This window comes from Struthio camelus, chromosome Z (genome assembly GCF_040807025.1).
Source record: "Struthio camelus isolate bStrCam1 chromosome Z, bStrCam1.hap1, whole genome shotgun sequence".
NCBI classification, from domain to species: Eukaryota; Metazoa; Chordata; class Aves; order Struthioniformes; family Struthionidae; genus Struthio; species Struthio camelus.
Window position 1 is genome coordinate 40215120 of NC_090982.1, and position 72089 is coordinate 40287208.

General features: G+C 39.0%; 1 protein-coding gene across 4 annotated transcripts; it reads left to right on the plus strand.

The window, feature by feature from the left end:
- Positions 1-6891: 6891 nt before the first annotated feature.
- Positions 6892-45831, plus strand: LOC138064411 (centrosomal protein of 120 kDa-like). 4 transcript variants are annotated; one of them, XM_068926890.1, is made up of 21 exons: positions 6892-7134; positions 8605-8761; positions 9755-9869; positions 10876-11017; positions 12353-12501; positions 14166-14363; positions 16159-16386; positions 16612-16819; positions 18225-18338; positions 19626-19803; positions 21789-21938; positions 22820-23002; positions 25381-25477; positions 25587-25736; positions 26637-26726; positions 27368-27460; positions 28913-29074; positions 31528-31650; positions 33173-33271; positions 42929-43074; positions 43592-45831. In XM_068926890.1, exons 1-21 carry the CDS (start codon positions 7083-7085, stop codon positions 43827-43829), a joined length of 3072 nt encoding a protein of 1023 aa, XP_068782991.1. In that variant the 5' UTR covers positions 6892-7082; the 3' UTR covers positions 43830-45831. The 4 variants fall into 4 exon arrangements, with proteins under 4 accessions (XP_068782991.1, XP_068782992.1, XP_068782993.1 ...); XM_068926891.1 differs by having other exon boundaries at positions 21813-21938; XM_068926892.1 differs by lacking the exon at positions 18225-18338.
- Positions 45832-72089: the final 26258 nt, after the last annotated feature.

The window sequence follows — 72089 nt, forward strand, 5'->3', positions numbered from 1 at the left end:
AACCGATCTAGTCTGAACAAATTAATTAGGTGTGTATGTCCCATTACTAACAATGGCTCTATCTGGTAGGAACATAAACTGCAATACCAGGCACAAGAATTTTTTCCTTTAAATATGTCAAAATGTATCTCAGTTTAGCATCTTTGCTGTCACTGACTGCAGACCAAAGAACTCATTTACTGATTTTGTCCTTAATTTCTCCTTTCTTATATTAAATGCCATTTTCAGCTTCACAAATGATCCTCTCTGGAAAAGAAATATGGTATCTTGGTTTGTATTCAGACCAGCAAGGCTTAGTATATAGATACAAGAACTAAGATTGAGGAGACGAAGGTTCTCACTTCTTCACCGCCCTGCCAGGTTATGCAAGCCAAAATGATACCGTTCTCCTTGGCGAAACGACAAAAATCTACCGTGTTTACTGTTCAAATACAATACGAACTACGCAGCTGACCTTTCTGCTTGCAAAGATGTAGCAGTTTGTCATTGGTCACTTGGGACCTGAGCCAAAATCCACTGAAATCATCCCTTTGAAGAAACCTTCTCACTGACTCCCATGGATTCTGAATTAGGCCCTTAGTCTAATTTAGATTTATTAGTGCTCACAAGATGCAAGGAGTTTCCTGGGAATGAATGAGCGAAGAGGAGAAACTGATGATATGAGAAATTCCCTTCATCATTAATCATGAGCGAATGACATTCTCTGAAATTATTTCAATCTAAGTTTCAGCCACACTGTACCCTTTACAATGTTTTACCCCAAGGCAAGTATGTTAAAACTCTGAAAAATGTAAACACCTGTAAGAAGAAAACAGAGCCTATGAAGCTAAGGTAAACAGCACACCCACTGTTTTTTCCAAAAATCTGAGTGAAAGTCTTCCTCCTTCCAAATAATTAGTGGCAATTCTTGATTGTTCAGTATTAAGTAATGCTCTACTAGCTAAGTAGTAAGCAGCCAAGCAGCAGGAGCCCATGTTACCGAAGACAGTCAGAAATGCATCTGGCAATGATTAGATCAGATTTTTATATTTTAAAAGGCATGACTCGTCTTCAGTCTTAGCAGCAACACAGATAACTTTCACACAGAGAATCTGACCTGATACTTTACTGAAAAGGCCTGAAAAGAAATTACGGGAACAATCCCATAATTTCAAAGAACAGTTCTGGAAGTATCACAGCACAAGTGAACTTAATATATACTTCAGGACGCTCATGGACTGACGATAATTCTAGATAGTCTTAGAAGTGAGAGTGAAACATAGCCATAGTTCTTGCATTAAATACAGGAATACCTACTGGATACTTTGAATTCATTTCTTTTACAGAGCTGTCCATCTCATTCAGATCCTATTTGTCTAACAATTTTCTAGATTTTGTTGATGGTACTATGCACCAATACAGCTTCTGTGAATTAGGCATTACAATAAACATTCTGGTGACATCTGCACCATTTTGTGATATATATAGTTCAGCAGAGTTAGTGGAGAAGAAATAGTCTTATCCTTATTATTCTGAAGGAATGTATTTCACCGTGCAGTTCTCCCTTTTCCAGAAAAATAAAAGTTTACTGCTCTGCTAATCCAATCTTTGTAAAAGAGCCTCCACCTGCCCCTCTTCTTAAATCTCAATTTCCTCCACTTAAATTATTGTTTTGCTCTTCCTGCACATTACCAGGTCATACAGTGAAGACTGATAAGCAATTCCAGTTTGAAATTCTGCCTTAAAGGCAGTATTTTTCACTCTACCACATGTTCAACCTCTGTATAAAGTATGCTCGTATTGAAGCTCCATTTTATGGTAAAACAAACAAAACATTTAAGAAGACCCAAAACAAGTGTAACCAAGCAACCACAAGAAAAGCATTCAAGTTATCCTTTTAGAAAACATTGCAATTTCCATTCCTATCATGAAGAGATAAGGCAATTTACCACACTGCCTCTGTGAACAATCTTACTGAGTAAAATGATCTGCAAATGTTAGAGACGCAAGGCAGGTTAAAGAAGAACTAAACGAAAGAACATGAGTTAATTAACAGCTATCCCGAGGTTATTTGTTAATTCTTTCAGAAGCAAGCATGCTCCATCTTGAGCTGAAAGCACCAGAAACAACATGAAGTTAAAAGCATCAGATTTTTTTTTAATTGAGATGTTCTTTGTAAAACCCATTCTAAAACAAATAGCGTATGAAATAACACAATCTTCCAAGCAGAAAGGTCTTCAGGGCTAGCTACAAAGAAACCAAATGTCAGAATGGAGAGCATAATTCATCCCTATTTTAATTGTGTGTGATCTCTTCTCAGCTAAGATCACAATGACCCTATTCTATCCTGTTTAAGTTGTACACTTGATTTCTAATTATGAGTTAAGGGTGGCAAGGGGGAATCTTTGAAGCTAATACACCATGCTGTGAAACATCAGCAGTACAGCTACAGCCAGTGGTCAGTCTACACCTGATAGACTGATCATCTGATTTGTAAAGGGAAATACAATGATCCTAATTTGAGCAAACTAACAAAAAGCAACGTTTGAGGAAAAAGGACCGACGGACTAAAGAGTACGGTGAACCTGCAGATGATACAGAGCAATGACCAAACTCATCACCTTCTACTCTTAGTTGAGGCTCATTTCACTGACATTTTAAATAAACAAATAAATAAATATTATTAACAATAATAATTCCAAAACAAGCATTCTCTATATACATTTTTCTTGTTGAGGAGAGGATGAATAATCCGACTTCCAGGAGATGCTAGTTGTAGTCTTTAATGCATTCCCGTTAGCACCTGGCTACTAGAACGATGAAAGTCAGGAAGAGATACTGTTATAGCTGAATAGCCTCTAACGCAGGAAGGAAAAAAAACAGTGAGTTTGGACCAAAACATTTGATAATCATAATTCACTCATTCATTCAATAATTACCTCAACCACTGGTAACATAAATAGCCTATTTACTACTAGATTTGTTTTTATGAGCTATCTGATCATTTTTATTTACATAATTTTAATGCTATTGTTTCCTTAGAGATATGGGATAAGTGAAGGTAATAATTAAGCACAAGATAGTGGATCCACTCTATTTTCTTCATGCGAATTGGATTACAAATTGACAAATGGATCTTGAAAGTGTTATACGTCTAATTCTATTGCTACATGAGAAGCATACTGATAGTAATTTGTCTAATGTGCATTAAACAGAATTAAATTCAGAAAAAGCAAAAACATGTTGACTTTCATAGTTTTAACTCAATATTATAGAAACCACAGATTGCAGTTGAAACACAGGGCGACTATAAAGAAAATACTTATAGTGTACTTAGTCAACAATTTTTTGAATCTATTTGAAATATATCTTGGTTTTTGAAAATGCACTTTTTTCAGACAGATAAAAATTATCTAGCCAATAACTAAAAATGAGTTTGTTGCATGGTAACATTCAAAATCTTATTACTACAATTGTTCTATTTAGGTGCGTTTCCAACCTCAATACGTTTTTTGAGGTCTGAGAGTCATTAGATTGTCCCAATTTGGTTTAAAAAAAGGCATAACACATTTCAAGAAAGCAGATTTCAGTGAACTCAAAGAAAAAATACGTAAGATTTCTTCGGGAAACATGTTTAATAGAAAAGGAGTTCAGAAGAGTTGGTAGCTCCCTGCAGAAACTCTTTAAGGATATATGTGTAAAAGTACTGCAATGCAAAGAATGGGAAGGACTGTTCCAGCTAAATTATGAGCTCTTCAACGATCTAGGCAAATTACTAGGGAGGAGTATAAGATGTAGCAGAAACATATGAAGACAATATCAGGCAGGCAAATGCACAAGATGAGACAGAACAAGTCAAGATGAAGAAAACGTAATAAGAAAACATTCTTTGGTGATGATAGGAAGACAAAAACTTGGCCTGTTGCAGACCAGGATACAGAAATGAAGCTGAGAAGACCAAAGTGTTTAATGTCTTTTCCTCTTTTTTTTAACTTCCTTTAAGTCTTTACCAATAGAGATTAATGTTGATTAGGCTCTTGGTGCAACTAATATCTGTACGATAAAGATAAGAAGTCAGGCTAGAACAGGGAGTGAACAGATGAGGATAAAGTTTCACAAGGTAGCTGACCTGATTTAATGGCTTGCTGCTGCCAAAAGGGGAGATCCCACGTGCCTTCACATGTGCGCGCACAAACACCCACACACCACTGCTGGTGGTGTGTGCCACACACGCTCTCCTCCTTTTCTTGCGCCTGCTCTGGCATTTGCTAAACCATTGCTTAAATGGTCACAAAAACGAATCCAGGAACAGTAACAACAAGCAGTGATTGTTTTTCCGACATGCAGTTTAGAAGAGAAATTAGGGACTATGCAGGAAAATGCATGCAGTGATTCTGTTCTACAAAATACTGATAAGGGCCTCATCTGATGTAGTCCCTCCAGCTATAGACACTGTTAATGAAGAAGGCTGTGGACTAAGCAGAGTTCAGAGAAGGGCAACAAGAACGAGAAGCACGGAAAACATGACCAACAGAGAAGACTTGGGCGCTTGAGATTTTTTTGTCAAAAAAAAACTGAGCAGAGAAAGGAGAGCAGTCTTTACTCAGGTAAATAGCACATATTAAAGAAAAAGGAATGAAAAAGGAAGAAAACTGATTATAGAGACTGCCCAGAGAGGGTTATCAAAAGATATCAGTCTGGGGCATTGGGTTGAACAGAATGTAAAAAAGATTCATTGTAAGAATGAAAGAGGAAAAAATCTCTCACAGGATGATGGAAGTTAGAACAAGAAAATGTGGGAAAATATGAACTGAGTGAAGAAAGGCCAAAAAGAGCAGCGAACAAAAACTGATGAATGTTGATAGCTGAATGTTAATGAGGGAAAAGGAGAGGCCCACTGAGGGATCAATTTTAATTAGCTTTTCAGTCAGAAAAAAAATCTGACTTTAATTTCTAGAATAAACATCATTAGAAAACTTTTTAAAAATCTGACACCATGTTTATTGCGGCTACAAACTGCAGCACTTTGTTATGGAATAAAGTCCTATACATCACCCATAACAAGACATCACTTCAGGAATTACACTAAGAGAAATCAGTTTTCAAATATAACTAGAATATTAAAGAAGTCGCCAGGTAAATTGTACATGTTTGTCAGCGTCTGTGGGCACGTTCCCTCTGTAGCCAGAACTATTCAGGTCTTCAGGTCTTATTAAAAACATACTATACAAATACCCACGAACTGGTTTTCAGAAGTTTATAATGACAGAAATTCAAGAACCCGGAGAGTAGTAGTAAGGGCGAGCGCCGCAGTGTCGAACGCACTGTTGTACAACAGAAGAAACCACATCAAAAAGCACCAACCGGAACCGAACTCGGAGAAATTCAACTCAGAAATAAGAAAATGCATTCAACAGTGTTTCTGAACCAGGATAAATTACCACACAAAGAAAGAGGCTCTCCATCTCTTTATGTTTGCAAATGGTGACTCACTATTTTTCCAGAAAATTTATGTTACCTAAATGCAAGGTTTTTGTTTCAGCATAAGGTTTTTGTTTTCTGTTTTTAAGGCCTCTAAAATACACAAAACTATAAACATGCGATCTAATGGTCTCTTATGCCTTTCAGTCAAAACATAAACTAATCTGGGATGCTGGGGGACACTCATTCCTGGTCTTATTGGTTAACTTCATATTATTATTTCCTATGAAAGATATAATGTTTTAAAAAATTATCAAAGCATCACCATGCTGCATTTTGCTAGAACTAGATTCAGATTGCCCCTGTCCTTTTAATGACCACAGAGGAAAAAAATCACGAAATTCCATCAATCCTCATCCTATAATATGTAGGTTGCCTGATGGTCCACCCCCTAATGCAAAAACCTTGTGAAAACCACAGTAACACATTTATATTTACTGCTTTGCTTTGAGGTTTTTGACTATTTTTTCTTGAGTTGATACAATTTACATGTTATGATGCTTCAAATGCAGAGTTAATGGGCACGACAAGGAAGTTACTAGTTGAGTCAAAGCAGTGAAAAAATGACATAACCACCTGATGATATCTCAAGCCATTTTCCTCAACGTCAAACTCGCAAAGAACAAGAAAGAGAGATGACAAACGCTTCGATCACCTTACCTCTGACCCAACGAAGCTAGGACTGGCCTCCGGGCTAGCTGCAGACTGAGCTGTATCTGCGTTAAGTGAGGGCACGAGGCCGGCTGCAGCGCTGCAGGGGGATTCGGGGACGTTGCCTCTCTGAGGTGGCACATCTTCTCCTCTGAACTCCGGGCCTGACAGAAGAAACAAACAGGGCGGCCGCATTATTTCAGGGAGAAGGCTTTTCAGCGCCATACGGAGCAACACGTATCCGAGGCAAAATACAGGGTCTCCTCCCCGTGGGGCGTATATCCCCACGTCACCAGGGGTGACACCGCTGACGCGCACCCCTCCTCAGGGGGAGGCGAGCGCAGTCTGGGAGCCAAGCGAGGGGCAAAGTACAGAACACAGCAGCGCCAGGCCGCAGCCGTTACATTAAAGCGTGCTGCCGGCACTGCCTGATGCTCTGCCGTCTGATTCCGGATTACTTCAACCTTCTAGAAGGGTGAAAGACGCAACTGGGCAATTTTAAGGGTTGAACTGGATTTCCCGGGTTTAGCAGAAGAGAACTACTACGCTGGGGTCGTGTAAGCGGTTGCGGTTACCCCGCGGCTGGAGCCTGCAGGCCACAGACACCCTTGACGCCCTTGACCCCTGCGCGCCCGAGCTCCCGCCCGCCCCGGCAAATGGCGGCTGCCCGCGCGCCCCGCCCCGCCCCGCCCCGCCGCGGCGCCCCCTGGCGGGCGGGCGCTGCCGCCGCGCCGGGCGCTGCCCTCCTCGCCGCCGGGGGCGCTACCTACCCCCGCTGCCGCCGGCGGCCTCGGCAGCGGCGGCCCCGCGAGAGCGTCCCGCCGCCGGGGCCGGAAGCGACGCGCTGCTCGGGCGGGCGCCGCCGCCGTTGCTAAGCGGAAGCGCGGCGGGAGGCGGCGGTTGGCGTTTAAAGGCTGCGCGGCGGCAAAGGGCGGCGGGTGGCGCCGCTGCGAGTCGGGCCGAGAGGGGAGATGGTGTCCAGAGCCGCCGACCGGCTGCTGATCGTGGTCTCCATCCTGGAAGGTCGATGGGGCGCGGGAGGGCGCCGCGGCGGGCGAGGCCAAACGGCGTTTCAGCACCGCGGAAGGAGGCGGCGGTGCTGAAGCGGCGGCGGCGGCGGCGGCGGGGCGGGCGCGGCCCGCGGCCCCGGCCGCCTGTGGGGCTCGCTGCGGCGCGGGCCGCTGGGTGGGCAGAGCCGCCGTGTGCCTGGCCGCGTCCCCGGCGGGACTGCCGGTCACCGGGATCTAGTATTCCCCGCTTCTTTCTGGGAGCTGTTTGCTGGAACGACTATTTAAAAGGACGAAAACGTCCTTGCTGCCCTGAAGAGCCGTGTGCTTACGTTACGCTTTCCTCACGTCTGAGCTTCCTTCGTTGCCACTTAAATCCCTCCTCGCTGTCTCTCCCGGAGGATACAGAGAGTAGCTTGTTACCCTTGCCTCTGAGCGAAGCCTTGACGTCGGCAGAGGCCGGCGTGCACCCCGCTAGCCGTTTTTTCTCTAGGCTGAAGAAAGCAACTTGATTAGCCCTCCCTTACGGGCTGTGCGCAGTTATGCGCAGCTTCCCCGCAGTGCTGCCGCAGGCTGATGCCGCCCGGCCCGCAGGAGAGCAGGAGCGCCCTTTCACCTCCCTGTCCCCAGTATGTTTTGTAGCGTTCCGATGTCTTTCCGTCCCTATCAGCGCATCGCCCTAACCCTTTTTTAGCGTTGACCTGATGACCCAGCTGATCACGTCTTACACGTGTGCAGGTTATTCTCGCTGAGGTGTAGCGAGCGCATGCAAATGTGCTTTCGCTGAATCCTTTCTCTTGGTGAAGTGCATCCTATTATTTTCCTGACCAATTCTGTTAAGATGAATTTAAAGTCAGATCCTGTCCTCTAAAATGCACGTAGCTCCTTCCACCGTCATCATGTATGCAGACTTTAAAAGCTTTCTCTTCATTTGGCCATTTAAATTATGGATAAAAATACGGAATCAGATTGAATCCAGGACAAATCCTGTGGAACTTCATATTGGCTTCCAGTCTAGCAGTAAATCACTGCGAGTAACAAGAAGTAGCTGGAAAAATGCATTTCAGTATTTTCATTAGCTCATGCTTCCCCACTTTGATGTGGAGCTGTGGTAAAACCTTCAATAAAGCCAAGATATTTCATATTTGCTGTTTGTCTCCTGTTCGCTTGATCTAGTGCCCTATCCTAGAAAAAAAGAAACTAGGCAACTGATACGATTTAATCTTGAGAAATCCATGTTAAGTGTTACTGAATGTCTCGTTATATCTGGATGCTTCACAACTGATTTGTTTCATATTATGTTCTCCTTTCTCACCTCTGAAGAGTGGGAAAATTGTAAAAAATGTGAAGAATAGTTTTAAGGAAGGTCAGAAAAGATGATACGGAAAATGTATTTTATGTGGCTGTTTATTATATGACATAATGCTGACCTCTCGCTTTTTTTTCCAATGACGGTACCTGGTAATTACACTATGTATTTTTGCAGGGCGCTATTTTCCAAAACGACCAAAGCGTATGCTTATAGTTGAAGCAAAGTTTGATGGTGAACAGCTGGCTACCGATCCTGTAGAGCATACTGATCAGCCTGAATTTGCCACGGAATTGGCTTGGGAACTTGATAGGAAAGCACTTCATCAGCACAGGTAACACTAAAAAATTAAGTCTGAAATAAGGTTAATTTGGTTTGGAAATAACTTTTCTTGTCTCCGTAGCTAGTGAAATAGGATTTTTGTGTTACTTTCATCTAAATTTTTTAGAAACTTTTTAACTATACCCTGGCATACTATATTGGTTCCACAACAAACAAAAGTGGTACGTGGCAAGATAAGTGATGTTTAAACGATCTAAAGCGTATATTTACACTATTTAAAAAGAAATCTTAAAGCAAATTAGTTACCCTATAACTCAAGCTTTCTTATGTATACTGTGGCATGAAGCAGAATAGAATTAGTTTAACTTCAACCCTGAAAAACCTACTTAAAATATTTTTGAGAACGTCCAATAGCTGAGAAACTGAATTTCGTTTCCATAACTGTCGTTTGGTCCTCACCAAAAATATGGATGTGGTATTATGGATCTGTCCAGTATAGGCTCAATATGGCAAAATTACGGCACTGGGGAACCACGTTCTCAGCAACGATAAGTGTATCTATAATCCTGCAGAACTGCAATTGCTCAGACTGCTGGGGAACATCTTTGTTAAGAAGTCCGAAAGGCCGTCTTAACTTTATGAGGAAAGAAAAACATCAAAGTGTACCTTATGCTAAAAGACTTCTAGGTATTTTCACATTAAAAGTCTTTCACATAAGTCGTACTTTTAAAATCCCCTCACAGGTGAAATTCCAATGTTAGGCGAGTTGCTCTACCTATTTCATATCGATTAGAATGGATTCATTTGTCACTACCTCTCCTTTTTTACAAAATTTATTGATGTGTTAATTCTGTCTCAGTTAATGCTAAATTTTTAGAAGTTTGATATAAACTCAGTCATGGACTTACTAGAACTAGTTATGTAACAAATTTCAGTAAACTTTATATTGTTAGTGTGCTTGAAACTTGTGAATTACTTTTGTGAGCTAAGTGCAGTTGCAGAGATTATTTTTACATTTTTGCTTTCAACTGAGTTGTTCCTACAGGCTGCAGCGTACACCTATCAAACTCCAGTGTCTTGCATTGGATCCTGTATCTTCAGCTAAAGAGAACGTAGGTTATATTGTACTTGATTTAAGGGCTGTCCAGGAAAAGAAACAGGTATGCTATTGGCTCTAAAAATATTAGTAACTAATGTTTTGACAACAGTACTGTTATAGGTACAAAAGAACTTGATATAAGGAACAGTCGTAACTTTTGAGTCTTGCTTTAAAGAAATCTGACTTTTATTTCATCACTTACTTCACACTTTTTTTTTTTAAGAGAAAGATCTTAACTCTCTAAATAAGAACATGGACAAATGAAAATGCTTTTGTATTCATCTTATTGAAATGATGAAATATTTTAAGCTGCTTGGTACAGAACGAAAAAACTCCGTATGGGGATTTTCTTAAATTCTTACATTTCTGAATCTGAGAAGTGAAACAGTTGTGAGCAGCACTTTTAATTGTCATAACTTAACCACTGGAAGAATTTATCAAAGTAATTGAGTGTCCTTTGTCAAATCAAGACTTTACACTTAACAGGCCTCTTCGGAAGGTTTCGTAGGTGATTGTACTTTAGGCAAACGCAATTTTGAAACACAAACGAAATGACGGAATGTGATCACGTGTTCTAGCTTCTTAACACAGTCTGGAATCAACATAATATAATTGTTTACTTAACTCTAATTTACCAAAACTCTGTTCCACTTGATCGAAACATAACTGGATTTTCTAGGACCCTGGTTTCTTATTTTGGTATCATTAGCCATAAGGATTTGTGATCCGTGTAGTTTTCTGTGCACTCTTTCACCCGAGAACTTAAAAGATTCTCTCTTAATTAAGGATTTATAGCACGCTTTGCTTGCTGACTTGTTAACTTGCCAGTCAGTGGGAAAGAGTATGTTCAGCTCTTCTGGGAATCGTTCTATAGGATCTGTTAGTATAATAATAGTTTAGTCAAAATAGACCGTATTTTGAAGTGACTATTGAGGTGCTTTCCCGTAAATGATATGATGGAAAGGCAAGAGCAAATTTATTTATTCTGTAACCATACGACATTATGATTTTGTCCTGTTTTTTAATGTATTTGGTTTTTATTTCTGTTTTTGTTTTTAATTATGTAGACACCAAAATGGTATCCTTTACTTAGTAACAAGTACAGTAAGTTTAAATCTGAGATACAAGTAGGTGTTGTGTTGGAAACTGATACAAAAGCAGTGGTGGATGGTTTTAAAGCAAAGGAGGCACCTCCTAGAGAAGGGAAAGGTAAGTAGCATAATAAAAATATCATTGACTTAATTCAGAAAGGCGTTCCTTATGCGTGAAGAGTATAGCACTTATTGCAAATGTTGTATTGTTTTGAGCCTGAAGAGCATTTTATTGTTATAGCACTTCCTATAGAAATAATTTACAGCCAGTTAATGTACCTTGTGGTGATGGATGTAATCTCTGTTATCAGGAGGCTTCACTCTGGCAATTTTGTGACTTTCAGGTGGACAGAGATGCAAACTAGCAGATCTTTAAGGCTGAGGGAGTTGGAGATTGAGTTACTTCTAGCAGCATTTTAGTCACGTTTCAGGGTTTTAGAAAGCTGCAACTGAAGAAATAAGAAAGGAACTTCATAGGATGTAGCTTTAGTAATGCAATTACAAAGTAGTGCAGTTGGAATGTTATAAAGTATTATAATGCTATCGTAAAGTATTGGAACATAATAAACATATTGAACATATTTCAGAAAGGAGAAGCAGGCCAACCAACAAATGATTTTTTTTCCCTCTCCTCTAAGCTAAGCCGTTCAATACTTACATCATGTTACGTTGATGATAATTTTTTGAGGTTAGGTTCCCTTTAGATTTACTGCTAGGATTCATTCTGCTTCAGAATTCTGTTGTACGCTTCTCCCAAAAGTAATTAGTGAAACGTATCAAGTGGAAAGTGTCGAGTGCTTAGGCAGTAGAACCTGGTTTGCACATTGCATGTTCCCTTGGAGAGGCTTTGTATTTGTCCTCTGATACAGAAATATAGATGAGCAAATCTAAACTCTTTGATACAGTGAACTCACCATGAGTCAACTGGTCCATATTATCTATTCAGTGACATATTTTTAGTTCATGCTAGAGTTGAATCTGTTAGAGGGCTGTAGGCACTTCAAATACCTTGGGTTTTTGGAGGCTAACCTCATCAAAACAGGCAGTGACCACAGAGCACATCACACTCACTCATATTTAACTAGTCAAAGAGAAAGCAGCATACTAGAATCCAGCCTAATAAAATTAAGTTCCAGGTTTTAATAATTACTGTAATACCAAATTAAAGTATACACTAGCATTTCGTCTAGCATCGTCTTCAAAACATATTTGTTCTCGTTGAATTGAAATTAATTTAGAAATTTTTTTTGTAGCTACGCTTAGGGACTTAGGTTTTTATGCTGAAATGCTATGGAAGCATACATCCAACTTTATATTGTATTTGTAGGAAAGAAGATTAAAAATAAAGATTTTTTTTTTTTTATATATGATTACAAAAAGCTTTGTGCAGCAATTGAGTACATTGTGATAACTTACTCTGTCTTTTTTTCTTTCTTCCCTTCTCCTCTCTTAGTATCTACCTTTCTTTCTGGACTGGACCCTAAAAGTATTGTAGCGGTCCTGAATGAAGAGGAGGGCTATCATCAAATTGGACCGGCAGAGTATTGTAGAGACTACTTTGTTTTGTCTGTAACTATCGCATTTGCCACACAATTAGAACAGGTTTGTTTCATTGCTACATTTAGTTTTTAAGTACTGCTATGCTACATTTGTATTCTGCCCTATATCTACTTTAGGATTTTTTTGTTATAAGTCTTCTGGAATAAATGGTCTTGTCTGCTTATTGAATTAATATAGATTAATTTGAATTTTAAAATTTTATGTAGTGCTTACATTTCAAATTACAGGTGAAAGATTATTATTCTTTTGGGACATTAAATTGTAGTGTTTCGATAAATTATGCAGTATTGTAAAAGGTGTGTGTACAGACACATAAAATTAATCTTATCAACCAGCCTTCAAAATCTGAAAATAATGACAGTATAATAAGAATGCTGGAGCACTACACTTCACTACCTCAGCTGTTTTTCAAGGAGAAAGGGGAGGACTTCAAAGCTTCAAATTTTACTGACTCTGGAAAAGTTTGCCTAAAATTTGAATTAAAGATGTTCTTGAGCTTAAGATTTGACTGCGCTTTTCTGTGTATGACACACTAGTACAACCATATGCACTTGACCAAAGGCCTGAAATCAGTTTTCCCAATACAAACCCTTGCCACTTGATCTACAGGAAATTCTCTAGAAGAAATAGTGTACTTTTAGGAAATAACTGTCTCAGACATATTGTAAGCTTAGCCATTTTTCAGATAAAGGTTAGAATATAGCAACTAAATATAATTACTCTATTTCTTCAAGTGTAGTTACAGGTAGGTTAAGCTTCAGTCCTACAGTTGTCCAGCCGTTACAGCTTGAGTTGAAAGTACACAGTAGATGAAACTTAGTATTCAATGGAACGTGGTGCACATATGCCAAAAGTCTGAGTAAAATGAAATATCTTTCAGAGCTGTAAGTTCTATGAAATGGTAGACTTCATATCCTACCTAAGGGAAAGACCTATCAGCGAGGATGAAGTGCCATGCTAATGTGATTATTTCAGCTTTGAGACCTCAGCTGCTATGTCTATACTGCGCCGCACTGATAAACTTTTCGGGTTTTTCGGCACTGGCTGATTTCAAAGTATGAGCAGGCATCGTGAAAGCCATGATATCAAGACAGGGTGGTTTTATTTGATCTGAAACTCATAGCAAAGGATGAACTCTCTTCAGAGAAAATACTTAAATCTTTTATGTCAGAATTACACGTCTCTATGAAATAACTGTGATCGTTCTGGGGCAGCTGGTGTCGTTTTTAGCTTTGAGCTTAGAGTTGCAGTAGCTAAGGGATGGAATAGTTCTGTGTCTTTCTGTTCTAATAACCTAAGTGACTAAACGGAAGATTATATTACTTGATGTCTAAGCTGCATTGTTTATTTACATTATAAATATTTTGTAAAGGCACTGTTTATTTCTGAATATTTGTACAGTGCCTGACTCCACTGAATACTTGATATTGCTACAGCCCTTGGTGCCGATACATCTTACAGCTAATTGAAAATGGCCCATTTTGAAAGCCATTGGTTTGCTTGTGAAGTAAGATTTTTATTCAGCTTGAATAATAATGTAAAACTGTTTCCAATATTTTGTATAAAAATAAGAAGATTGAGATCAGCTGCTCTGAAGTTTGACAGCATTTTAAGCTCTTTAATTTCCAAGCTAATGCTTAAGGAATATTGTAACTATGTATTAATGAAAAAGATACATTCTTCTTTTGCGCTTCTTTTTTTTTTAGTTAGTTCCTAGTACTATGAAACTTCCCGAAAGACAACCTGAGTTTTTCTTCTACTACTCATTACTGGGAAACGATGTCACAAATGAGCCTTTCACTGATTTAATTAATCCAAACTTTGAGCCAGAAAGAGCTTCAGTTCGAATACGTAGCACAACTGAGGTCCTCCAAGTTTATCTTTGTGCACAGTCAAAATTGCAGGTAAGCTGTTTCTTCTCAAACATGGTCGTGTAAATGAAATAAATTCCGTCCTCCCATTGAAATTGGAAGGAATTTCCATTTCCAAAGCTAGACTCTATTAATAGTATTTTTGGCCCAAATATAAAGTGATTCTTCCTCTGCAAACCAAATTTGATATAAGGGAAACCCTATTAGCAAGTTTCTCAGCTCAGAGAGAGTGCAGTTTCTTTAATATGGTGGCGACAGCAAGCTCGTGCAGTTCCACATCATGACAAAAGGTATTGCTGAAACATGGTACCCCCAATGGGCTAATTTAGCATCGCAACAGCTCTGAGCTCTGGGACCTCCTCTGGACTCAGACCATCTGCAGGCTGCAGTCCTGCTTTGTGCTGCCTGTGATAACTTTACCCACACCAGCTGCTCGGGTCACTGGAGTCTCTTATGAGATTCCAAATTCACTGCCATAGCACTGTTTGTGAATAAAAGGGGAGTTCTAGACTTTTTTTTTTTTAATTTTTTAAATTAAACTCTAGCCATATATCTCATATGGGATATTGCTTATCTTTAGCCTTATCTTTAAATGTTGGATAGTATTTAAAGTCTATGGTGATCTGCTTCTGGCTCACATTTAACTCATTACAAAACGAGAGACATTTTTACTGAGAACAGTACAGGGTTTTTAATAAGACAGTTGGTAAATAAGGCAAGTGTGAGTTTTAGAATATAAGTCTTGGATCTGGACTCTTTTAAAAGTTATTGTTCTTTCGTGCCTTCTCTGTACTAGATTATAGTTTTTAAACTTAACATGGACCACTTTTGTTATTGTTTGCTAGTTTAGAAAAAATTCCTATTTAACTTTCAGAATTTTATGTCACAACTTTAAACACTTCTCTAATGACAATTCTTTAGAAAAACACAGGCTCTGACGTGTTAGGAATTTAATCAGAGTTAAGTCTATTGCCTTGATACAAAATGTTATGTAAGGTTAAAATGGTATTTGTCATTAGATCAGATCTGCATCTTGGTTTACAGTTTTGTTTCTCTGACCTCTGACTAAGTTCCTTGAAGTTAAGGAGATATACATACAGCTAGCAAGATTGGTAGTTGGAACCTTGTAGCACTAAAGTCTTCATCTTCTACAAGATCTATTAAATCAGAATAAATTGATCTCATCTGCTAAAACAAAACAGAATTGATCTTTTTATCTGAGGAAATATCAAATTGGCATGTAAATTTCAAGGAGAAACTTTCACTGGGGAAAATAAATGACTTTTTTAGATCCATCTTTCACTTACGTATATAAATACTAAGCTGTGGATGGAGGAAACAGTTAAGTCAAGTTTGTGAAAAAGAAATAAAGATTCTTATAAGGAATTAATAACAGTTTATTTCCTGAAACTCTTGCTATTAAAGTGGAGTCTAAATACATGCACACAGGCTTAACTTGCAAATAACTTGATTTTTTTTTTCTACTGTATCTTGCTATGGTGTATTGTATATGCTTAAGGGTAAGAATCTATATTGTCCTTTAAAGACACATAAAAATTTGAATTTGTCATCCAGAAGAAATCTGATAGGTAGCGTGCAGTGATCTGCTACTATGCTAGCACTGGGGAAATGCTCACCTGCTCAGTACTGAAATTTGATAGCTCTTTTTTATACTGCTCCAACTCTTGTTCTCAGCTTAGGGGGACTAGAGTAAGGATGCAGATTTTAATAATTATTTTTATGCTACCTCTAGCAGAGGTCCAGCTTCAGCCATTTCAAGTGGAAACACACACACCAGTTACTTTCTAGTACTTTTGTATATATACAGATCCATCTTTGCTGTGGGGACCAGTCTCTTGGAAGCACGGAAATACCATTGTCTGGACTGCTGAAGAAAGGAAACGTGGAGATCGATCAGCGCCCTGTGGCAATAGAAGGAGCATTCATCCTCGTTCCGCCAAACAGAGCTAAACAAAAACTGCCACAGTTGCCTTTGAATATGGCTCCTACTGTTGGAGTATCTGTGATTTTGCAAAAGGAAAGCTTATGTGCCCAGGTATAGCTCACTCATTTACTTCTGGTTTAGATATTGTTGCACAGTTTCATTAAAAAAAAAAAAACAACTTATTCCTGAAGGAAAAAGTTGTATTATATGAATCATCCTTTCATTGCTTCATTTTTATCTGCATCAGAAAAATAATCTCAAACCATACAAATGTTGTAGACAAAATTTTTTCAGTGCAAGCAATGATCAATAAGAAAACTTTATCATTTCATTCAGCCTTTCGTCCCCTTAAATGTTCCAACTGAACCTGAACACCCACAGAAGAAAGTTCTTTCGCCTACTAGGAGAAAAACAGAGGGCCCGGAGCAGAGATACCAGAATGTCCCATCTCATACTGACCAGTCTTCTCCCACAGAAGATGAAGCAACAGAAAGTGAAATGGAAAGTCTCAAGTCTGACAAAGGCACAAAACTAAATAAAAATGGTATGTGTTATATGTATATTTTTTCCCCTAGTTGTAAAGTTCCATCTTGAATCACATACTACTTACATGCAGTCATGTATTTCAGCCAAGTAAGGGCTATTTACGGGGAAGAAGTAACAGCAGGAGAGCAAGTAATGTAATTTGAACTTGGTAGTTGTTGAAAACAATTGGAAGAGCCAGATTGGGGATACGGTTGCATAGATAACAAGTGATATGGCTGGTCAGCAGCTTGAAATTTAATACCAGAAGTGTTTGGAATTTTCTGAATTTGAGAATGGAGAGGTTCAGTACTAAGCCAGAAGAAACAGATTTGTCTGAAGAAGAGATGAAATGGTCCAACATTCAGATTTATTAAATAGGAAGGGAGAAGAAATGCAGGATTTTTAAGTTCGAGGTTAAAATTTTTAAGGATCTTTCTCTACTATGTGGCATAATCCGTTGTGAATACAAAAACATTTTTACTACACACATTCCTGGATAAAAACAAGTAGGTGGGTTCTTTGTTTGTTTGTTTTAACATTAATCCCATTATAGGACATAGGGACTTGATAACCCACAGAGCTATTCTAAAGCTTTTGCTTGTTTAACTTTGACTTGAGGGCCAGGTTGGGGGAGAAGATGAGGAGCAATAGAGATGAGAGGGAAGAAATACTACAATCAAAGAGTAAAGCTCAGAAGAGAGAATGTATCTGTTAGTTTTATCTTCAGTAATGTTTAGCAAAGAAAGCTGAATGGTTATTTTCTAATTATAGTTCTATTACTTTGGTCTTTTGAGATTGGTCCTATAGAGGCACAGTTTGAATAGCTTCAGCGAAGGAGACTCTGCAACCTCTCTGGGCAATCTGCTCCAGTGCTCAGTCACCCTCACAGTAAAGACATTTTTCCTCACGTTCAGATGGAACTGCCTGTGTTTCAGCTTGTGCCCGTTGCCTCTTGTCCTGTCACTGGGCACCACTGAGAAGAGTCTGGCCCCATCCTCTTGACACCTTCCCTTCAGATACTTGTACACATTGATCAGATCTCCCCTGAGCCTTCTCTCCTCCAGGCTGAGCAGGCCCAGCTCTCTCAACCTTTGCTCATAAGAGAGGTGCTCCAGTCCCCTAGTCTTCATAGCCCTGTAGTTCTCTAGAGGAAAATCTTAGGACTTGCTCCCACAATTTGTCTTTCAGTTCACACAAATTTCTTTTAATCGTAACAGACCTTCTCTAAGCAAGGATTAAGCCTTTTATATGAAACATGTCAAGAAAAAATGTTATGAGCACAGCAATCGATTTGAATCTGTGGCTAAGAAAAGTGCAGGCTTGCTTTTCTGGGTTTGTTGTTGTTGTGTGTTTTTTTTTTTTTTTAATAGCTCTCTCTGCCTTGGCAAGATGAAAAACGCTGTCATTTCACAATTATCTTTCAGGGCTGGTGACTGAGTCTTGCAAAGAAGTTAACAAACCATACACTGAAGAGCTGCCAGTTTGCAAATCGCAAAGCAGAACAAAGTCACCTTTATTGTCAGAGCTGCAAAATTCCAGTAATGCAAAATAATTTTTTCGAAATTAGTATACTGAATGGAATTTGAATAGAGTAGTAGCTTAGATCCATTTTTAACTGTAGACTATGTGCATTTTTATATTCCTATGCCTTAAATTTCTATCCAGCCATTGAATTACACCAAGCAATTTAGTAACATTAATTTTTACTTGAAATGGCTGAATATGATTTAAGTTCATTCCTATGTTATGCTGACCAGCTGATATTGAAGTATTAATGCACTTTTCTTTTTTTATATTTGCACTATTAGTTCATGGAGTGTTTTATTTTCATCATCAGAAAAACTGAAGTGCCAATACTAGCACTGTATTTTTTAAAATGACCACAACAGAAACACTTAAGACCATTATGAAGAAAAAACATCAGAACAGCTATCAGTTATAAAAGACAATTGAGCATTTCTCTGACAGTTTCTTTGCCTCTTTCTCTGCTTTACAATCTTAAACATTTTTGGAGGCTGCCTTTCGGACCTTTTCTGTAAAACTTGCCGTTTGACCTGTTGTGCCTTGAAGGCACAGCTGGAGGTTAAGGCACCGGCATAAGGAATTGACTCCCCTGACTAACTTGATGCAATTGGACAGGCCACTTCACTGTAGCTTCTGTTTCCCACTTTTTATAACGGGTATAGCGATAAGTGGTTTTTGATGAGCAGACATGCTTTACCGACCTAGCTGTAGCATTTCAGTTGTGCTTTCAATAGTTAAGCTTCAGCTTGGGAACAGTAATTGCAGCTTCCTCACCTGAGGCAGTGTAATTGACTTGGTGCTCTGTCTTTTTCAGTCGCAAGTAAACAAGGTTAATTCAAAGCAACCTAAGTTAGAACAAATTATTTTCTGTAAGCCAGCTTCTTCCGTGTACACTCCAGTGGTCTAGGAACAGTTATGCAAACTGTTGAAACGGAAGACTAAAATTCTGCAGCATTCCTTCGCAGAACTGAATATTACGGATGTGTATAGAACTCTTTTTCCAGCAGTATATATTTACATTTTATTTTTAAAGCTATATGATGAGAAAAGCATTATCTTCTGTAAAGTATATGAATGTATGTGTGTGTATATATATATATATTTTTTTAAAGCAGCAATTTACAACTAAATGACTATTTTTCGTAGTTAGTATTAATCGATATTAGAAGGAATAGAAGTCTCTTGGGAAACATCCTGTATTTACTTGCGTTTAAAATGCGAGGCACATCTGTAATACATGTTGTTGTACTGGGCAAAACCGATTATAAAAACGTGCACAAATCCTTTTGTTGTATTTTCAGCTGAGAACGCTCCAGTAACTGTATCTCAGTCCAACCCTGTGGGTGCATCAAGTTCTTCTGAGCCTGCTTCAGCACAGAAAATTGTCATTCCAGCAGCCTCTCACCATTTTTGCTTTTCAATAGATTTACGAAGTATACGTGGTCTGGAAGTTGGGTTTCCAATAAATTGCATTTTAAGGTATGACTTATTTTGGTTGATCTTATTCTTGACAGTAATAGCATTTTTCAATACAAAAAAACACCTAATTTGAACTGTTAGTGGCAACATGTGGCCTGATGCTTTATCTAGCCGCTTTCCAGCAGCCAAACATTTTGAAATGTCCAGGTGGTTCATCACTCAGCTTCTGAGGATTGTAGCATTAAAGGTAGTATATAGCACTTTGCCTGCATTGGAATTTTTATTACATCTCACTTGAGTGTCAGAGCCCAGGCAATACAGGTCATCATTCAGTCATTAGAGGAAAAGGAATATTACTCGTTACCTTACTTCCTGGCTACCTTTCCAGCTGATTAAAGGAGTGATTTCTGTATCTTCCCTGTCTCCACAGAGCTACTTGTTGTGTTTTACTAAGCTACAGATAAACTTGTGTTTTCTGTGCGATACGGAATCTAAAGGAAGCACACTTAAGTCTTAAGTGGAAGAACCAGTGTAGTATCGTTTTGAGAGGTCGTATCAGGGATTTTGTGATGGTCTCTGCATACCAGAGGCAAAGCTTATTATTAGGAAGAAGTAGCATCTGTTATTATATTGGCTTAGGAGGTTACAAGAAAGAAGAAAAGCTTTTAAATACATGAGTTTTGTGTCTGAAGCGAAAGTAGCAAACCTCACCTGCTAGCTTGGAGCAATTGCTTAGAGACTAGTTTGATTACGTTACTTCCTGTTAACGTGGAAAAAAAAGTATGGGAGCATTTGTGAAGCATAAGCAGATGTTAGCAGGGAGGAGGGTGATGTGTTAGTCCCTGCAGGTCGGAGACAGAGATGAAGGAATAAGGACTAAGAGGATGAAATATCAATAAAAACAAGAGCATTGAAACCAGCATCTCTGTATTTAGTTAATAATCTTTTACATTTCCAGTAAAGATAAATTTTATTTTATTGTCTTTTTGTTTGTTTTGTTTTGTTTTAGGCCTTCCTTAGAGTTTAGGACCAAGAGGGCACTGATGCAGGGACAGTCTTTTTTTGTTCGTTTATCTAAAAAAAGAAAAAGTTCCACTGACCCAGAGTATCGGTTATCGATGGTATACATGAATTCAGTGGTTCATAGCAGTTGTTACTGCTATTTCACACACTAGGTTTTCAATCAGTGATGAATAGGGCAAGAAATCGAAGAGAGAAGTAGTGAAACACTTCAAAGCTAAGATGTCTGATCAGCTGCATTTTCACCGCATATCTGGAGCATTGTTTTATTCAGGTCTAAACTAGCTCATTGTATGGTATTTACATAAGCAGTTGAAGCATGGAATTTTATAAGTGGCAGCAATTGATGCAGCATTGTTTATTTATTAGTAACTTAGTTGACAGTATCAATTTGAGAATGTAGTTCTTCTTTTTTTTTCTCTTTCTTCTGGTAGCAATGCCAGTTCAAGAAGTTCTTGGCTGTCCCTTTGTAATTTCATCATTCACTGTGTTTGTCAAGCTACATTGTAAATCGTATCAGGAAAGCTGCCTGATTTCTGATATCCAAGTTTCAGTTCTGATATTGGGTAAAAGTATACTTGCTTATCAGTTACTTCTTGTTAAACCACGGAGATAGTGTTAGTTGTAGGTATACCTATATTTACTTCTGTTAATTAAATGTTTTTATATAGTTATCTACATCTGAGTATAATATTACTGTCCTCCACAATCTTTATCTAGAGTAAGTAGAGAAATAAAACTTTAATTTAACAAGGATTAACTCCTGTGGTCCTGAATATCAGCACAGAGTGTTAAAATTTTTTCATCAAGGTAACAACAAATGTATAAGTGATGCTGGATCAGTGCCAAAGTAAAATAAAAACATTTGAACATTTGAGAGCAAAATTCCACTGTTGGATACGTTTATGCAACTTCCCTTGACTTTAATACAAGTTGTGCCCCAGTAAGACTCCTGAATTTGTTTTCTCGTTGTAGAAGTATAAGGAAAAAGTATATTTGATTTTTTCTGTGGTTATTTTCATTAGGTACTCCTATCCCTTTTTTGGCAGCGCAGCCCCTATTATGACAAACCCACCTGTAGAAATCAGAAAGAACATGGAAGTTTTTCTTCCCCAATCCTACTGTGCATTTGATTTTGCAACAACACCTCCTCAGCTTCAAGACACGTTCTTCAGGTAACAACTTGCTACTTTTTATCTTAATTACACGGAAGGCCTTTTATCTCAGGTTCTATCACAGGTTCAAATTTTTCAGTTAAATCTTCAGTTCAGTTTGAGAATTTAGTTTAAAAAAAAAAAGAAATCCAAGCATTAATGACAAAGAAAACTTAAAACACTGCTCTTCCAATTTGTATAGTGCTGACCTTAAAGACAAGGATTCTAGAATTCTTGCTTTTGTCTGTGAGTATTTATTCACGTAGGGATGACTGCTTCCCAAAACAGGTGATCCTACTGCTGTAAGTTCTTAAATTAAAAGTTGTAAGTTGCTTTAACAAAGCACTTATATTTCTATTGAAATAGATGGTTTTGTTTATTTTTCTTTTTTAATACTTGACTGTCTTCTATCTTTGAAATACAGTAAGTGCAAAGAAAGTTAAGTACACTGATGAAAGTTGTGGCACAATTTACCTAGAAATAATTCCACCAGCTGTTGATAGGTGGTTAAGATGTAGAATAAAGCAGTCATCAGAACAGTAGTATTTTGAAAGAAAAGGCAGAGGAGATAAATTCTGTGAGTGGCAGTGACTAGACATATTTATACATATTTATAAATGGAGGAGATCTAGAAGTATAAAGAATATTCAGTCAATCATGTTCCCTCTAATAACTGAAAGAAGGAATGCTGACCTGACCAAAGTGATGTGGCAGGTACAAAGCTGGGAGACAGCTCTTTCCCCTCTGAATGAGAGGGAGTAAGCCTATGTTATTGTCTGACAGTTGTGACCAGGGCAGATTTGGGAAGATACGTTTAGAAGGAGAAGTTCTTTTCCCAAAGGAAAAGCAATACGTCCTCTTTTGTATTGATGGCTGCCACTAAAATCATTCCTTTGTTTCAGGTTACCCCTGCTTGTTGAATTGTGGCACAAGGATAAAATAGCCAAAGACTTGCTGCTAGGGGTTGCAAGACTTCAGCTTTCAAATGTTTTGGCTTTGGAAAAAACGCGGTTCTTGGGTGCTAATGGCGAACAGTGCTGGCGCCAGACCTATAATGAAACAATCAGTGTCACAGCAGCACAAGGGTAAAACTTTTTTTTCAAAAATTACTTTGTAATTAGTTTTGAAGATTTGTTTGTTTAATATCTTCCTGAAAAAGGGGCAAGCTCTTCCTATTTACTTTCCTTTTTTTCCTCCAAATTAAAAAAATATTGTTTTTAACTTCAAAATTTGAGGCATTCTTGAAAGATGCGTTCCATTCGCACAGATGCACTGATAGTCCTACTGCAGACAAAATGAGGAGGACATTTGTCATATCCATTTTTTCATTTTTTTAGCATTTATTTGCAACGCTCCTAACTTGCTTGATAAAATAGGAGAATAAGTAAGAAACGTTGACTCACTGAATGTCAACAGAATCGGAGCTAGGAGTCCTGTTGGTCTTTTTGTGTAAAAGAGTTGTTTTGCAAAACCGTTGAAAGTGCCAACATAGATATTTTTGTCAATACATAAAAACTCATTTCAAATATTTATGTATAATCTCTTATCGTACTAGAAGTTGTAGAGAATTAGAAACCAAAAATGACATAGCAAAAGTAAAACAGAACAGTGACTGTGCGCTTCTACTGTCCTCTCAAATTGAAAGAAATTTATACTCTCATGAATTAGGTTGCTTTTATTTGAAGGAAGCCCTGTTTATATTTCACTGTAGATTGCTTTTTTTCCTAGTAGTTTATAAGTATTTTGAATATTATGTTTCAACTCGCAAGCTTTTAAGTGAACTCAGACTTGCATTTTGCGGGGGAAGGAAGGGGAACAAAAATCAGGGGTTTGACACAAACTGTTATCTTCCTTCCCTCCGTGTTGATAGAAGATTGACGTTGCTAGAATTTTTATTCTGTGGAAGATAACATGGCCTGATCCTGTGAAAAGTCGTGTTTTATGATTTCACTATATGTTAAACTTGATGCTTCTCTCAAGAGAAAGTTAATGTTAAAATGAGACCTGGTTTTGCACAAAATGTAGTAACCACTAGATGGCATTCTCAAAAATGTAATTAGCTTTATGCATTTTGCTGTGCTGATACATTTTAGCTTTGTTCTTTTTGGGCTAACGCTCTTTATACGCTAATATGTTAAACTGACTTTCAATAACTCCTATTTCTGAATTCTATTAGCTTGAATTTTATTTTTTTTTTATCAGTGCAAAATAGAAAGTTTTAAGAAATTAATGCAGTAATTTATGTTAATTTATGTATGGTACAAATTTAGTCATTTTTCTCTCGGAAATACTAGTGTAGAAGATTGCAGCCCTCTAAAAATACTTCAGTGTCTTCTTTTAGTTGCTATAATAAAAGTGGTCGTGCTTAAAATCCTGTATATTTGCCGGAACAGAAAAATTCTGTGGCAATTAGAGCCATGGTAATTTCTGCAGCCTTTTGTTGCAAATTAGTTGATATCTAATACTATAGCTTCCGGGCTTTAAATGATTGAGTAGCTGTCTTCACATCAGTGTGTGGTTATCGCTGAAGCCATCGTGTTGTTTCTGACCCATTGCAGATGCACTCCTGCAGCGCACTTTCATATTAGAGTAGTGGTAACCCTCAGCTGCGTGGTTTCTGTGGGTATTCTTTCTCTTAACGTCTTTCTAACCAGAAAATTCCCTTTGTTCTACTTCATTTTGTCTATGTTTGCAAAGATAGGACACTTGGGAACAAACTGTTCTCCTAAAACACAAAGTGCAACTGTTTCTAGAACATAGGTTTAAAAGATATTCCACTCTTAACTGGACTCTTTACTGCACTACTAAAACAGATATTTGCCATAAGACTGTATAAGCGGTTTAAAATTGTCAGTCCTCTGTTCTGAAGCTTCCAGAAATGTGTTTTTAGGAATCCATGGATGGCTTAGCACAAATGACGTGCGAAATGATTTATTATATTATGCATAACTACTCTGGATAAGTAATCCATAAGAAAAGTTGTGGATAGCTTTTAAAGATGTTTAACATTCTTTAAAGAAGTAGGACTAACAAACTTCATTGAATATCTCTGAATGACTTCAGCAGCAAAATGCTATCAACAGGTATACTCGTCAGAGATATATAAGACTACATATAACTTCTGAAACGATCTCTTGTTACAGGGATGTATTTACTATTGTAAGCTATTAGTTAAATAGGGTCCCAATTACAAGCTTATCTTTTAGGATCCGAAAGCTTTTAACTACTACTGAAACTGTCATGGACCAGAAGGTTATTGTAGATCTATACATTCACCCTTAAATTAAAAAAATATATGTAGGAGAACAGCTTTAGGCTCTTACATAGGCAACTGTTTTGAAAGAGTCCCTGAGATTACCTGGAATCACCGTTCAACATTTCAACTTTGCTGTCTTACATGTCATCAACCTTATGTATTTTTAAGGTAATCTTCATTAAAATAATGTTCTGATGCAATTTATAGGTCAAGTAACAGAATAGCAGAGCTTTCTTATGCCATCACTTTGGAAGACTACGGACTTGTGAAAATGCATGAAGTTCTGGTGTCGGATTCTTCTCAAGTAAACTTTGCATTAATTTTACATTTTTTCCTTTAACGTTTCCTTGAAAAGTTGAAAAGTTCATTGACAAGTTATTCTAATTAAAGAAATCCACTACTGTTCTGATCAGTGTGTAGGTGCTGGTCCACAGCAGCATGTCCCGCACCCTCAGCCTCATGCTCCAGAAATCCAGCCAGAACCTCGAGAAACTCTTGAATACAAAGCAGCACTGGAGTTAGAAATGTGGAAGGAAATGCAAGAGGACATTTTTGAAAATCAGGTTTGTTATCCTTTTTTCTATATTTCCTACACTGCAGGACTTCCTGGAGAAGCTTTAGGAAAACTGGTGGGAGGAATATTAACTGCAGATTATTTTTTCTTAAACTTTGCCAGTCTTTCAAAAAAGAAATACATTTGGCTTGTACAAAATATATAAACTTAAGAAACAGGCACAAATGTTTTCCATAGTCTTAAGGAAGAATGCCAACTCTTTGCTGTTTAGTAAGCGCCTGAAATAGGCGCTAGGAATTAAAATACAGAATATCCCCTTCAGAATTTCCCCTCATAACTTACAAATGCAATAGAAAGTCAAGAGCCAAATTTTTACTGTTAAATATTTATGTTACGTTTCTTTACTCTCAGTCAAAATCTACTGTTGTCTTTCCACTGTAGAAGTAATCCTGCTTATACTATGAATGTTGCTTTTGAAATGCAGATGGGCATTCTTACGAAGGGTCATACCTTCCTTTATGAAAAACATTGAGACTGCAGTTTCTACTAAGTTAGGGTATTTTTCTCAAATTTAGGCTGACTTTGCGTCTTGATTTTTAATATTGTATATGAAAAGTATGCTATGCTATGCTGTTGAACGTAATTATATGGAGGATGTTTCAGTAGCAGAACCAAACCTTCAGTTACAGTAAGTCAGTGTGTTAAATTTAGTTTTCTTTTTTATTTCACTGCTCAAGGCATAATTCTCTCAATAGTCTCTCCTTTATAGTTGCAAATTTCTCTGTAAAGTCTGCACATCCTAAAACATGCTATATAGATACAGGAAAATGTGGGTTCTGGAAGCTTCTTGTATTTCTGGGAGTTTTTAACTTCTTGATAACTAGCTTTGCACTTTCAGCATTTTAGGGAGGGTTTTGTTTTGAGTGGTTTTTTTTTATGCTTTTGAAAGCTTAAAAAGAAGGAAATGGCCCATATGCAAGCACTTGCAGAAGAATGGAAGAAAAGAGATAGAGAGAGAGAAGCATTAGTGAAGAAAAAGGTAAGAAACATTCTCATACTCACTAAAAATCTCATCATAAATCCCAGATTATTATGAAATCAGATAAGATATTTAGTAACTAAAACATAAAACAAAGGGTTTGCAATAGCAGTCCTCACAGCAATGTGTGTATCGGTATGTATGTTCCCAGCCACCAAGAGTGCAAAAAATTCAAGGCTGACCTTAATGATAGAAACTCCTTGATTTACCTCAAAACCAAGACTGGTGTTGTATGTTGTTTAACGTTCAATTAGAAATTTCTAGGTTGTCTACATTTTGTAATAATACCTAGACAGAATACTTTAGTTTAGCTCTCTTTCTTTGGGGGCTATTTAACTTTAATTACCTTTCGCTTGCATAGTCAAAAAGCATTTTCTCCACAAATGAACTAGTGCATGGTAACCTGTTCATATATTTGAGCCTGTACTTTATTAGAAGCAAAGGATCTCTATCATAACTTCATCATTAAGACGTGAAGATTTGTTTTATAACAGTATGTTTCTGAAACTAATATTGCCCATGTTTTATATCATAACAACATTTAAGAACCAGTTTTAAAATTTAGATTCTTGGCTTCCCTAAAAGAGAATTTTTACTGCAGGAAAAGTTTAAAATAAGCTTTTTTTTTTTTTTTTCCCCAGGTAGCAGAATATACCGTTTTGGAAGAACAACTTCAGAAAACCTTGAGAGATCTAGATAAGCGAGAGCGACAGCTTTTTAGTGCAGAATCAGAGGTAAAAAAAAGTTTGGTCTTTTAAACACTGCAGTTGCATGAGGTATTTCTGTAATGTTTTTGAGTTTTTACATGGAGGCAGCACACAAGCGTTATTAGTGACTTATGCATAAACACTGAAATAGCTACATCCACACTAATAGAAAAATGAGCACTATTTTAGAGCCAAGTATTTGTTACAGCTGTGCATACTTACTAAAATACAAATTCAACAAATTCTTATGTTCTTCAGTAGTGACAGGACGAAAGAGGACGAGGGAGAAATCGGTAGCCACCCCCGTTACTGGATTCCAAAGCACACCCCACATCTAGGGAGCAAGACAAGGAAACAGGATGGGAGTCCTGGGGAAAGCTAGTCACATGGAAAGAGAACAGAACTAAAAAAGAAAAAATTTCCCATTTTCCTAGTCCAGAACAGTCTCACAATTTTATAGGTGGGCTGCTGCAGTGATTTGTAGTGCCAGTGAACTATCCTTTTTCTCCTGTGGCTTGGATAATAGTCTTTTTTATCATGTTAATCCCTTCTGAGCTTGTAAACAAAGTTAAGAACGCTCCCAACACCGGATTGGCTGGTCCTGCCTGTGTCCTGTCCTGCCCTCGGGCTCTGTTTCTACCCTTGAAGATACCGTTTGTACTGTAAATCACAATCACGTCTGACTTTACCTTTAGCTTCTACACAAAAAAATCTGGTGATTACATTTGGCTGAATGCGCTTCTGGCTGCGTAAAAATATTTATTTTGAATCTCGTACATGTTTGTCTCAAAACTTTCTCTAGATTTAGTGAGATTGTCTTGAGGGTTCAGAGATAGTGAGTATCTGTTGATTCCAAAAGTGTCAAGACAGAATGATTTAGAGTTCATTTAGCAATTACACAGTTTGAGAAATAGGCAGTTTGAGGAGGTTTTTGTTCAACTAGCAGTTATCCAGGCCACTGACATCTTTCTAGAAGGTTCAAATATGTAATGGGCTGTTTTGTTTAGCTCGGTGAGAACTTCTCTCAATGCATTCATTTTGAAGAGTGGTATCGTACTGAACTAAAGATGTTGTCTTGGCTGTAGCTGTGACTTCACTGTTGTTTCTGCAGTGAAGGGGAAGATGCAACTGTTTAACCAATTAACTATATATATATGTATATTTTACATCTATAGATATAAAATTATCTCAGTTAGGAATCCCATTTAGAAAGTTAAGTGAGAGATACAGGTAGCTTCATTTTTATAATAGTTAAACAAGTATATTTGTGGCCCAAATATAGTAATTTGCAGGCTATTTTAACCTGGAAGGCAACATAGGAGGATATATAAGATGTGTAAGTATCAAATGGAATTTCTACTGTTTAATTTCTAATAGGGATAACAAGTTTTTCCTATCATAAATACATAAAAAAAGATCTCCTACTTATTATAATAATTCCTTAGGATTAATATAACCTACTTATGTCTTATTTTTAAGCTTCAAAGAGTAAAGAAGGAGTTACAAGTAGAGCACGAGCGAAATATGCAGGAATTACAGGATTCTGTACGGCGAGCCAAAGAAGAATGTGCACATCAGGTTGAGCTGGAAAGGTCAAAAATCAAACAGCTAGAAGAAGACAGGCTTCGCCTACAGCAGCAGGTAAGTGCATTTACATTTTTTTTCTCTTGTATTCTCTCTCTTTTCCTAAATCAGCATTTGTTTACCTTTTTAATAAGCATGTTAACTTGAGCAATGATTTGAGGCTAGCACATCCTGGCAAATACCATCAAGAGTTAGGTATTCCCCGAGCCAAAGCTGCATTTCATGTTAAGTAGCCATCAGTGAAAGTATTCTTCATGAACTTATTTGATCCCTTTTCAAAACAATTTCTATTTTTAGCATTGCAACATCCTGTGGAAGTGAGCTCTACAACTTAATTATGTGTTGTATATTAAAAAAAGCTTCCTTTTGCTCTTTTTAAGCTTGTTGCCTAATAATGTCTTTGTGTTGTCCCTAATATTACACTGCTAGAAATGATGAATAATCCTTTAGTGCCTGTGCCACATAACATTCCTGATTGCAAAGAAGTCCATCACAGTCTCTTCTCTAAACAAAGCCCCACTGTATTTTGCCTTCCTTTGTATGAAGGTCATTCACACCACAAAATCAACCTGGTTGCCTTTCTTTGTGCCTCTTCTGCTATTTTGTATCTCTCTGATGCTGCAATGTGCTGCTGTTTCCACTTTTCTGTGCAAAAAGACAAGCTTCTGCAGGGCAGGGGAAAGCGGGTCTCGGTGCAGGATCATTCCCTGTCGTGTGCAAGAGCACAAAGTTGCTATTGCTGCCAGTTCCAATAGGCTTCTTTACGGGGTTCAAAAGAATTCCCACCTTAAGAAATTATCTTTTGGTACCTTTTTGGTCTTTTTGTTTGTTTTTTGTTTTCTTTAAACAAGCAGTGTGCTGGAGGTAGTTATAAGGCACATACTTTAAGTAATCCCTTACTTATTAAGGACGTGCACCAATACATAGTTTTCACACTTGAAGAACTGTAGAATTCTTGTCAAACTTCTTTGAAGGTAAGCAGTAGCATATACAGGAGAAGACCCTTGAAGCATCCCTTTTGAAGAATATTACTTATATTTCCAGATTAAGAAAGTTCTGTGTTGTTTGTATGGTCTGTGGGTTTCCCTAACAGCTCACAGCCTGTGCTCTCCTGACAGATTCACAGTTTTTGAAAGGGTTTTCAGAAACAAGAAAGAAATCAAAGATTTCTTTTGGAATTTGTGAGGACTGCTGGCATTTTTCACAGCTGAAGAAATTAGTTGCCCTCCTTGTCATCAACATCATGGGCATATGCCTATATTTTAAAAAGAAACTAGTAATAGTGGAAAGATAAGAAAGAGTAGTGTCTTTACACACTCGTTGGCTATCAAGTTTATACGTGAAAAGTAACTCACAACTACATATTTTTGTATGGCTTTTTATAAGGCATCTTTGCTTTCTTACATCAGTTCAATCAAAATAAGAGATGCAACAATTTACATGTTGGAAGAAAAATTGAGATGACCCAATTATAAGATCCACAGGTTTAAAATATTGATGTATTATTATTGAAGTAGTCTAGGCTTTTAAACAGAAAGGAATTTTCTGAAACATTTTCACTGAGCAGTCTAAACTGCTGGCTAAAATTCACGGAAAGATTTGCACTAACTCGTTAGAGATAAAAACAAGTGCAACAATTGAGATCATATTGGTTTTATGGTGGCATCTGTTCCATCAGGTATATTAAGGGTTTTCTAATTGAATAATATTTACCAGAGGAAGAAGATAAAGTACTCACTCTCTTATAACTTTTTTTATCAGATGTTTTCTTAGTATTATTAATATGGTATATTGAAAATGTTAGCTATTTAAACATACATAGTTTCTTTATAGCAAAGTAATATAATGATGTATTGGCAAGATACTATCTTTCAAATTCCTATTTTTAGGATGAAAAGCCAAGCTCTGTCTTTTTTGGTATCTTCAAATGTGGAAGTACACTGTGAGGGGCAGAGGTACATAGCATTAAGTCATTAGTCACTGAAGCCTTTCGGCTTCAGCCCTTGCTTTAAATCATTATTTGGCTGTACAAAGTATTAGTTGTTTCCTCTTCCAGACATTCCTAAACAAGTTATGCTGGTGGAATTGAGTCAGTAATAAAAACTTCATGTAGCAGATAACAACAGTTGGCTTTCTTAAAAGCTGCTATGTATGTAAATCTAAATAGCTTTGTTTTCTGTATTTCTTTTGCAAGTCTCCTTTTAGAAATGCAAACAGCAATGTTTATAAACTTTAATCTCTCATATATGGGAGAAGAGACTTGTTTTTCTTTCCAGTAATAAAGCAAAGGGCCTCTTTAAAATTCTTCCTATTAAAGCATTGCTGTGTGCCATCGTCAAGAAGTCATTAATTATGAATGTGTGGTTTTCAGTGTCTGTTTTATAACAGATAATTGACAATAAGATGTTTGGTCCAGTGACTAAGGATTAACAAATTCTGTAACAGAGTTCTTTGTCTGTGTATGGGATTTTTCTGTTACCTTACTTTATATCTGGATATTTTTAATGCAGCTTTATGAAGCAGAAAATAAGTATAAAATTTTGGAGAAGGAGTTCCAGCAATACAAAGAACAACAAAGTTGCAAACCAGAAATCCGTCTACAATCAGAAATAAATCTTCTCACTTTAGAAAAGGTACTTTGGATTTTTCTAGTCTTGAAAAACTGTCACAATGTCCCATGCATTGGTAAAGAAGATGTAAAAATAATCTTTCATGATTACCCTGGTTAATTTATCCGTTTTGTTTTACTTTTTCCAACAGCTTCTTTAGTCTGTAAGTACTCAGACAAATAAGGCCAAGAGTTGCTTTATATGTATAGAGGAAACTGTAGGAGTTTGAGGTGGACGAGGAAAAAAGCCTAACCTACTTATTTAAATGACTATCTCCATTATTTAATATTGGGGACTGTTCAGCAATCTCTTTATAAAGTTTAGGTAAAAAAGAATTTCTTGTGAGGGTTCATTTAAACCATTGTGTGTTTGGGGTTTTGGTTCTGTTTTATTTTTAAGTATTTCTCAGAAGAGATTGTGTCAATCAATGGAACAGAATCCCCATCTTAAGTTGTGTTTTTGGAAACTATAGATACCTTCAGTAGAGGATACTTTACTTAATTTAGACCACAGATGTGGGCATTTTATGTCCAGAATTATTGGGAGTTTTGAGTTAAACCACTGACAGAATATTTTAAAAGAAATAGGCCAGACACGCTGGCACGAAATGCACTCACTTATACAGCCGGTCTGCATGGTATTGTATGCCTGAGTAATATCTAACAATCGTACAAGCAGATGATTCAAAACGTCTTTGTCGTTCAAAACGTCTTTGTCTCTACAGGCTTTTTAAACCTCTTAGGTTGTTAGACTTATTTTTGTTAGACGTGTTTTTTGTTTTTACTTTTTATTTTTCAATAACCTCTGCTTCAATATCTCCCCAAATGTAATGGTAAATAGAATTAATCTGATTAAAAGAAAGTGCCACCCTCTCAGACTTGATAGGAATGTTTCATTTTTCAGGTTACCATGCTCTGTGTACTTAATATTAAAAGGTATCCAGTTAAAACAGAATTTTTCTTTTGCACAAAACACAATGAATTATTTTTTTCCTAAAGTGAATAACAATTTTTTTTTAAGATTATTATTTAGACAATAAGAACAGAGTTATGCAGTATATACATAGCTCTCAAAGGATGGGTTAAGCAGATAAGTGCCACATTCTTTTCACTGAAATAGAAATCTTCCATTAGTTGCAGGGGGAAAAAAATCTACACACCTTTAAAGGCAAGACTTGTCCATCAGTGTCACCGTTGAATTAGAGTTTAAAGGCTTACTATTTTAAAAAAAAAAATGGGGAGAGGGCAGGAAGTTTCACTAATTTGAGTTTCTTAAATTTAAAAGGTTACATCAGCAGATTTAGTGCTAAAACATAATCTTTTCCTTTTTGTATAGACTGCTATCCAGTAAAAATAAGGCTATATTTTAAACAAGAAAATGTTCATGTGCCATAATATTTATGTTACATTATATAACAGCTTTAGATGATGTTGTATATTACACTACATAAACACTTTTCTTAAACCAGACCCTTTGTATATATACATCCTTCAGTGATTGTTACTGCTGTTATTGCCTCAGCTGATATGATTTTAATTGCTTTTAGGTTGAACTTGAAAGAAAGTTGGAGTCAGCTACCAAGTCAAAGCTCCACTACAAACAGCAATGGGCAAGGGCCTTGAAAGAACTTGCGAGGTTAAAACAGGTATGCTGCTCTTTTTCCTTTTCATGAGAGACAGCCAACTTGATGCAGTGTTGGAAGCTACTTATGATTACTGTTTGCTATTGGGGATTTTCGTCCTAATAGTGGGGTTTTTTTGTTTTGGGTTTTTTTCTCTTCCCCCTCAAATAAGTGATCAGATTTTATTAAATAGTTCACTTCAGAAATGAAATTTTATGCTGTTTATTTATCTTTTCCTGAAATTGTTTTAAAGAGATGAGGGTTTTTTCGTGTGTTTTAGAAGGCAAAATTAAAGGTCTGACCTACGCTGATAACTGCCATATGCCCCCCCATCTTGGTCAGCTGCAATCCTAATTGGTTTGTATTTTACTTGTAAAATGAACAAAGAGTAAAGATTAAAAACAAAAAGCTTTTAAAAACAATTGTTTAAAAATTGCTGAATACTGTAAAAATAAGTAAACTTGCAGAAAAATCAAAATTGCAGATTAAACTCTTTTTTCCTGCTTTTGAAAATCCAAGTCTCTGATAGAGCATGCTATGTTATTAACTGCTGTGTTTTAATAGAGCTCATATGTATGTGAGGCTTAAAAATATGCTCTTCAAACTTGCAGTAGTAGCAGCTTCATCCTCACTGAACGCGTATGCCTTTATGCTTTTTGTCATCATCTACCTTTCACAAATTATAGTAAACATTAGCTAAACATATAGTAAACATTAGCTAAAAAGTATACTTAAGACTGGCAAGCATTTCCATTGGCCATGACAAACAAATTAGTAAATCATTAATCCCTGTTGCTGAACAAAACTTGACACAGGCCTAAAGCTTCAGAATTCAAGTCTAGTAAAAAGTTATTACCTGTCTTCACTACTTTCTGCCTACTTTCTGCCTGATGAAAAACATGTTTTTTTTAAAGGATTAAACGTCCCACTTCATTCTTAGCATTAGAATTTTATCTTTTCAGAAGGTAGGAGACTAAGCCTCCCTTTTCTAATTTACTAATTTTTTCATTACTTTTTAACCAGTTTTTACTTTAAAGAAAGTAAACACACTATACAGTGGCTCTTAGCTATGAAATTAAAACTCAGCTTTATTTGCTGCCTTCAAGCTGGTCTATTTTTCACTAGTAATTAAAGGAGTCATAAATTGTCCTCTCCAATTTCTGAAATACCTAGGTCTAACAAGTTGAGAGAAAGAAAAACATAATCTCTTAATCAGAAAGATAAGATTTACTTAGGCAGCCATAAAAAGTCCAAACTATTTTTTTCCTAATGCCATGTTTTAAAAATCAGGGTAGAATAAAGGAAACGATTGTTGCTTGCCAGATTAACGCTGAGTGTGTATCACCATCAAGTTTTTATTATAAATTTCATCATGATAGATCTGGCAATCTGAACTTAGTAGCATATGCAGATGGTTTCAGCTGACCCTCTTGCTGAAAGTCTTAACCATAAAATGAGTTGGCATGTACAGTGAATTATGCTACCTACATCTTTTCAAGGGATTGTTCTGTAATGTAAAGGTGAGCTCTTATATTTTTATAATCTTATAATTTTAAATCCAGGATTATAAAAATGCTTTATCTTATTCTATTGAGAAAGGATTCGAACAACTTTAAAGAACCAAGTACAAGTTATAGTAGACCTGATCCGAAGACCCTTTCCTGTGTTTTAAATAGAAATTTGGAAACTGTTGCTCCAGGAATTCTAGATTTGCTTTAGTTCAGATGATTTGTGCAATTGCACATAGTTTGACCAATTTCTTGTTTAAATTGGATTAGTACCATGTTAATTTTGCAGTGCCTCTGGTGAATAGCCACAGGCTTGTAATCTGTGCCAGTAATTTGTCACACCAAAGCCCTCTAGAGAACTATACAAAACATTTGTGTAGCGAGGATTAGACGTTGAAAGCCATATCTTAGATTGTTAATAAATGTTAATGACAAAACCCAGCTGGTAAGCCTTGGAAATGAGATCTAATGCTTTGTGCCCATTGCCAAAAAAATGTTTAAACAGAGATTTCCATTACTCAGAGGTGACCTAGTACAGTCAATTTGTGAATTAAAGCAGCATAATCTACAGGCTAAGCATTTAGTAAAATGCTGTTCTGATTTGCAACCATAAAAGTCAATGTTTCCTTAATTAAAACGTTTCCTTTTACTTTGGAATGAGTTGTTAAGCACACATCTGTGGTGCTTTTATATTTTGTGGAATGAGATATGCACTGCATAACTTAGAAAACTATGGGATTGTTAATAGAAAAAGCTCTAAACTTCTCCCCGTCTAGTATTTTGAATGTTAAACACAGCGCCAGCTGTAAGCAGAAAAAGCCCAGAAGCACACGAGGACACGTGCACATCATGCTCACGCCCCTGTTACCAAAATACAAAAGTTAGCACAGTTTGTAAAGCTGATTGAAAATCTATAGGCTTTACCATAACGTAACCCAGCTCGCTTCTTTCTTCTCCCCTTTGTTATTCTCTGCAACCCTGTATTAATCGTTTATTTATCAAATCCTGACTCAGCTGTAGGAAGACAAAAATTTCAACAAGTCATCCACGCATTTACCTGTGCCCGGGTAGTTATTATCATTTCCAGAGGTATCAAGAACTTTGTCTTTTAAAGTTTGCTGACTAGGAGACCTAGATGCTATTCAGATGAGATTTATATAGCTTTATGTACGTGAACATTATTACCGAGAGCAATTAAACTGCCTACACAAAACTGCACACGTGCCTACGGGGAGGTTTGAGATACAACACTTAGTAGCTGATTGATTACAAGAAACAGAGTTTTAAAGCAGACACCACAACTAAGAGAAATGTAATTTTCAGTAGCTAATATCTCTGTTATTATCTAGAAAACCAAAATAATCTCAAAATAGCATGCATACATTATTCAGCATTCCAGAACAAAGTTTGTTTTTCATTTGTTTGTTTAAAAATCTTTTACCGTATTTGTACCCTGTACATATGTTCAAAGCAGCACTGATGCGTTTGTTTAAAACAACATGGACCTTACTGGTTGGCTAACATTCACTCTATCTTGGTCCAGCCTCCTGCTTATCCACTCAGTAATTAATTTGATTAATTTATAAGTAATTTAGCCAAAGATGGGATGTAAATCTTTGTTTGAAAAGAAAAGGGAAGGAAAAAAAAAAACAGTTGGAGGTCCAAGTCTTGGTTAAAAACTGTGCCTTGAAACCATCCAGGCCCTCCTACTGACTTGTCAGCTCTGGGTTATTTTCAGAAAACTTTACTTGAGTTCCTTAGCTTCAATCGTAAGTTTTTCCCACAGACTTGCATGGTATGTGTGAGTGGGAGAGTGAATAGTGGCCGCTATTTAGCCATTGTTTAGTCTAGTGTATGTATGTTTACATCTCCCTTTTGGATTTATAGGCAGCTATGGCAAAATAAAGATTGTGCTTCCTTGATTGAAGAGCCTCTTAACTAGAGCACCTGGTGGCATAGGAGGATTCTTTTATGACCCGATTATAATTGAATTTTTTTTTTATTAGGGATTAATTTCTTTTTAATCCCAGTATTTCTGTAGTTCTCAAACGCTTACATTACCAAGATGCAAACTAATGAGGGAAAATAGTAAAATATCAAAGTAAATGATGTGATAACTAGTATGTCTCCCCCCTCCCCCTTTTTTTTAAGGTATTGCTTGGCTTGGCTTTGGTTCATTTGTTTACAGAGATGTAAGAAAAAGAGGGCAAGAGTATCAATTAATAAGGAAAGAGTAAGGAAAGGTTTTGCAGAGGGAAAAGGAGGGGGAAATGGATAGCATTACAAGCAGTGGTGAGAAAGTAGTGGAGAAGAGGGTGCTTGGGCCAATGAAGGAGATATTGCAAAAGTAATTGTAAGAGTAGTTTGTAGATGACACCGTTGGTTCATCACCTCACTGTGGGATGGTGGCTGCTGGTACTTATGTGGTGATGCCAGGATGAAGTTTCCAAATGTTCAGAGTTTCTAGTGGGTCTTATCTCTTATCAACATAGCTGTTTTCAGTCCAGCAGCTTTTGATTCTGGAGCGGTCCCATTCCTCAAATATTAAAATGTAAAATTCTAGAAATTTAACATTCTTTGAAATTCTCGAAATTCTAGTGGTTCTTACTGAGGCTTAGGAACAGCCTGACCAGCTACAGTAAGCAGTTGGGAATAAATCTGAAATGGATATATATAGGAGCATATTCTCTCTCTGGGAATAATGTGGACTATGTCATACAAAAAGCCTTCCCTCTGAGAATTTTAAACACATGTATGCATGTGTATGTATGAACTCATGTGTGCACTAAGGTATATGTGGAAACACTTTGATGTATGCAATTATATCCATTATTATTTTAATTATTATTTTAAATTAAGCCTATAAAGAATGAAATGAAGACATTGTTAGTGAGGCTGAAAATGCTGGACTCTTTTATTACTACTCTAAGTTTATGCAAGTGTTTTACTGATATTGTTCTCTTTCATTTTGGAAGCTCTCTCAGTAAATGCTGATAATTTAAAGTAATTCTATGCAACAAAGTTTAGTACCTCCTTTTTTTTTTTTTTAAATTGCACTTGTTGCCCAAAGAATTTTTAAACAGTGATGGAAAAAAGGTGGTTTTAATACCCGAATGCATCTCAAAGTGACGCTGGTTCCGTCACCATGATGAGTAAGAACTCCTTCCTTCTTCTACCCTTAAAAAGACAGTCTTTTTATGGTCCCTGAACAACTCATAACAAAATTGTGCACAAATTTAAAATAAGTGCACCTCACCTCTTATCAAACAAATGTTGTAAGTTCTTTGCCATGTTCTTGTATTGACAGATTATTGGGAAATGGGTTTCTGCTGCTCTGCTATGAATGTTATACATACAGCAAGTTTGTTATTATTCACCCTATAAACTGTTATGACAGACTTTTAAAGAAGTCAAAGACTAATGTTGGGAAGTGCATTTTAAAGTCACGTAATACTAAGTACATAAATTACACACCGGAACGATCATAAATGATCCCTTCCCACTTGCTTTCACATCTCTGAATTAGGCTGGTATTAAACTCGATGCTAAGAAAAGCTTACCTCAGAAAACATTATTTATTTAATATTTCATGATTAAATGTCATATTATTCAGGTTCATTCTATGACACCTTTTAAGATGCTACAGAAATTCTCCTTTTTCATTGTTACAGGACTAGAATTAAACCCTGTACCCACCCTTACTTCTCTACAAGTGCAGGGATATTGTCTTGAGCGGTGAGCAACCTCAGCAGCGCTCACTGGAGATTTTTAGACTTTTTTCCAGGAGAGAAACATCAAGATGAACGAGAACTGAACAAAAGCTGCATCAGGAAGGTCTTGCTTTTCCTACATCTCTTCTTGGCTTTAGTATTGTTCCCTCTTTTGTCCTTTCCCTGCTGTCACTAAATATCACTAAATAAATTTCTTCAAGAAATTTGCGGTTCTGAAACTACTTAGTTCAGTGAGGGCATGAAGGACCAGCGCATTGACTGAGATCCTTTCTGATAACTAAAAAAAGATTAGGAGTTTTCTGTCCTCTTCCTGGTTTGACTGAGCTTAAGATGTTCCATTCATGTTCAGTATTCATGTTCAGTATACGTACTTCAAATGTGTACTGTTTCTTCCAGAGTTTGTTTTAAATACCTTTTTGGCTGTCAGTCTGACACTGAGGGCTTGTTGCCAAACAGCAGAAACCTCTGGATCACTGAACTTTCTCACCTCAAATAGTAAGGTAGAAAATTAGCGTGACGCTTCTACGCCCAGGTGCTTCTTTTGGCCAAGGTGCAATTCTGTCTTTTCTCTGAAGTTGCAGATGTTTCAAATGCCGTTTCAAAATTTTAACTTTCTTATCCAGCTGGAGTAACAGATTCCACAAACTGGAGGACTGGATGAGAACTTTTCCATTCAATATAGTTGCAGCTATTTAGTGATTTCGGTGTATTCTGTGCCTCATGATACTCTGTTTTAGTAGCAGGCAGAGATGGCGTTTTCTGCTGCCCTGTTAAAGTCTTGCTGTGCTCCTAGTGAGTGCTACTCCACATCAGTTTTCCAGTAGTTAGTTTTCACATCGTGTTTTCCCCAAGAACCTACCTTCAACAAAAAAGTCTCCCCCAGAATTACTGAGGGAAACAAATTTGATAAACTCCTGTTAATGCCCCAGCTTCCCATGACAGTTTGAAACAGGGCGCAATTAGAGCGTGAATTAACTGGACTACAGAGCTAAGGGATGTTTCTTAAAGAAAGTCATCCTGTTCTAATAATCCACAACAGTTCATTGAACTGAAGCTAATCATATGTACAAATTAACATAGCTCCATGGCTCATAGCCAGGCTAGAAGAGGAAATAAAGGCAATTTGTACTCCTGTCTTCTATAAGATAGCTAGACCTCAACTAAGAAGTTGTCATAATCTCATCCTCCACGACAGTGAGGTGTTTGTCCTAGATATGAGAAATTTTTGCTAGAAAATTAAATTCTTAAGTAACTTACTGAGGGGGCTGACAAGACTCTTACCCTTCCTTGCTAGATAAGGTCAGTAGGAAAACCAGGTGGGATTAGGCAAATTAATTCCAAAAGCAGAGTTCGGATATGCAGCCACAAGTGTTTTGATTTCAGGGAGATTTATAGCAAGTTTCTTCAGACTTACAGTCTGAACTAGATTCCTTGCCTTTATTTACAGAAAATTAGAAATTTTTAGATTTCGTCTATACTTAACAGTGCAACTACTGTTGCTACACCAAGCTATCTGAGACCATATTATACTCATCATTTTATCTTATTACCCTACATTTAGGATTTACATACTGAAATTAAGGAGTGGGGCTTACACGCTACACAAATCATTGTTACACTTCCGAGCAAAAGGACAACAAAGAAAGAGTTAAACCCTGGATAAATACAACTTTCATGATAGGTGGGATAACTGAATTCCTCCTTTTTGCTCATACATGTATAATTGAAATTTGATTTTCCTGGCTGGATGTTGTTGCTTATCCTACGGTATTTAGAAACCAGAGTATGCTGTTATGATCTTCTCTGTGACTTTGTAAATAACACGAGCAGGCTGGCTTTCCTGTGTTAAATACTGCTTCAACACTTAGGCTTGATCTATGGCTTTTTTTCCTAATACAAATGTTCATCTTAATTCTAAAAGTTCCATGATTGAAGAAGCTCTTAACATGTTTGATATATTGTTTCAGTAATTAATTTTCACTGTTTTAATAAATGGCACCTTCGTTCCAGCTGGAATTTACCTAGTTTTGTCTTTCAGCCATTGCTTCCCTTTGCAAAAACATAAGAACTGGCAAACTGATGTGAAATCTCCATCTAGCCCAGACTCCTGTCTCTGACAATGGCCAACAGTACATCCGTAACACCTAGGAACGGGCGTGGATATCTTGAAATACCCTCCAGCTGCCAGCAGTCAGTTACTTAAATACATCTTGAGCCAGAGGTTGCATTCAGACTGTCATGTTTAACAGCCATCAGTAGACATACTCTTCATGATTTTGTCTTGTTTCCTTCTGAAGCTCATTTATATTTTTCTCCTCATAATATCCCACTTTTGCAACACTGAGTAATTCTGTATCAGCAGCAAACTTTGCTTCTTCCATAATCACTGCCTCATTTATGAATATATCAAAGATTACAGATCCCTCCTTACTACTGTGAAAATGATCAATTCCTATTCTTTCTCTGCTCTTTTAACCCCTTGATAGTCTGACAGAGGACTGTTTCTATGAAGCTTTTGGTGTTTGCGATTTGGGGGCTTTTTTGTTTTGCTTTTTAAAACTAGTTGGAAGTCCAGCTTTTTTACAGTAGCTGAGTTCATTCTTCCTGATGTACCATCCATACCTCCTGTTAATTTTGTTTCAGTTATGTTATCAGCTAGTTTGTCCACTGTTGGAAGCAAGTCGTACTGGAAGTTCCTGGATCTTCTTAAAGTCTCTTTTTAAAAAACAGTTGTCATTCCTGTGGCATCACAGCCAAGTTTAGTGACGGATTACACCTCCAGTTAGTTTTAACTTCAAGTTTGAATTTCCCTAGAACTCTTGACAAGTTCTGGCTAAATACCATCTGGCTGTAGTGATTTGTTACTATTTGTTATATGTATTTGTTGATTCCTTTTCTTAAAAACTTATTCTGCTTTAATCTGAGACTGTTCTTCAAACCTATCCCACATAAAAAGTGTCTTTCACATGGGAATGTCCTCTTGTGATGGACAGGCGAGGAAGGACTATTGCCTTATCTTTCCCTAGTGCTTTTTTTACACCTTGATCAGCTATCAGTTATAGAGACTCTTTGGCAGGATTCCTGCTGCTGTTTTTATTATTAGTGTGTATCCCTTTAGCAAATTGTTCTTCAGTCTTTTTAGCCTGTCTTGCAGCAGTTTTAACAATTAGTTTTCAAAAGTGTTACACTTGCATTAACCATTACAATTTTTGTTTATAACAATTCTTTGTGAGATTCAGATTTTTTCTACTTATTGATAATCAGTAGGCAGCGCTTACGATGGCCTCTAAATGTAGTCCGGGATTCAGGACTCAGTAAACTACCTGGCTACAAGCCTGAGCAGGCTTTTCCAGATATTATTGGGTTGGCTGTATAATGAATATGCTCATAGATGTGGAACAATTTTTTTTTTTTAATCACTGTAATAAATATAAAACTGATTTTATGTACGTTGTTTTAGTCGGAAATACTTGATTTTGCTCAAATTAAAGCCAAACTTAACAGTATGTCTGAATTAAGGCAGTAAGTTACATAAAGATCCTGATTTTTTAGGTACGGAACAAGTGCCATTTTTCTTCAGGACTTCTCACTCTCTGACTGTGTTGAGTCAGTGCATAAGGGCATATTGAATTTGGGAGGAAAACGAGAAGAGGAAGGATTGCTCTTGAGTTTAAGACACTTTAATATCACTGAGTGGTAGTGGGCTCAAACTATAGCTCTGTTATTGTGTCTCTCCAGAGCTGCAAAAACCAAATTTGGAACAAACTAAACTTCAAATATGGGAGTCAGATAACTTACTTATTCTGTGGATTTAATCTAAGGCTTCATTTAGGGTTGGAAAACTGTGAAAGGAAACCTAACAATAGTTCTAGACTTTCAAGGCTTACTTTTTAAATACAGATTACAACTTGAGAAAGTAGCTCTTGAAGTATAACATGTAATTAACTGGAGAGCCGTGCTTTGACACTAGGCAATGCAGGGCCAACAACACAAGTTTTGTGCAGCTCCTTAGCATTTTATGCTTTTTATTTCTCAAAATAAGTGTTATAATTTAAAATACTGCATAGCAGTGGCAAGCAGATAAATCTCAGTATCTCGAGCAGTTTCACAAGCGTTAAGTTATTTATTGGCCTAAGCTGGAGTACGTAAAAGAGCTTGTAAGGGGTATTCTTGCTATTCAGTTAATGGAAAGATATCTGTGACAAAGCTTCAGCTCCAGCTGATCCAACTTGGACAGCTGTTTACTACAATTGTGATAGTCATTGGTCTTAAACAGGAAGTCTAAGTTGTTGATATCTATACTACTTTAACTCCTACATTTCTAATACTACTGGAGGCTTCTTAAGCGTCATGACTTCATCCCTGAAGTTTTGCACGTGTCAATAGAATTAGCATTTTTACATATAAGCATGTAGTCAACTGAGTTACCTTTTCACCCCCAGCGTGAACAAGAAAATGCAATGGCTCGCCTTAAAAAGCAGCAACAAGAGCTGGAGCATATGAGGCTGCGCTATTTGGCAGCAGAAGAGAAAGAGCTGGGGAAAACAGACCGACAAGAGCTGGAGGACATCAGAAATGAACTTAACAGGTATTAAAGCATCTGTAAGTTCCCCCCCCCCCCCCCCCCCGCTCTGCCTCAAAACAGGAGAGGGTTCAGTTAAATCAAGATTATAATTGGCTGTCAGTCCAGTAAAGGAATACACTTCAGTGTCCCGTAGGTAAAGATTGCCCATTTCTAAAATGTAACAGTCCTGTATTATAGAAAATCTATGCTTAAGGCCACCATACCCTATTTTTTATGCTATGATCATTGTTGTACTGCACCAGGCTTCTTTTTTATTTTAAATGTTAGAGTCTAAGCAGAACTGCTGCATTAAGGAAAGAAAGAGGTATTTCTTACATTCTAGGTATTCTTAGATTCTAGGTATTATATGAACATTTCTTTTCCTGGTATTTATTTAAGTTTAGTATGGGGGTAATTTTTTTTTATATAAATTATTTTACTAACTTCTCAGTAGATAAGTAACTTAAGGAGTTCATATGAAAATAATCAGAAGTTTTTAATATGATGTATCCTCTGATACCTTCCATTTTATCAACATCAGGCTAAAGCAACAAGAAGAGAGAAAGCAACTGGAAGATGCCAGAGATAATTCTGCTGGTAGAGTGGATAGTCTTCATTCTAGAAAATTAAATGAGAACATGGATGATTATCTATCTCGTCTGATAGAAGAGAGGGATACGCTGTTAAGAACAGGAGTATATAATCATGAAGACCATATTGTAAGTGAACTTGATCGTCAAATCAGAGAGGCTATTGAAAAAAGGAACAGCACGAAATAAAAGCATATAGAAAACCATAAAAAGTCAGAGCCTAAGCTGGAACAGAGTAATTAATTTTGTAAACCTGTAGTTCTTACTCTGCAAAGATGTAAGGACATGCTTAATTTTGCACACTGTTGTTAGCCTTTTTGAAGTCAATGTAAATATTTGCAACATATGAGGTTAAGCACAGTTGTAACTTTTACAGGGGGGTGGCTACTTTTTAATGTTTTTATACTCATATTTATATATGTGTAAATATATATTTATTTTGTGTACTCTTCTGAAATGTTTTCTACCTCTTCGCATCAACCTGGCTAGATTTATTTGTAATATTTTTATAACCCTTCTAAGCTTTTTGTTCAATATTGTCATAATTTATTACAATTTTTTAAAAGATCTCTTCGACTGTACTAGGTAAAAGTGACATTGGCTTATTCCCCTCAATATACTCTTAATTCTTAACCAAAGTGCTGCACTTGAACAAACGTCATTTCTTATCAAGTCACAAGGTATTCAATTTTTGCTTCTGCAGTCGTAGTCAGGATCGCTAAGTTCTGTAGCTAGTATTCTTCTAACGGCATAGATTTTGGAAACTCTATAATAGCCAGTGACAAGGTTTTGAGTGGGGAAAAAAAACCTCAAAATCCATCAAACTGAAACTCCAGATTTAGTTACTCAGTATTTCACGAGCTTCAGGAATATCCCTTTGGTGTCCTAGCAGTTTTGCACACAGGCTTGTGAGCATGAACACGCGAGGGTAAAGTCCTAATGCAAAAACACCATACTTGCTTCCATCCATAGCTAATGAGGAAAGATATTTGAAGCGCTGATTAAGTACATTTACATACCTCATTTAAATCTGAACGTATACATAATGAAAATAACAAGAGCTTTTCTTAAGTAAAGATGTTTTCCTTAGTCAAGGTCTAACCCACACGCAGTGACTAACCTGAATTTCAAAGCATATTTTCTCATTACCACTTAAATTGAATGTAATTTTTTATTCAATTGTTGAAATATGGCCAAGATGAACTATCAAGTTGTTAAATAGCAGAAGAGAAATCCACCAGAAATGTTAGTTTGTGCTTAATCACAGTTGACTAAGGAGAGTTTTGGGTTCTAGCCTCCACTCAGTGATTTTAAAATCATATGTGTGGATCTAGCTAGCTACATAAACTTACAGCACTGTCCTAGCAACAGGGGTTTATGTCTGTCCTATTGGCACAAACGTTTTTCTATTTGAACCTTGTGTATTGGGGGGCGAGGGGGGTGGGGAAGTATTAGGATTTGTTTTGTTTTAAAATGCAAACATTCCTTTTTCTGAACATAAGAAAAATCAGTGGACTTCCATGGACATAACATTGCCTTCCTTTTTTGGATGGTGTGAGGTACAGAACATAGGCTTTATATTGCATCTGAGTGTGCCTCTTAAGTGCATTGTTTTTCCTCCTCTTACCATTAACCTACCTCCTGTGTAATAAACTGTTTCCTTAGGCCCCTTAGAAAAGTTTTAAACAAGTTATATAAATACCAAGATCCTTTTCCATGGGAAATTATTACTCATCGATGCTAGATTTCACGAGAAATGCTTTTGTGATACGTTGTACACTTATTTTGTACTTTGTTTTATTTTTAATGACTGTTCTTAAAGAGGTCCCACTGCGCTAGCAAAGGGAATAACGCATTTATAAATCCATGACAAGTAATTTTACAAGTTTTTTTACATTATGGCTGTATATCTTATCACTGATGCATGATCACATGCAATTATAATAAAATGAACGAGGGGGCTGCTTGTATTTCGAAGGGAAGACTTGCGCAAGGCGTTTTTCTTCCACTGCTTGCTTATTTGCTACCAGTGTAGTTTCTTGTTCAAACACTAGGGAGTGCATTAGACTTAAAGATCTCAAACTGGTCGCGCTGATTGTAAGAATGCCTATAATGAATAATTGTCGATCTTCCAATTTGGTATTATTTGACTTTTCAAGTGTGCTATTAAATAAAATTTAAAGTTTAATTATTCTTGGAATTTTATGTATTTTTTTTCAACTATGTATTTGAACAAAAACTTTCTTGTTTAATGTTGCAGAAAATGAGATTTTCATGCTTTGAAGCCATAACACTGATATATTCACTTTCAAAATTGATTTCATGTTTACTTTTCTAACCTAGTCCTTCTTACATGGGTTGTAAAGAAAATAACAGTAGTCATGTTGCTTTGGAGTTTAAAAAGAAACTAGTCAGATGCGTATTTTCTAGTAAATCAAAGTAATGAGTAAATATAAGGTGGGGCATTTTTCTTTCTTAAACCTATTCACAAGCATGCTGATTTAAGCTACTTAAATGAGCTGATAGGTAAGAAAGCTGATTTAAGTCACTTAAGAATCATTACTTACAGTATAAGAAGCATAGCTTTTGTGATTCTTAAATTTAGTATTTTTGTTTTGTTATACAGGTATTGTCTTTAGTATTCCTTATTTCTATTCAGATGGAAAAGTGTTATTTTAGGCTTAATGTTTGCAGATTATACTTCAATTTTTTTTTTCAAGCACAATTTGTTTGAAATGCTTCAGTCCAAAATAGTCTAGAAAAAGATATATTTGTACTAGATATCTGTAGGAGAGGTGAGCTCAGTATTACTCTTTTATATTTAATTTGGGCTCCAGTTAGCTTCTTGTTGCCTTAAAGCCATTTATGGTATAGTCACACCTTAGTTTGAAGATGATAGCAATTAAGTGGAAAGACCAAATATCATTTTTATCAAGCTTTAAAAACATCTCTTCATAGGAAAAAGAAATGCCATCTGAAACAAATGCATGGGATAACAAGCTTATTTTATCTAGCATAAAAATTCCACTGGAAATAAATGGATCTACAGTTCTCAGTCCTGCTTCTACATGCATTAAAAAAAAAAAATGGCAGGAGGGAGAGGGGGCAAAATCCAGGCTTTGCTGACATGTACTGTTACTTTTGATGCAGCCAGGTTTCACTAGGAAAGCTGATGTAATTACTTCAAAGCAAGTAATTTTACTAGTATGCTTGCCATTAAAAAGTAGTAGTTACACTGGTTTTTTTGTTCTAGTGATGAATCAGTTCAAGCCTTTGTCTTCCTTAGTCCTCTGGCCCAGAGCTTGTAGTTGGTTCTGAATAAAGAGAGCTCAGAAGAAGTTATATCCGGTATTTGTCCACATCCAATCTTTTAACAACAAATCAGTATTCCCACTAGACATGAAGATACCTAGAAACACTGTTCTTGAATGGGATTATCCGGTGCTAAAGGATGCCCTCTCTTCTCATTGTTCTAGTTATTGTTACCCTGTCAGCAAGCTGCTGCTATTACAGATCTTAACCGCCAAGAGGTTACCTGAAATTATTTAGTATGGGCTTAAAAGCAGCAAATCTGTATGTTATATCTGTTCGTCTGCCTTCAGATGAAGCTTCAGCTAACATTTTGAGAGCTGATGCAAAGAAATGGGCCTTTTTTCCCCTGATAATTATTAGAAAGTTCATCAGAAAAATTGTCCCTAAATAAATGCAGCTATTCGAGCAGCAGAATTCATTATGGGGGGGAAAAAAAATCTGACACTAAATTATTTTAAAAAGAAGAAAAGAGCAGTGTTTTACTTTGAAGCTGGATTATTAAAATATATAGTTACATGATTGATCTTTCCAGTATATTGTTTTTTGGGGTGAAGCTATAATGACTCCATCGCTATAATATTTTAGCAGTTATCCAACACTTTCAACACTAATGCACTTTCAGAAATTGCTATTGTGGAAAAGAAGCAATGTTATGTCTGGCACTGAGCTTTCAAGTTTTCAAGCCACAGTTGTCCTCCGCTGCAGTTTAAATGCTTCTGCCTTCCATGCACTAAGATTAAACCTTAATGCACAAATAAAGACTGAAGTCCTTTACCATATCTAAGTGCTACTGAAGTATTTAGACCAGTTATTACATATTTACACAATTATTTATTTTGCTACTACTGTGCCTAAATGATCATGACCTGTGTCAAGTCTTGGATAGGAAGCACTAGCCCTGCTATTGTTAAAGACAGAACTGTAGAAAGCGGCTGTATACTTAGATCTCATTTCATTTGATTCTCCAGGGGGTTGTATTAGTAGTGTTTTCATTAGAAATGTTTTTACAGATGTCGGCTATCCAGATATGAAGTCTCTGTGGTGGAAAAGCAGTCAGGAGTTTGGCATTCAGAGTAGAAAGAAAAAAAAGTCAGCTTTGAGAGACTAATTTATAGAAAAATAATTTACTGACTTTCTGATGTATAAATGTACAGTAACCCCATGGTGGCTTTAATGTAGAGTAATTGAATTCTTGCAAGCATAGAAATTATTTTCTATTCTTAACTTGAAGAAATCATACAGCTTGTCACGCCCCATCAGAGAAGACTAAAATAGTGCCCATTAATAACGCTCTTGAAAAAGCAGCACCCACTGCTTTGCAGTCCAGTACTTTTTTTTTTCCAAGTGAAATACTTGTAGTAGTTTGACAGCATTTTTAAACAATTTATGTATTACTGCAAAAAGTTTTATCCTAACAATATACATACAGCACTGATCGTTGTGGAGTTGCACTGTTACTGAACGTTTGACCAAAGGGTTTTGGTGCAGTTACTGAGACATAATTGCACTGACAAAATAATATGTAATTGAAATTTCGAGTAGCTTTACTGGGGCAGATGGAATCTAGTAGAATCATGGAGTGGTTGAGGTTGGAAGGGACCTCTGGAGATCCTCTAGTCCAACCCCCCTGCTCAAGCAGGGTCACCTAGAGCACATTACCCACGATTGTGTCCAGATGGCTTTTGAATGTCTCCAGGGAAGGAGACTCCACTACCTCTCTGGGCAGCCTGTTCCGGAGCTCAGTCAAGAAGTTTTTCCTCATGTTCAGATGGAACTGCCTGTGGTTCATTTTACGCCCGTTGCCTCTTGTCCGGTCGCTGGGCACCACGGAGAAGAGTCTGGCCCCCGCCTCTCGACACCCTCCCTTTAGATACTTGTACACATTGATCAGATCTCCCCTGCGCCTTCTCTTCTCCAGGTTGAACAGTCCCACCTCTCTCAGCCTTTCCTCACTGGAGAGATGCTCCAGTCCCTTCATCATCTTAGAAGCACTTTGCTGGACTCACTCCAGGAGCTCCATCTCTCTCTTGTCCTGGGGAGCCCAGAACTGAACACAGTACTCCAGGTGAGGCCTCACCAGGGCTGAGTAGAGGGGGAGGATCCCTCCTCCTTCTATAAAACATGGTCGATAGTCTAATAGAATTTCAACAGTTACCGCATGTAACTCATACTATGAGAACACACTGTAAAAAATGGTTTTCAGAGAAGACAATGATTTATTACCACTATAATCATAAGTTTTGTTTTACAAATAGAAATGTAAATAGGGCAGCAGAATTAAGGCGATGAGGTTGCGACTGAAGCGGGCAACCAAGCCAATAAATGTTTTACAGAAATTAGGATTAAGTAGCAACGGTAAGTCTCCAACGTTTTGGCAATTGTTTAATTGCTCAGTGTAAGGGCGGGGCGGGGGGGGGAGGGGCGGGGTGTTTTGTTCTTCACTCCCGTAAGTGGAGAAGAGAACTTCACTAATCTCATGTGAAGAGATGTCGGTTGTACAATACACTAAACCATTAGTGTGTTGGCCTGAGCAGGCTATTTTTGGAAATAAGATTAAGGTTGTAACACACGAGGTGATCCCAGCCAGGGCTGAAAGGCAGAATAAGCTACTGCTTGCATGACCATCACAGAGACAGCCGTAAAGGCTGAGATTCCCACTGTACTAGGCATGAAGTTGACTTAACTTCGCATCCAGCAGAACAAGACAATCTAGTAGTCTGTGCTCACAGGCAGTAGTTTAAGCCAACGCTGCTGCTATGTTTTCAACATGAACATAGATTTGGTTTAATGCATCGGGCCCAGCATGCTTTTCTGAGGATCATTTAGGCGATGTAGAGGATAAGTTATTGGACTGTATAATGTTTTTCATACCCTTGTACAACAATAATGTTTTTGACTTCAATTTCCTAAATGTAGATGCCTGTGATGCTTAAAACATTCTAGTTTGCTGATATATCCTCACTTTTCTGATGCCAATCCAATTATTCCACTGATGAAATGGAGCTAATAACCCCAAAATAAATGAGAAAATTGAACAGGATGCCAAAAGCAAGACCACATCACCACCACAAAGATCAGTAGGTGCATCTCCATAACCATGAGAGGGCACTGCTGTTCGTGGGAAAACTTGCACGTGTGCATGGTGTGTGTGTGTGTATGTGCGTACACTCCTGTGCTACAGTGAGATTTACCTGCTGAATCTTTTCCTAAGTTGACTAGTTTCCTGCTCTTGCCATTACTTCAGCCTCCTGTCCCATGCAGACATCACTGTGCCACATCACATTGTATGCAGTTAACTTGCAGCTTAAAGAACCGGGAAGAAGGCCAGATTTGGATGTTCCTAGGGCTTCAAAATGTCTGCTGGCACCTGGAGAGCAATAAGTGCTGCTGGCATGTATGGGGTGGGGGATGACCCAGACACACGCTCCTGCTCCCTCTCCCGTCCTGCAGAACGGTTAGATATTGTTTTTCAATCCATGACTATATCTTCCTGTTGCACATATATAACAAATCATTAAAACGGGTCTAAAGGTTTATCAGAGAGTAAAGATTTTTTTAATATTGATTCCTATTTTATTTTCATAGATTATCATCAGTGCAGATGGCGCATAGCAGTAGAGATGAGTAGGCTTAGCAAGAGGAAATCTTAGAAGGCAATATTTATGTCACGCACTGTAAGGGAAAAGCAACGCTACTTGTTGGGCAGGGTAGCCTACCTAAAGCTTGTGTTGCAATAGTTCACGCAAGGTGGCAATTTCTTTTATGCACTAAGGAAGGGGATCCTTCCCCTTTAGCGTAAGGGGATCTCACAGACTGACGGCTGGACAAAGTATGCGGTTTCTCTCCCTGCCTCTGTTATAGGTGTGCTGAGTGACTGCAAATAGGACTCTGTGCTTCCATTTCCTAGCTGCAAAACGAGAATAAGGGTGGAAAACCCTTTTTGCCTAAGTGGTTCACAAACTGCCTTAAACTTAACATATCTGTGTGCTGGATACCAGCTTGTTAATGCCTTGAAAGGGATAGCTGCTAGCTTCTGCCAGGCTCTTCCTCCAGCAAGTGAGTAGAAATTATTTACCTAACTTTGCTTTTGTTTAGTAGATAAACTGGTATCTTCTTTCACTACTTTGGCTAATTACCAGCTCACCAAAAGATTTTAGAAAAAGTATGTCATTTTCTTTAATTTCTAGGGAGATTAAGGGAATCTAAGGCTGTGGCCTCTCAAGAAAGGCTGGGTTAAGCTTCTTTTTAAGAGGTGAATAAACATTCACTTGCAAAGGGCAGGCAAAAAGCAAAGAAATCTGAAGTTTTGGGCCTGCCCACAAGACTGTATGTGGCATGGGGAAGCACTGTTTACTTCTGTCCCTCTTCCTATTGGTAAGATGAAGATGGTTCCTCATTATAGCGATGTTTTGATGAGCAGCTACTTAATGCTTGGTTGTTACAGCCGTTGGGAAAAGAAAGGGTCAGATGATGTTTGCCATCTCCTTCCTATTGAGTGAATAAGTAATTGTGAGGGTTTTAGTGAAAACTTTTATAGGAAAATCATTTCCTGTCTTCTCAGTATTGAAATACTAATAAAAGCAAATACTGATTATCCTAACAAACATGACAGATACAGTTGGAAATGAGTCTTAAAGCACAGGGGAGCCAACTCATAGCAAAAGAGCGTTGAGCCACAGGATGCCCATGCCAGACAGGTCGCCTGGGAGAAGGTTACCAGGTCTCCACCCTGCCCGAGAGCGCAGCGCAAACATGGGAGGCTGTTGGGCCACAAAGCCCAAACTTCTCCCAATATAGCTTTTTTTTTTTTTTTTGGCAGGGCACCAGGGCAGAACTCCTCTGCTCAGGCCAGGGCTAACCTCGCTGCGCTAACCCCGATATTGTCCTCTTAAAAACGAACACACACACACACACACAAAAAACCCAGGTAGCTTTCATGCATACTTCAGTAGTATTTCATAAATAGCTGCAAGTTTCCTTGGGTTTTCTTTCTTTCCCTCCCTTTCATGCTCATTGAATAAGTCATGCACAACACTTGCACCATCACTCCGGGAAATATCCCACCACTATAAAAGGAAAGTATCTTAACTCAAATAAAAGCTTGTCGAATTAAAAAAAAAAAAATATCTTTGTTTTGCTTACTGCTTATTTTACCGTTGAAGTTTCAGATAAAAATGTGTTTCATCCTTTACGGAATGCAATCCATTACAGAGCACATACAACACACCAACTTGTGTACCACAAAATAACAAACTTGTATGAGTACAGGCAGGTCTGCTGTTTATACTGCCAGATTCAAACTTTAGTTAGATAATTTTTGGCAGTGAAAGCGCCTAGTCTGTCACTTATACACCAGCTAATCCTGACTTACAGGGCAGGGAAAAAAGAGACAGGGAGACAGAAAACTAAAGTCCATTTAGGATCTCTGAAGTCTTAGCTTAACTTTTACACTGTGGTAAGAGATGATTTAGGGTATGTCACATTAACGACTGTAATTCTTAAAACCTTTCTTCTGTATCAAGCATGAGGTCTTTAAATACTAACACTGAGGTTTTTGGGTTTTTTGTTTGTCTTTTTTTTTTCACATAAAAGTTTAAGAATGAAGACTGAATCAAGTGAAATATGAAGCAACTTTTAGCAGGTTTAGCTCAAAATTTGTTCTGCTTAACCTAGCAAAAGAGGAGAAAACAGCCATTCCGGGGTGTCCGCTTTTTAACAGAGGATCAAGATCTACTATGAAGAATAGAAGCATGAAGTAAACAGACTACCCATATGTAGCAGAAATGAATTTATGTACACATAAATATGCTGATGAATGATGGAACTTAGTTCAGAGACTATCAAGGTTTTCTTCAAGGCAGAAGGACTTGCTTTATCTTACAAAATTTTTCTTAATTTTCTTTTCTTGTACAGAGCAACATTTTAATGGATGGGCATCCAGACTGAGTAATACAATTTAATAAGAAGAAACAAAATTGTCTTTGGGGACGTCGGACAGGCAACAAGCAGCCTGGAACTCTGGGCTCACAGTGTTTTTCGTTTCTGATTCTCTTATCCATATGGAACAAAAAACAACCACCAGACAAAATCCCAGTGTCATTTACTGGCTTCTCTGTGGAAATTTTTAGAATTCTGCATTTATTCATTTTGGTCTCATAAATACATGTTTTTAAAATATCACAATTTCAACTCCCTTTTCTAGCTCCATTTTTGTTATCACAGTATCTATTTTAATGGCTATTAAGCTACAATGTCCGTACCTTATCTTTGTCAGTTAATGTATCTAATTCCACCATCCCAGAGGGAATAAACCTGAAGCTAAAGCCTGCAATATATTAAAGAATCAAGAACGCTTATGCAGAACAAACAGAGGATTTAGCTTGGATAAACAGCAGAGAGCTCAGTGTCTTTTATGTCCAGAGCTCAGGACTGGAAGAAGAAAATGACTATAAATCACCCCTGTGAAACAACATAACATAAATGTTGTATGTTTATTTAAAACTTTATACAATCATTTATCTGGGCTATAGCTCAGTTTCAAAAAGTGCTCTGCTGTAATGAGGCACTGAGACTAGCAGTGATCAAGAGTAAAGTGATATATAGTCTTCAACCAGAATTTGCTTATGGGAAGAATGGAAAGCACTTAAGCGCACACCAAGTATCTATAGCTATTAGATCAAGCAGGAGGATAATGCAATAATAACAAAAGCTTTGATAAATTTTTTCCTGTTTCTCCTCAAAATATCACATTTCTTGTAACGTGACATTGTTTTGAGAGCTAAGCAGCCAGCAATTTATGCCTTAATTTTCACACTTGAATAAAGGCTGATTTGTTGTCATTGTCTGAGGTATGACATGTTGCTCCGCCAGACTTAAACTAAAGAACCAAGCTAAATCTTCATCTGGCCTTGCATTCCAGCGAGAAGCACTCTCTAAAATATGCTGCCTTCTACTCTGGGTAATAACAAGCACTTCTACGAATTCAAAACTTGCAATTGCTAAACTTTTTTTTTTTTTTAAACTAACTTATGGGAAATGGCCACTGATTATGTATTTACTGCCTAAAGAGACAGGAAGAAAAAAAAAAAAAAAAAAGGTTAAAGCGTGGGGCCAGCCATGTGCGGGGCCTGCCACCCGCTGGCTCATGGGCCCCAGCTGGGCCATCGTGGTGGGTGGTGTGAAGGTGCTGAGCCGTAGCCCGCACACGCTTGCACGCGGTGCCTCCCGCCACCATATTTTTGCCTGGTGCGTAAATGTTATATGGGCTGCTCTTTCTCTGCAGAAACACAAGCTATGACACAAGGGATCCCACCAAGCACTTGGGAAAAATCTGTGTTTGGAAGCAGCAGCTTCTGCTGATGTTTCAGGGACCTTCCAAGCTGCTGCTGCGGGCCACAATTTTCGATGCTGCCCGACAAATCTCCCATTCCTTCGACAATATGTTCAGTGCTCTAATTTTTTTTTTTTTTTTTTTTTTTATGACTTCAAGAGCTGATCTAGTGGCAGCTTAAAGCCTAAGGTGTTCCGTGCTACCAGAACATTATTTTAGTTTGCAGGCCTGTAGATTTATTAGTGGTTCAAGAATTAGTGATATATATACATATATATATATACACACACACATATATATATATGTATATATAAAATCTCCAATCACACTGTTTACCCCTTGATTTTTTTAAATTTCATGTTGTGGCCCATAAATAGAAGGGCCTGTAGAGATGAGGCTAACTGAAGCGCTATATCTGCTATCAAAAAGACAAGAGGTAAAAACCTTCCCTCCGTCTCCCCCTCAGCAGTTGACAGCAACCCTTTAAAACAGCCCTATCAAGAGCACAGACACATAAATATTTCTGTGCCTATGCAGCTCTGGATATTTTCAAGTAAATATATTTATTATGTCAATAATGATAAAAAAAGATGACTTATTCAATAACTCATAATGGTTTCAGAGCTGCTGGAGGCTAGTAGGGCTCACTTTACTTTAGATAACTTATAAACGTAGATTATTTCCATGACAGACTGAAATTACTTTCTGGTGGATATTTATTTGAGCTTTAATTTTCTTATTAACCCAATATACTCTAGAAAAGAAGATGACAACGCTACTGCCTTCTCTGCGCTGTTCACCCAGACGCAGGTAACAAAACCCCCCGGACAACATTCTTAAGCATCTGCCCAAGCTGACAAAACCAGAGCAAACCAAATAACTTGCGACATTTTTGCGGCCAAAGCCATCTCGTAGGTCTGGCCTTGGGGTGTTGGTTTTATTTAAGCCTCTGAAAGGCAGAGGGAGCGCTGCGTTTCAGTCGTGCCTGCTGAGGCGTCCCACGGGGACGGCGTCCAGCCTGCATCTCGCCCGTGACGCGGCGGGAGGGTCGGGCACCGCTTCCCGGGCTGCCCCGGCAGCGCAGCGGGAGCCATTGGGAGCAGCCCACGTCTTTTGGAGGCTTATCTGTGGTAGACAAGGGTCAGCTCCTGCTCTGTCCTTTGCCTGTCCAAGTCATATATTGAAATAGAAGTGCTATTAATCTTCTTGAAAATAGTTCAGATTGCCTCTTAAGTTTCCTTATCAGGGTAAGCAAACTATTGCTGCCATATTTTCCAGAGGATAAAAGCCTAGGTGCTGCGAGCCATAACACTGAAGCCTTGTAGGAAGGGGAGAGGACCGGAGAGGAGCGTGCCACGCTCAAAATCTGACCCCATGTCCCTAAGGTTTGTAGCCTTCATTTAAAATAGCAAATTCAAGATATTCCACTGTAAAAATATCTAAATGTGTGTACCTATCTATCTATATGTATCTCCAAGCAGCCCCACGTTTTTAAGCGAGCCCTGAAATTTGCTCCTGAATGGAATTCAAACTGTGAAGAAAGACTTTTATCGTACATGCCGAAAAGGATTCGGAGAGCAAATTTAGGAGAGCGTTGCTAGCTCTTTGCTGCTTAAAGTTAATCTTTACAAGCTAACAGGGTCCGCGCTTGTAAACAATGTGTTTATAGTGAATGGAAAGCATATATTCTGTAATGCTTAAATACAAAATTATTAGTTTAGTTTTGTACACGTAAAAAATATGCAGCTGTGGGAATCCATAAATACAGGCCTGGTTAAAAATAACCCTTGCTCTAACACCAATAAAAGCTAGCAACAAATGTTTGAAAACTTGAACGCTGTACAAATATGTAAGGAAAACCACGTGGGCGCTGGTTGGAGCCAGTTTCCCGGCGGAGAGGAGGCTCCTCGGCCGACGGTGCAGGGCACCCAAGGCACGGAGGCCGCTCACCCCTGGCAAGCGACCGCCGCCGAGGGGCCGGGGCCTTTGGGGCCACCTATTTTGTCCCTGAGAGGCTCAGCGTCACTGCGAGGTCCCGAGCCCTGCGGCACGGTGGCCGTGGTCGCAAGCAAACCTCCCCTTTCGGCGCTGGCACGGCTGCGCTGAAGGGTGCCCTCGGCGGCAGCGGCCCGCCACGCGAACGAGCGCCGCCCTCTCGTTTTTAATCGCTTAAGAAGTTACTTACGATAGGCAACTAAATATTTAGTTATGCAGAGGACAGCTTGTCACAGACAGCTTTGTTGCTAATGTATACAAACGCCGGTATGGCTCTGGCTTCCTCCCTCCGCGCACGGAGATACACACGCACCGACCGCAGCCTAAATAAGCTGATTTATTTGTTTCAGTTATTTGATAAGTGCATCATACCTCAAGCCCTAAGAAACCACTTTAGGAGGATTATAAGTTTTATGATGTGAAAAGATTACCCTGAGTGTGTTGAGCAAAGTTTATATTCGGAGACTGTGCAGGAGCTGAGGTATTCGCAGAGGTTGGGGAAAGAAGGCTTGGTAGATAGAAGAGGGATTTTCTTTGTTGCGGCACTTTTTGTTGCATTTGCCCTCCTCCCCGTCCCCCCAGCCTCTTCTTCCATTAAAAGAGTGACCCCAGCAAAGCCCCGGAGTTATTAACCTTGTGACTCTCAACCACCTTTTTTTCCCCCCCTGCCCTCAACAACGAGAGGTTCCCCCCCCCCCAATTAAGAAGTAATAAATTCAGTCGCAAACGAACGAAGCCAACGAGAAAGGCACCAGGTTACCTGCGCGCGTGCGGGTGGTGCGGCAGGAGCGCAGGCAAGGGCGCGCGCCCGCTCAGCTGCGGGGCGCCCAGCGCCTGCCCCCACCCCTGCCTCCTCCCAGCTCTCATTTGATTAATTTAAAACAAGCTGAAGGGAAGGTTTCAGGCACGCCGGGGGGCAGGGGGAGACGAGGGAAGCAGCCTCAGGCCCAGGCAGGAAGAGGGGCACCAAGCCCGGCCGGGGGGGGGGGGGGGGGGGGGGGGAAGCCGGCCGCTTCCGGAAGGTTCCGTGGTGGCGGCGGCGGCTCCTGAAGGAGCACCTCACATCGAAGGTGCTCGTGGGGTCACCCGCCAAGTTCGCGGTCGCTTCCCCCCATGCCCAGTTTCGGCGGGAAGACCAAGCAGGCATTTCTGGCACCGCGGGGGCACGTGCCCCAGTGAACGTAGCCTCCGAAACTCGTTTCTCGGACGCTTGCATCGGTGTTCACTCAATCAAATCCCCTCTTCACAACGATCCCCCTCAGCGTGTCTCCAGCCGTCCTTTCTAAAGGAAAGGACTTAAAGGTTGGATATTAGCCTCCAATAGCATCTTTTGCATTTAATACGGCGACACGGAGCTAAGGGAGAAAAACAGAAGAGCAGCAGCGACTGGGAGGCCGAGCGCAGCCGGACCGGTCCCTACCCGGCAGCCGGCGCAGCCCGCCGCTCCCAAGGGGCTGCGGTCTGGGCGCTAAATTGCCAGCGCGTTTTGCTGCGAGGCGTGCCAGGCCCTGCCCGCCGCCCCCAGGGGGATGCCCCGTCCCAGGCGGCCCACAGAGGCAGCCACCTCCCTCCTCCGCCGCCAGCCCCCCTCAAGAGCACTGAATACACCCGGCAACACCCTGCCGTCACTAGGAGGGCGCTTACAGCCATCTCCCGCGTCTTTCATGAGGGAGTTTGTGTGTCACCAGGAAATAGTGGGTAACGCTCTTTATTAGCCTCATGATACCGCGGCCCATCAATACTTGTCTAGGCCTGATGAGCTCATGCTACGGTTGTTAATCAGAGCCAGGGAAGGAGGTGGGGGAGTGGGAAATACCTCTAGAAAAGAATCAACTGAGAAAAAAAAATGTTACAGGTAAACACGCAATATGTTTTTCAGCACAAAACAGTGAGCAGCCAATCGGCCCATCTTTGAAGTTCAAAACTAACTTTCATTTAGCATCAGATCTATCTCCCCCCCCTCCCCCTGCCTCAAGGAGAGAAGAAACACTGTTTGGAGAACATACTTGTGATCAGCTAGTGGTTCTTTTAACCACTATCAGCCTCCTTAAGACCCTTTATTCTGAAAAGCACTTAAGTGCACAGCTGGCTTTAAACATATGGAGCGTTACTGGGGCAGTCTCATTTATTCTTCGTTAGGCTAAAAGGTTTCGGCTTTAGGAGACCGTCTGACACGGCTCCGTGTCAATTACTCATTCAGAAGGCTGCTCTTGTCTCGAGTTTTTCCTCTTCAGTGAAGAACAAGTTGCGAGGGGAGGGAAGCAAGTAGCTTTGACTTGATAAAAACTTGGAGCAGGGGCTCGTCCTGTTACCAAAGGGATGCCGAGCACCACGCAAACAGGGTTAGGGAGGCAGCAATGCCTGCGTCTCCACGCAGCAATTGCTGCGATGATGAGCCGTGGCGGTCACTCTGCAATAGGGGTCTGACTGACCTCCCGTTTCCACAGCTCGTTGCTGTTGTGTAACATTGATATTGCACAGCTCATCTTTGCAGCGCTGCCCAGGGTTAGGGGAGGGTAAGCATTTTATAACGGAGAAGTGGAGGTGAACCGGTTAAGTGACTTTTTCTAGGGCTATAGTATTCGTCAGGGTCAGATCTATAGCTAGAAGGCTGATGTGTCTTCCTCCCAGCCCCTTCTTTCACTTCCTTGGAGGTGCCTTTTAGACTGTGGGCAGTGGGGAAAAGGCCAATATACTTCAGAGACACACTGGGTGAAAACCACATCACTTACAGAACCTGTTCTGCTCACTAAACTGAGCAAGAAATGCAATATTGGGTGTTTTATATCCTTCAGGCCAAACTGATAATGCCAGATCCTAGGTATTATCTACCAAGTAGATTGTCTTAGTCAAGCTCACAAAGTACAAATATCTATACCTTACACTTTCCTTGCTTCTTTGCTCCCATGCAGAGATTTTCAGGAAAAGAATGAAGGAAAGATAGGATTAGAAACTGTCATCTCACCCTACAAAATGGTTCTTTTGGAGCCTAGTAAATCATGCCAGCAGGCTGTTGTAAGACCACTTGCAGCACCTCTCCCTGTACTGGTCCAAGGAGACAGAGGACTTTGTTTTCCATGGCTGACCAGCTGCTGCCTTTCATCAGCACAATACTCTGTTTTGCAGCAAGAAAAAAAATAGAAATCCTACCGCACTGTCAGTACAGCAAGGTCCTCCTCTGTTAAATTGGGTCCTAGAGATTTCATCTTTGGGAAACAAACAGGTGCTAAATAGGGCTAGCAGAACAAAAAGCAGAGGTAGGAAGTATGCCACGTGTAAATAATTCCTTCTGTGAATTAATTCCATGACCATCTATAATGAATCTAACAGCCTAAGGCAAGTTGGCAATAGCAACTTGCAAAATACAAAGTGCTGCACCCTCCATTGCCATAAATTTTCAAAGTTCTATTGATTTTTTAGCAGGGAATTCAGCTTGGATTTGATGATTATTCTAAGCAACTATATAGATACGGAGAATATTGTGCAACCATATCTCCAGTATCCTCAGATTCCGCGTAAATAACTCTGTGGGTTGATGCGTACTTTCGCTAGGCTATTAAGTGCTGAGGACCATGAAACTATCCCTAGAAAGCAAGGCCTAAGTATTGCTTACACTGCACTCTCCTGGGGCTTCAAGGTGTTGGTGGGATCCGAGAAGGCAAGACATTCACTGCTCACCCTCGGGATCACATACTGCAAAGTGGCTTCGTGCTGCATAGCTCCGTGAACACACAGCCCTGCTCCTGGAGGGGTCCTTTTCCCACCTTAAGCCTGGCCTTGTCCTTCCTCCTCACTGCAGGGCAAAGGATTTGGAGTGGGTCACACGTGATACGATAGGTTTCACAGCCAAAGGGACTCAAGTGAATGATTTTGGAGAGTCCCCAGAGGTATTCAAAGGATTCTCACAGATTATCCTCCATCCGAGCTTTGCCATCCTTTCAGAGACTCTCCTGAGCCTTTTGTCCAGAAGGCACTGCAGCCACATGAATAAGGTCTCCATTGTTGATTCATTTTCACAGCACTGAGAGCATGCCCTTACACACGCTCGATACAGTGCTGAGTTCAGGGCTTTCATTAAAGGAGAGGAGTAAGTTTGGAAGAGTATATTTCCCACCTTTTTCAGATGAAATGCATGAGTTCAGTGAACATAAAGAGATCACAAATCTGAAAAAGATCCCTAGCAGCAAAATGCAAAAGCAGTGGTCACAAATCAGTAGATGCTGTTAGGAGTCAAATATGATTAATTTCACTAAAAAGCCATTGCCTCTGTTCCCTCCGTGTGAGGCAATAGAAAGAAATCCATCTAAATGAGATGCAAACGTGTTTCTCCAAGACCTCTAGGAGCTGCTCATCCTGCTGGGTATCTTTATTTCTGTTCTGCTCCGAAACAAACAGCGACTACACATTTAACAATAGTGACCTACTTGCCAGGCTTTCCTGAAACAGAAGCAGTGCCAAAACCACTCTTGTGCAAGTCCTGACATAAGTGATGATTTGCATTGAGTACGGGGACAACAAGGCTGTTTAAAAGCACAAATTTACTGCCCCATTGATTAGCGCAATTCCTGCAGGTCCCATGAAATTCTTTCAAATGGATATCAGATACAAGAACAAAGCTGAGAAATCAAATACAAATCTGCTCCGCTCAGGGCAAAAAATCTGCGTTCATGGCTTGTTTCTATTTCACACAGAATTGTGCCAATTGACAGCACATCTGAAACAGAAAGAAGCATTAAAGAAATATGTGGGTATTGGTGGAGTCTTTGAGTCCAGAAGGGCCCATTAGATCACGTCAACTGACCTTCTGCGTATCAGAGGGCTTTGCTTTTCATCCAGCAGTGCCTGGATGGAGCCCAGTAGCTTCTTTGGCTAAAGATGACTTGCACTAGCTAAAGGACATTTTCCAAAAAGACACTCGTGTTTAATTTGAGGGTGTCTGTTTGGACACTAAGTCTCCTGTTGGTGCACATGGAGAGCCTATATACCTGCGTCAGAATTACTGGAGGAGAGCACTTCAGCTCCTCTGGCAGGTTCAGATCCTGAAGCAGCCAGCAAGGGGCAGAAAATCTTTCTAGCCCCATTTGCAAACACTCTCTGCTAAACACTTCCATAAACCTTCTGGGCACTATAACTCAACCCTGGATTTGAGCTCCGCACTTTTTTTTATTGGTGAGGTATCCTGGCTTGATCTTAAGCTTCCAAAACTGGAAGCTAAGTTTCGAAAATTAAACTGTTGGGCTGACTATGGGTTATATATACTCTTGATCTGAGTTCAGCAGTTCTTGTATTTCTACTGATTTACAATGAAAATAGAGTTTCGATGGTTCTATGCAGTTTTTCTCTTTTTCCTCCCATCAGAAAGGAAATAAAATCAGTCACTTATAAACTATTATGCTTTCAGTCTTATTGTGGAGTCCTTATGGACTATTATAACACTGTCATTTCCAATAATTTAGAGCTTTTAGGTGACTTTTTTTTCCAGTTGGGCTCGTGACAAAATGAGTATTTCATATGAAAAAGGCAAAAACAATGGAAAACAATTCCAGGTGCCCAGTGGCCATAAAGAAATAGGAACACATACAACAAAAGTGGTAAATATATTATTACTTCAACATTCTCCTGAATCATACAATGAGGGAAAGAATAAGGAGCAAAGACTTCCTCTGCACTTACAGTAAGCTATTCCTCTTAATCAAGGTAGTAAAGGAGCATGACACGATATTTGTTTTAAAATTTGTGATTTACTTGTCTTTTTGTGATTTACTGACAGGGTGTGTGTGTGTGCGCATGCGTGTATGTGCATGCGTGTGCGTGTCTTCATATAGTTTTATCAGTTCTGGACTTTGCATGATACCTCCCTAAGCTGCCTCCATGTGTTCACTCATTATGATAACGTCATTCATTTTTATTTTTGTCCTTCTTTCAAGCTAGAGGAGGCCAAATAGTACTTCCCATGCCCTTAAGATGAAATGCAGGCAAGAGGCAAATGATGAAAGATATGCCACCTTCATTGTGATGTAAGAGTAGCTTAACTCAAATATAAGATATATAGACATATTTTGTACATACATTTGTATTTTTTTACTAGTTTGTGTTACTCCATTTTTGCTTGTCTAATAATACAACGGCATATTAGTTTAAAGCTAACTTAGGAAACTATGCAGCTTCAGGGACTCATAATTTCTTATACCTCTGGGAACTTGCTGGGGCACTGTAAGTGTTCCCACCATAAGGTGGGCAAAGTGAGACATCACATGGCCACTTCAAGATCCCTATCACTCATCATGTAGGGTTCCTCCCCTCTTCCCCCCAACAATTCATTAGGCCTCTTGGGAAAGTTACTGTACCTTAGAAACCCCTTTGTGGGGTAGAATGAGATGATTTTGTCTGATAAATGGAAACATGACATTTCAACCACTCTCCCCACCCCGAGCACCAAAGAAGGTCACTTGCACAGCTCTCCACAGTCAATCATCCCCATCAATCAGACAGGCGCCACTCTGTTTTGCTCTCATTTAAACCAGGATGTGTTTGCGTTGCTCATTAATTTGTCAGCTTCCATTTGGGAAACATTCTTGTACAATCAATGGAAGTCAGCAGGTAAACCTAAATATTTGCACAGGCTGCACCTAATGAGATCATTTAGACAGCTGTTGACAGTAGGTGTCACAGGGACAGGAATTCATCCTTGGGACAAATGGCTACAAGAACGCGCAGCAGTGTAAGCACGCTCTCCACACGCGTGGTCTCTTTCGCTCCATTGAAACCCTGTACCTACATGGATACATATGCACATAATGCATGTGTAATGTAAAAATAATGCTGAAGCTCAAGTTGAACTTCCACACACGAATAAAACTAATGGTACTATTTAAATACAATAAAAACATGAAGAGTTGCATTGCCAAATTGTGCAAGGTCACATTGCAATGTGTCGGCTGTAAAGATTTCTAAGGAGCCTGTTTTCTTGAGTAATAGCAGTTGGAGAAATGCACTTATCTGAAGAATGAGACTGTTATAGGTTTCTGTAAATCAAATCTTAGCCAAAGAGCAGTTCCCTAATACCCATTTTCCACTTCACCACTTTGACTGTAACACACATACTGGGCTAAATCCTGCTCAACCCACACAAGGAATCCACTTAAATCAATACTGGCATGACTGGCACTATATAAACACTAAAGATAGATTGAGTGACACCATGTGAGCATGGGCAGGAGGATTCGCCTCTTGCTATACATGAATATTCATAACCGTGTTCCTGGGCATGCAGATCCCATGCGAGACGAGAGCTAATTTTCAAAACAGATCCTACCACTTGCAGAGAGGACTGGTGAAAAGAGAATCTTCCTTGTTGGACTGTGTTGAACTGTTATGGCGTTATTATTAAACTGAGCCAAAGAGAGGCAATAAAGGTTATTGACTGAAGAGTAAAACGCAGTGGGTCCACAGCTACCACCTTTCATGGTTTTATTACCCCTCCTACACCCTCAGGAAACGCGTTTTGTTAACGCTTCTTTGCTGGTCTGGCAGCACTGAGATGATCGCTTTTGGGATGCCTTTGAAACAGGTGGAAGTTTTTACCCTAAAAGTTTTACCTCGCAGTCCCCGGGACTGAAGTGACCAGGCTCTCGGACCTCACAGCTTCCCATTGCAGAGGTACGTGAAATCAGCTCCGTTTCGTTCAGAACGGGGTGTAACGGGGAGGGTTAAGCATAGCCCTTTCTGGATATTCCCCAATATACAAAACTACCACAAAAATCAGTAAGTAGCAGTTTGAACGTGGTAAAATAAAGTTCAAACTGAACTTGAGGAGCTGGGATATTATACCAAGAGCTGGAGCTGGCTCCTGATAAGCGGGTTGAGGAACAGCGCGTTACAAAGGCATCTGGATTTGAGGACCTAGGCACACTGGCCTCAATCTTGACGCTTGATTCTCTCTTTAATGACTAGCTAGTTGGCCTGCATATAGGCCATGGCTAGCAAATAATATCTACATCTGTAAACTATTTTTAAACAGATTCTGTTAAATACTATTACTCATAGAAAGCCCTACAAAAAAAAAAATCTAACACTACATTCCCTTCTAAGATACAATCGCATGTAAAGTCTTTTTTCTTTTTCTTTCTTTTTTTAAATCATTTTAATGCGATCATTTGTTGGGCCTTAGGGTAAAATTACATTTCACAGCTCCCTTGTTCCCATGCTATGGTAAAAAAGAGATTGATGTCTGAAATTTCAACTGTATTTGTCTTACAAATTTGTCCGACTCCCTGGAGAATAATTGTCTCATATCATTTGAAGGCTGGTAATTCCTTTGGAATGACCTCTGTGTTATAATTACAGCAAGAGTACTAGCATGTAGCTAGGCAAAGTGAAAGTTAATGTTCTTGGTTTCTAGCTTTGTTTTTCTTATTAAACTGTTCCCCTTTAAAAGAAATACCTGGAGATACGGAGTCTTACTCAAGAGGGCTTTTTGCAGATAACACAAAATGTCTTTTTTCCTGCAAAACACTTACGCGCATTAACGATTATCTGAAGGTTGCAATGTATTCTTAAAGTCATTGGGCATTTCTGGAACATATTAACAGAACTGGAGACTTTAACACGTTGCTCACCCCAGAATCATTTATTTTCTCCTACTTCAAATGTTTTGAAGTTTTTGACTATAGATTCAGCTCTGGTTTGCTTTGTGTGTGTTATTTTTTTCTATCATGAAACGAGGTTGAATTGAGAATAGCCCAAATATATACGCAGCTTAGGAAAGGAAGGGCTGTAGAACAAGGAAAAAAGTCTACAGAAAATAGCAAACAGATCAAGAGACACACGAATTTAGATGTGTGCTTGCAGTAGTAGCGAAAAAAGCAATGCAATTTGTAGTACTGCTTTGTCCCATTCCTGCTGGTCTCTGTAGACCACTGGAAAGAGCTTTGCAGCCTTCAATCTGCAAAGTGCCAAGGTGGCATGAGGTGGTGTACATAGAAAGCTTTCCGCAGAACTGGTGGTGTACTCTGCCTGGTATGCAAGCACAGGAATGTAGAATTACTATTACCATTATTAGGATTTACATGCTCAAATCCTGTCTGCCTCGGTGAAGTGATAAATACCTCAAAATATTATGCATTATAGGGTCTATTCTATTCTTGATTTACAAGGCCAATTACCTACTGTAACCTCTGTTAATGTTGGTGGGAGTTTGTTTTATAAATCTTCAGTGCACAAAGGCAGGACATTGGAGCTAATCTAGCATGATTCTTCTCTTTAAACAAATCCAGTGACATGTTCCAGTGTCCGATTTCCTTTAACTGCACTTCTTACACACATTTTTAATGTGACATTTGAAGGTAAAAATGAGGATTCATGAGTATGATGGAGCTACGTGCTTCCTTTAAAAAGTAGGCATCGACTCTTCTTAATACCTTTGCTCTGATCATAGTTCTAAAATGACAACATTTATCAATTTTTATCAATTGTTATCAGAATATCTAAGATATTATCAAGAAACTCTGATCTCCTACAGTAGACACTGAATATTTATTAGTGGATCAATTTCCACATGCCGTGTGGCCTTAGACCAGTTCATCTACAACGTCACCAGTGCTCTAAAGATTAGAGCTCTCAAAAATTAGGAAGGCACATCTTCAGTATTAAGTGACCTGTGCCTATAACTGCTTCATTACAGCTAGGACTAAAACAAACTAATACGCCACCAACTTTCTTTGTGCTCTCTTGAACAATGCCCATAGCAAAAATTTAAAACAGAAAAATCTGAAGATGGCCGATGAATCTTTAACAATTGTATGCACCAGCCTACACTTGCAGGCAGCGAGGAAGCCTTCATCCAGGCTTCAGCAGCTGAGTTCACTGTTTCTTCCTGTGTATTTTCCGATGATCCTAGAATGTTATCCCTAGTTTACAAGCTAGTAGTAGCGATACATAATCTTTCATTGTTCAGCTGATTTGATTCATACATGGTTTTTATTAGTTTGGGACACGAGGAGCTCAAATTTGTGTCATAAACAACCTAGCACATTCACAAACGTATGTGCACAAAGTTCCTTAAAAAAAAGCTTCCCAAAGTCCTTTCAGTTAAAGGACTTGATATATTTGTAAAGCAAGACTGCATAGAGGCAGTGTGGTGACAGAATTAGAGGAAAATGAGAAACTTTGTTGAAGAGTAATGAGAATTAATGTTTTGGCTATCGCACTTGATGGATATGTTGGAAAAATAGTTAAAGTGCTTGCTGTGCTAATGTCAGCTGACATAACAATTGTTTCCAGAGCACCAGACTTCTGAATTCGCCTATAAAACACTAGGGAACTCGAACAACGCAGAAGAATGTAAGGTTCGGAGGGAATGGGGGCAGGGAAAGGAAAGAAAAACATTATATACGTTTGGCTACTTCCAACTCATTTTTCCCCCCCATTGAAAGAATGAACATTAGGGTGTCTCCGCTGTAACCCAAGCCAAGTTTGGGGAGAACTTCAGCACTGCTATCTTTAGAGCAAAAACCACCCTGCTCACTTATCAAGACACACCGAAAGAGCCTTCAGTCCATGCCTTTAGCCCTACATCAAAATACAAACTGGATTACAGAGCGAAAAGCTATACAGGCTTTGGAAAATGCCACGTCCCTTGACTAGCTCTAGGTGGTTCCCTTTGCCGAGCTCAGAGGAGCTGGGCGTGGGGTGAAGAGGCCGGTGCTCTGCACGCGCAGTGGGGCAGGCAGCACTGTCCTGAGCTTTGGCAGAGCCATCCCACGGCACGACCCCACCGCCGGGCTGCCTGGCAGCAATGGACCAGGCAGGCTGTCTCCCACAGCAATTACAGGGGGAGTGGTGTTCCCTTCACACATTGGGGCAGAACACCTCACTTCAGGGATTGTTTTTGGATACTCATTCCAGCTGGAGCACGCTTCAGCACCCTGACACGAGCCATGCCCAAAAGGCCCCCTGAGAGCTCTCAGAAATCTAACACCCTTTGTAAATCCCTTTCTGTAAAGAAATGTATCATTTTTAAGCACATCGTATAGTTCAAGATACTACAGAACAACTTTATTTGGACTGGACCAACCTGTGTTTGGCCTGGCAAATGCCCACCAAGGTCCTCTGCCACAGCTCTCATGTTGCACACACTCATTAAGACACCTCCCTGTAAGAAGCCTGCATAAAATAACGGGCAGAATATGCATAAAATTACCAGCTTTCACAACTGCATCGCACAGAAGAGCTCAGAAATTACCAGAAAAAAAAATTTATAGCACTGGAGTAAATTGGAAGACGTATCTAATTATTACTATGCCAATACCAAAAAACACTAACTCTTTTATATGAGGAAAGACCCATTCATTCTCACATCATATATGCACAAAAACATCCTAATGGTTTCCCACAGACTAGAGAGTTATTAGCTGAAAATGTAGGAAAATATATCTCTAGCTTTTCTTCCCCCCCCACCCCCTACACATTTTGTTGAAGCCATGTAGGAGCCTAAGTGTCATTTCTCTGGACCCATTTCGTATATCAAGGCAGTGGGATGATCTAAAGCATGCACTTTGTGCAAAGAGCAGCTTTGTAGCTCTTGTGATCGAGCACAGCTGAAGAGGGGATTTCCATGGGATGACCCCTTGGTTCCCATCCACTGCTAGGGCTGCGATGCCTGAGACTGCTCATCCAGTTTATTGCAGCAGCCCCAGGAGGCAGCTGTGAATCACTGCGAAGGAGAAAAATATCCTTACTGCATAGCATGTGTGTGTGTATGGTTTAAAAAAAAAAAAAAAAAAAAGCCTGACCCAGTGGGGCAAGACTTTCATTAGGACTTAAAACTTTGGATTTTAAAGCTTTCTTGGTCCGTGGACATGGGAACCCTGTAGGCTGCTACTCTCCTAGCATACATACTTATACGCACCGCCTTTCCACTGGTTTTAAGCCAACCCACCCAACTCCACAGTTGGGGTCTCCCTTTTGCAAGATGATGGTTCTGATTTAGCGCTAATTAGGGAAGTTTACCTTGATCATTGAAAGTGTTAGGCATTTTTAAATACTGACCCAAGCCTCATCTTAGAGGGGTTTGTTTTTTCTGTCTCTAGCTTGTCCGTTTTTCCTCACGTGAAATACTTGCTGATTCTCTATCTGTAGAGCTTGATCTTCTTGCAACATTACAGCAATTCCACTTATCAAAAGGTACCAGTTGCAGTAAGATCAGTCCTATTTGGCAAAGGCTCTAATTAAACATCTTGCTATCCATGTATTTTGCTAAGCCACATATTTGGTACAGGTTAAATGAGCAAGACATAACCGCGTTAGTAACCATGATTCCCGTTTTACGGCAGTGGAGATGGCTGTGACATTGCTACACTGTGAGACTGCAAGTTCCTCAGGCTGCCACGGGAAAGTCTCCTGAGGGAGAAGTTCAGGAACGATTTAGAAATTACAGACCAGATCATAGAGCTATCATAAAGCTTTCATCAGTCAATAAAACAGGCTTTTCTTTTCATAAAGAATGGGTCAAGCATTTTTGTCTTATAAAAAGAATATTGATGTTGGAACCTTGAAAACTTTGTCTGAACTTTTATTCTCTCTGCTTCTCTTTTCATTTCCTGTTTTTCTTTTCTTTGTACGTAGTGAACTCTTTCACGAGCGCTTTAATGCTTTCTGATCCACTTATGGGTGAGGTGCCTCGAATAACACCTCCATGTTGCCTATCTCTGATTTCCACCGGCAGGTCACAAGGCAGCCATGAACTCTAAGAAATTGACAGGGATGTTTTAGTCAAATGTGTATTTCCTTCAAACGGGTGGAAGGATGTGAAATTACATGGGGCTAAAAATTGCCCTGGAAACTCCTCTAGCACTTCCAAGGCCTCTGGAAAGAGTGCTGTGAATCGTGCATACACAGAATGATCTTCTTGCCGGCTATGCAAGAAGAACATCATCCTTTCTGTGAAGTTTTCACTTGTGTGGATATCATCACAATTTCAATTCCATCTCATTTAATTTGTTCTCCCTCAGCAGAAGCCAAAAGTAGATTGCTGCGCCTGGTTGAGCTTCACCTCACAGCATAGCCGGGTAGAAGCATGACAGATTTCATTGCTGACGCCAGGCACCTCAGGACTGTTAGTGACCCCTGCTGCCATCAGGCACTTGCCCCGCTGTAAAAGGAAGGCAGTGCCACTAGGCGGAGAGCCCGGGGAGCCCTGCGTCTTGTCCACCAGACTCAGATCAGTATTCCCCGGCCATGTGAAAACCAGCAGTACAGACTTTCCTCTCACTTCAGTACTTGCCCTCAAGATGATGCGTCCCACACCACGGCATACTGCGATATACTCTGCGCCGTTCAACGTACTATCCAGGGTCAGTGTGTTGCGACTGTCTTACACGAAGGTGTTTTTCAGGAAACATTTAACTATATTTTTCCCTGTCCTAGGTATGCTGGCTGAGCTCTTTGTAGTTTCAAACCTTGTTATAAATACAAGGCCACTGTTTCTCTCTGCTTGTGTTCTAGCTGGTGGTTAGGTGCCTGCTACTAACTACACAAATTCATACAGTAAATTCAGGAAATTATTACAGAAAAGGATTACAGACACTTTCTTCAAAGAAGTGCTGCATAGGTAAGGCAGAGACCATCTCACCCAGCTTGATCACTATTATATACTCATTTAGCATCAGTTGGAAACACAGGTAGTTCTCACACAATGCTACTCTGGCTCTGCTCACATAAATATTTTGTAACTAGCTGTCAAAAAGATATCTGGAGAAGTCAGTATTGGTCTACGAACAGAAAAAAAGGGATACATTCATCACATAACTTATCTGCAATGAATAATTTGCCCCACTCTAGCTGTACCTCCACAAAGGCAAAACCGTGCAGCAACTGACAGCTCTGGGGGTGATGACAGCCAGAAAATCAGCTCTAAACACTGTTGCCCTCTTCCCATGACTTAAACTTTCACAATTTAATGGTAAGGGAATTTAAATTATCATTGGGCAGCTGATTGAAATTTGCTGTACCTGTTTTCAAAACGTTGTAAGCAAAAACTGGTGCGATTCTGAAAATGGAAAACTATTATACGAAACTCTTTAGCACCAAGAGAGCTTCCTGGACTATGGCCATAAGCTGCATTTGTTCAAGTCAATTTTGCATTAATCAGTGTGCCTTGAAGATTACGTCCTATGTTTTTTTATTTAGTGGGTCATATATTTTAAGAAGTGCCTTTGAGTGTTTTGATTGACAGATTAAAAAAGCCACTGTAATGCCTAGGTGCCTGACAGTGTTAATATATAGCAGATACATTTGCCTTTGCAGTTTAAATAATCTGGGAGAGATGCTTTATTATTTATTTTTGAGTTTTATCACTGAAGATCCTTAACATCTGAAGATTAAATGTATTATGCTCGTCTTCCATACCTTCAAAACTATTAATTAATATTTTCTAGTCAGTCAGCCAGAACGTGGGACTTCTTTTAAAAGAAGCAGCTTTCTAACTAGAAATTATATAGATGATCTGCTGTCTTTTTGCTCCAACAGGAGACGCGAGGTGTTTTTTGTTCCCTACGTAGCACCTAGACTAAGAGTATTTTAGCAAAAGGTAAAAGTCAAGCCTGAGAGGATTCAGTTTGGCTAAATGTTCACAGGCCTGATGGTTTTTCTTCAGCCTGTCTAAACCTCTTTGGTCACCAAACACAACTGGACGTCTCGCATCAACAAGATTTCATCTAAACTTTCTAGTGTCTCGTAAAGAATCCTGCTGCCATGGATTATTCTTCTGTCAGCACAACCGCATCGCAGTCCTGCCTCTGCTACTGAGCGCAAAGGTGAGTACACAAAGAAATAACAGTTTCAGGGTTCACCCTCAATTTCAGACTTAAAATAAGTAGGTGTAGGCAGAGACACACCCTTTTAAATAAGTATAAGGAAAGCGCAAAGGGCAAGGCAGTATGCATGCACTGCTTTAATCAGAGAAAAGCTCCCCATACCTCACCTTGGCATGGACTATCAATGCTTCATCTCCTGTTCCCTGGCTGAAGTGCCAAGTGCTCCCTCTCTAACCTAAACTGAAAAGACAGTAAGTTTTTGCCCCAGGTAACAAGCTGCGGAGGTGCAGGCCTCCAGGCAGGGCCTTGAAGGTAGCATCTCTTGGAGCAAGGCGGAGCTGCATGAGGAGAAGATCAGAGGCACTAAGCAACAGCAGAAGCAACAATGGGCAGAGCACTGGATTTCAATCACTGTTTCCCAGAAATTTAGATGTTAGCATTTATTTGAGAGTTTTTTCTTTTCTTTTTTTTTTTTTTTTTTTTAAAAGAAAACCACTGTCCTGCACTGCAAGCTGCCTCGTTCATGCCCCAGCATTGCCCTCACAATTCCCCAGCAGACACCAGGCCCTTTCTGCTGAGCTGAGCTCCAGCGGGGAAGAAGAAACTCCCAATTACAGCCTTCTCCTGCAATGGGGCCACCACGGCAGGAGAAAGGACTATATAGGAATTCACATATGCTTGAAGCCAGGAAGGAGGGACCCAAGCTGTGAATATGAATATTCACAACTGGTACACCCACAGCTAAATGCTAAGCACTGGCTTCAGCTTAGTCTGGATTCTGAGCACAGATTTTGTTTCATTACTAGTCTATCCAAGCTAATTTGTCCACCTCTAGTAATTTTGCCCAGTGGGCCACGTCTCACAACTTTTAGTCTTTATTCAGGCTAAATGCCCATTGGCCTCAGTAAGAGCTGTGCCAGAATAAAGATTGAACAAGGACCGCAGGCTTCTGCCTGAATATCTGAAATACCATTTAGATATGCTTTCCTATAGCAAGAG

Coding starts and splice junctions, on each gene's coding strand:
- LOC138064411 (XM_068926890.1), top strand. CDS start 7,083: ATGGTGTCCAGAGCCGCCGACCGGCTGCTGATCGTGGTCTCCATCCTG. Junction 25,478..25,586: donor TGGTGTCGGATTCTTCTCAA/GTAAACTTTGCA, acceptor TGTTCTGATCAG/TGTGTAGGTGCTGGTCCACA. Junction 43,075..43,591: donor ATCAGAAATGAACTTAACAG/GTATTAAAGCAT, acceptor TATCAACATCAG/GCTAAAGCAACAAGAAGAGA.